The sequence below is a fragment of the Andrographis paniculata genome, unplaced genomic scaffold (genome assembly GCF_009805555.1).
Source record: "Andrographis paniculata isolate CXL003 unplaced genomic scaffold, ASM980555v1 Contig80END, whole genome shotgun sequence".
NCBI classification, from domain to species: Eukaryota; Viridiplantae; Streptophyta; class Magnoliopsida; order Lamiales; family Acanthaceae; genus Andrographis; species Andrographis paniculata.
The window spans coordinates 2,526,688-2,598,776 of NW_026137618.1; the positions used below are offsets into that span (position 1 = coordinate 2,526,688).

Below are 72,089 nucleotides of genomic sequence, written 5' to 3' on the forward strand. Positions count from 1 at the left end.
GATATTTTTTACAATTTTTTGTAACATATAGCATAATTTTTTGTTATTCAATATATAAATGTTAAAAAAATCATTCAATTATTCAATTGGTTAAAACACAACTAATATTTATCATGATTCTATATATATAATTATATCTTGGTAATTTTTTTCTTAGTTCAACATATACTAAATAAACTCTTTCATGTAATCCATAACAAAATTAAAACTATTTACCTTTTTTTTTTTCAATATGTATAATACAATATGTGTATGAATGGTGGCATACAATTTCATTTTTGGATTGACTATAAATATGTACATCTATGAATGAAAAGTAATTCACTTTCCTCACTCTTTGTCTCTAAATTCCTCAATCCGTAGGCACTTAACGCCTACAGATTCAGGATTTTAAAACATCTCAATAGAATTTTGGTAGCCTCCTAGTGTTGATTAAAATTCAGGATAATCCTTAATGTTTTTAATCTGTTGGATCAATTATATTGACAATCCAACGATTGAGTTTGATTTAAGGTATTTTCGTAATTCAAAAAATAATTAATATATCTAATTAAAAAAATAATTAGAAAAAATCAATTAGAAAAAATTATCATAACTATCTCCGATAATTTCGGGATTAAGTTTTTCTTAAACAAAACAAAAACGTTTGCAAATAATTACTTTTAAAATCGTATAAATTCAAATTATAAAGATGTATATAGTATCACAAAATGATGTATCTATGATGTTTTCCATGAAATACTTTTCTTATATAATTTAATTAAACTATGTCCAAGTAAATGAATTATGATACATTCTATCGACTAGCCAATTATGATATGACAATTATTTAAATAAATTAAAAATCAAATATATATATATAAATATATAAATATTAACCCTTTAACTCTTGTCACCCAATCTTATTTACCAAGCCCTAGATTCACCACCCAGAAACCCCCTCTCCCGTCGCGCTGCCTCCGTCTACTACACAGTCCGCCGCCACCACCGCCGACCTATTCAACCACGCCCGCTGCCACTGCCGACCTCTCCAGCCATGCCCGCCGCCGTCAAATAACCGCCGCCACCATCAATTCCTTCTCTATTTGCACATCCACACTTGACGAAACTCGGCGATGACACACAATTTCTCTTCTATTTAGAAGTTTACATTTGACAAATCTTCCAATGCCGGATTCAACTAAGCGAGATCCCGAGGCTTCTATTAAACCCAAAACAAAGATAACGAAGTACATTCAAGTACCATCTATGCCAAGAAAGATAGCAGATTTCAACAACGAGAAGCTCTTTCGGCCAAGCGGACAAAATTGGTGGTTCGATTTTCAATATTGCATAATGTTTTTATGGTGATCATGCGTATATGTACATTCTTAATTAGTCTCTTTTAGAAAAAAACAAAAATCAACACAGTTATTCCTAAAAATTTGTTGGCCTCCGAACACATACGATGTATATTCATGACGTATATGTTGTTTAACTCATGATAGACTGATGATACTAAACCTTATTGTGCACACTTTTATTTCATATTATAGTTTATATTTATGATTTACATAGTTATGATATATTGATATCATAACTATATTAGATATATTTTTCACCATTATGTTTATAAATATGATATATAATTTTAGTAGACATGATATATACATCAAATATAAATATTGCATATAGGGATGTTACACGTATAGTTATGATATATTTCATTTTATGATTTCTATTTATGATTTATATATTGCATAGTTATGATGTATTGGTCAGGTTTAAATGATGAATTATGTTATATATATTTTTCACCATTATATTTATATGTATAACTGAGTGGCTACATCATCTGAACATGTTCATTTATTATTGGGGTAAACTTTACTATTATTTTTGAACCCTTTCTTTATTGCGACAATAATGAATGTATTGTATATTTGAAGATCACTTTTTGTCTTTTTGCATTTGTTTTTGCACGAAAAATCTTGTCTATGATTGGATAAATATTTTATATGTTTTTTAGGCATTTAAATAATGAAAAAACAATAGATATGATTTAATTTGAAGACTCCTTCAACTCTTCATACTTGTAGGAGGTTGATCCTAAATTTAAGGGTAAATTTTAAATTTAACACTTCAAAATTTGGATAAAGTATACTCTTTATCTTATTGGTTTCAAATATAATTTCATAGAGCAATCGATTAAATTATATTAGAAAATTAAAATTTTTAAGTGAATACTTACATAAAATCTATAAACATATAATAATATTTAAAATCGTCTCAAGAAAATAATGTAAATAAATTTATTTTTTTTATTTTATACTACATATCATTCACACAAATATTGGATTCGACAATTAGGATAAATTTAATGTATCTAATTGAACTAATGGAAGCCTGCAAGTCTTCTATTGTTTTAGCCATTGATTAAATAATTCTTGTGTGCAACTATTGATACGTTGATTGACTAATACGACTATGATGCATATATATTTAGAATATGATGTTTAGAATATACATATATGATGTAATAAAAATTCATCAATACGTTACTTTCGCGATTGATAAAAAAACTTACCCCATTCTGTAGTTTCTAAAACGTTATCTTCGTCCACAACGCACTGGAACGAACCGAAATGCACATCATTTTGCTTCAACTTGTTCTACGCTCTGACTTCTTCACAATTTATTTTCTTGTATGGATGTAGGTGAAAGAATATGTAGTTATTATTATTATTATTTTTTTTTGATGTGAACCGACTAAAATTATGAATACGACTTGCATCTATTTGTATTTATATTCCCTTAATTTACGCTAAAACAAAGCATTGACTTATTAATTATTAAAATCAAATTACATATCTACCCCTAACTGCAATCTCACCCGTTGATTAAGATTTTGATCGGGCGACTGACATTTTTTCAGATAATCCTGAATATTGTATTCAAGACCATACCTGGATTGTTAAAAGAAAAACAAACATGTTCATAACAATATACTCTAATCAAGATTCTTATCCTATAAAAATATTACTAAAAATATATAACATATAAATATTTTCTCCAATCCGGGTATGGTCTTGAATACAATATTCAGGAGCGTCCTGAAAAAATTTCAGCCGTCCGATCAAAATCTTAATCAATGAAAGAGATTACAGTTAGGGGTAGATATGTAATTTGATTTTAATAATTAATAAGTCAATGCTTTGTTTTAGCATAAATTAAGGGCTTTTTTTCACCGCCATCCATCCAAGAAAATAAATTGTGAAAAAGTCGGAGCATAGAACAGTTTTCAAATTAAAACATATCTATTATTTTTTTCATTATTATTTAAATGTCTAAAAAACATATAGAATATTTATCCAGTCATATATTACGTAAAAAAAGGAAAGCAAGTGATTTAGTTACTCAATATTCGCGCATGAGCGACATCATGATACTAAATCCCGTAAACAATATTACATTAAAATAAACAATATATTTTATAACGGTGTATATCATTTGACTCTTCAAGTTACGACTATTAGACAAATGCATCTTTTTCAAGCTCCAACAATGCGTACAAGTCATATTATAAATATGCGCATAGACAAAGATTCGCGTTGCAAAAACAAATGCAATAAAGACAAAAGGTGATCATCAAATATACAATACATTCATTATTGCCGCAATAAAAAGGGTGCAAAAATAACAGTAAAGTTGACCCCAATAATAAGCGAACATGTTCAGAGGATGTTGCCGCTCAGTCATACATATTAATATAATGGTGAAAATATATATAACATAATTCATCATTTAAACCTGGCCAATACATCATAACTATGCAATATATAAATCATAAATATAATCGTAAAATGAAATATATCATAACTATATGTGCAACATACCTATATGCAACTTACATCATTTATATATGATGTATATATTATATCTATGGAAGTTATATATCATATTTATAAACATAATGGTGAAAAATATATCTAACATAGTCCATCGTTTAAATCTGATCAATATATCATAACTATGCAATATGTAAATCGTAAATATGAACCATAACATGAAATAAAAGTGTGCACAATAAGATTTAGTATCATCAGTCTATCATGGGTTAAACAACATATGTGTCATGAATATACATCGTACGTGTCCGGAGGCCAACAAAAAGATTATTAGGAATAACTGTGTTGATATTTTTTTTTAGAAAAGACTAATCAAGAATGCACATATACTCATTATCACCATAAAAAGATTACGCAATATTGAAAACACAACCACCAAATTTGTCCATTTGGCCGAAAGAGCTTCTCGTTGTTGAAATCTGCTATCTTTATTGGCACAGACGATACTTGAATGTGCTTTGTTCTCTTTGTTTTGAGTTTAATAGAAGTCTCGGGATATCGCTTAGTTGAATCCGATATTGGAAGATTCGTCAAATGTGAACTTCTAAATAAAAGAGGAATTGTGCGTCGTCGCCGACTTCCGTCAAGTGCGGATGTGAAGATAGAGAAGGAATCGATGGCGGGGCTGGTTATTTGACGCCGGCGGGCGTGGCTGGAGAGGTCAGCGGCAGTGGAGGCAGACTGTGTTGTAGACGGAGGCAGCACGACGGGGGAGGGGGTATCTGCGTGGTGAATTTAGGGCTTAGTAAATAAGATGGGGTGTGAATTGTTAAAAAAGTTAATATTATATATATACGATTTTTAATTTATTTAAATAATTGTCATATCATAATCGGCGAGTTGATAAAATGTATCATAATACATTTATTTGGACATCGTTTAATCAAATTATATAAGAAAATTATTTCATGGTAAAACATCGTAATAGTATTATAGAGACATCATTTTGTGATATTGTATACATCATTATAAGTTGAATGTATACAATTTTGAAAATAATTATTTGCAAACGTTTCTATTTCGTTTAAGAAAAATTTAATCCCGAAATTATAAGAGGTAGTTACAATCATTTTTTCTAATTGATTTTTTTAATTAAATATCTTAATTAATTTTTTGAATTACCAAAATACCCTCAATCAAACTCAATGGTTGGATTGCCAATAGAAATGATCCAACGGATTAAAAACATTCAGGATACTCTTGAATTTTAATCAACATCGGGAGGATACTAAAATTCTATTTTTCTCACTATCGACAACACCTTACACTGTTAATAAACGACAAAATAATATAATTATCAATGTAACGTACCGACAAAAGTGTAATCTAACTTGGGACTATCTGTTTGTTATATTTTTACCTTATCGAGGTTTCTTATTGTTACGTACGAAATTTAGAATTAGGTTAAAAGCCCAAGGTAAAAAGAAGAATGGGCCTGGCAATAGAGTTGATTGAACTGACTGAAGGGCACCATGAGGAAATCAAGGAAAATAGGTTTATTACTAAGGAAAGTCCTCAGGTCGGAAGGTCTTCAGGTCGGTAGGTCCTCAAGACGGAAAGACCTCAGGTCGGAAGGTCTTCAGGTCGGGAGGTCCTCAAGACGGAAAGTCATTAGGATGGAAGGACCTCAGGTCGGTAGGTCCTCAAGACGGAAGGACCTCAGGTCGGAAGGTCTTCAGGTCGGGAGGTCCTCAAGACGGAAAGTCATTAGGACGGAAGGACCTCAGGTCGGAAGGTCTTCAGGTCGGGAGGTCCTCAAGACGGAAAGTCATCAGGACGGAAGGACCTCAGGTCGGTAGGTCCTCAAGACGGAAAGACCTCAAGTCGGAAGGTTTTCAGGTCGGGAAGTCCTCAAGGCGGAAAGACCTCAAGTCGGAAGGTTTTCAGGTCGGGAGGTCCTCAAGACGGAAAGACCTCAAGTCGGAGTCCTCAAGGCGGAAAGACCTCAAGTCGGAAGGTTTTCAGGTCGGGAGGTCCTCAAGACGGAAAGACCTCAAGTCGGAAGGTTTTCAGGTCGGGAAGTCCTCAAGGCGGAAAGACCTCAAGTCGGAAGGTTTTCAGGTCGGGAGGTCCTCAAGACGGAAAGACCTCAAGTCGGAAGGTTTTCAGGTCGGGAAGTCCTCAAGGCGGAAAGACCTCAAGCCAGATGGTTCGCAAGTCGGGAGGATTGGCAGTCGGACCCATACTATTGTAGATTGGCAGTCGGGCCAAAAGAGCGGAAGGTCTGTGGTCGGCTCAAAGAGTGAAATATAGGGATAATTTTGGTCTGCTGGGGACGCGTGTCAGCATGAGAAGGGTTGGAAGACGGTTGGGAAGGAGACGTTGTAACCGTTCGGGTGACGGTTTTCGGTACGGTTTCCCAGAGAATATTTAAAGGCTTGGTCATTTGGCAAGGCATCTTCAATCAACTTCAACAAAGCAAAGTCAGATTTGGGGATCACCACTTTAAATTTCAGTCTTTTATTTTCCAGTTTATTTTCTGTACCATACAGTGTTTAGAGATTCCTAATCTCAGGCACTAATTAATCAAGTTTAAGGATATTTTCTATATCTTTGAATTTTACTTTATTTTTGTTGAAAAATTACATCAACAAATTGGCGACCACAGTGGGAGCAAGACAAAATTGCTCATTCCAATTCCGGCGATAATTTCATACGTCTTAGATCCGGCCGAATCATCGGAAGGGTCCATATGGCAGGTTCACAACCACAATCATCTTCGGCACCGGTGGGAGAATCCGTTCCACCACCTATTGTGCCAAATGCCGGGGAAATCCCACAACCACCAACTGATTGGTGGTCTTATGTTCAACAAATGAACAACCAGCATACTTTGGTTATGCAGAATATGTTGCGTGAGCAACAAACGAACATGTTGCGTGAGCAACAGAGTCTGATGCAGAACATGATAGATCAAGCACTGTCAAGGGTTAGTCTTCAACCCACTCAAACGCCACCAGGAGTGTCACCGTCCAGACCACAGGCAAATTTTGCAGGGCCATCATTCGTGGATAGTACATTCCCAAGTGCCACAAATCCCAACCGTATGGATAGGGGAAAATCTCCTTTGACCTTTCCCAACAATGTTCCACTGGGACCAAGGGTTACCAATCCGCAGCCAAACAATACAAGGGAGGATAGGCCTGAAGGATATATACATGATCCTATTCATATTCCTGAGCAGGATCCGTTCCATGTTCCTGATCATCAACGCTTTCATGTAGATCCTGATGAGATTGCACACATATTAAGGGATCAGTATGGATTAACTCCTCAGATGGCTAACCGCCCTGCATATCAGAGACCTTTCCCAGAAAGGATCATTAATGAACACCCTCTCCCAAGGAATTTTCGACCACCCGATTTTCATGCATTCTCAGGGGAGGACGGATCTTCCACCATAGAACATGTTGGTCGGTTCACAGCACAATTAGGAGAAGTTGGCAATAACCCTTTTTATAAGTTACAGCTGTTTGGTTTATCTCTTACTAGAACGGCGTTTTCGTGGTTTGTAAGTCTGCCTCCTGGACAAATTCAGACATGGGAAGGACTGGAGATGGCATTTCACGCTAGATTCTTCAATCCTTTACCAGTTGTTTCTTTAACTGATTTACTAGAATTGAGACAGTTTCCAGAAGAATCTGCTTCACAGTTTATAGAAAGGGTGCGATTGATGAAAGGACGATGTCCTACGGTAATCAGTGAGAAAGAGATGACTAATTTAGTGGTCCGGAATATGCATACTCGTTTAAGAAAGGCACTCACTGCCCTGGATGTGGAGGATTTGGCAAGTCTTGCATCCAAGGCAGGACGTTTAGAGTCTTTGTTCAGAGAGGAAGATCAGCATAACAGGCGTAATAGAGGCCAACATATGGCGAGTATGGGAACAGAAACATGTGACTTTGATTTTAATCAATCAGAAGAGATGGCAGCCGAAATCCTTTCTGGAAAACCTTATGTATGCCCTAAATTGAAGCCAGTACCAGGATCTGAAGGAAAGGAGCAACCGACTTTTGATAGTTCGAAAGCTGATGAAATCTTTGATATCCTACTGACTGATGGGCAGATCCGTATTCCAAAGGGGCAAAGATTGGCCACTAAAGAAGAAATCAAAGGGAGACCATATTGTAAGTGGCATAATTCTTTCACACACAATACAAGTCAGTGTACTCATTTCAGGAAGGAAATTCAAAAGGCCATCAAGACAGGTCGGCTCAAATACATCACTTTAGGTGTAGACCAGCAACCGTTTCCAAAAGTAACAACGGAAATGGTTGACATCCAACCAAGTTTGGAAACAGGGAAAAGTTCGGCCAATAGTGGGCAAACAGGGGAACGAACTCAGGCAAGCCCCGGAACAAAGAAAGGAAATCAGCCAAACAGCAGCCGACCGGAAGAACGATTCAAAGTTGTTGAAAGGCCAGTCGCTGAAAAATGGGACCGTCCAGACGGTTCTTTTAACGTGGAGGTGAAAGAAAAGGTTTTAGTGCGTGACCACCCGACCAGAAAAACAGGGTCAGTCGGGAACAATTGGGCTCGAAATAAAAAGCCTTTACCAGTTGATATAGATCCTCGTTTCCCAGGTATGAATCGTACACAGATTCGCAATGCCAAACGCAGGTATGCTGCAAAGTATGGGAAACGAGTTCCTTCAGCAAAACAACTAACCGACGAGCAAAAAACAGCCGACCATTTGGCAGGAGATCATTCCATTCGGGTCTTTACAGAACAAACGACCAACGAGCAGGGAGCAGCCATTCAGTCTCCAATTGGTCGGTCCAGTCGGGTCTGGTCAGGAAAGCAACCGAATGACGGATTAGGCGCTTCCGACCATACCAAAAGAAGTTCGTCGGGACAGGGGAAAGGTAAAGGAATGGCAGATGAAATAATTAAAGGTTTTAGATGCCAACATTGTGAACGGATCAACATCAATCCATCTCTTGAAGATTTCCGTATAGAATCTTTGACGCTTCAACCTCAGAACAAGACGAAGGAAGAAGTTCTAACTACAGAGGAAAGTTCAAGATCTGTTAAATCTCGTCTGGGACCACGAATCCCTTGTCGAATGACAGAGATTAATCAGATGAGAGATGAACCGATATGGGCGAGTCTGGTAGATGATACTATGGACGAACCGTTATGGGCATTCTTGGCAGATGATGAATTAGAGGAAACAGAGTGGGCAAAGACTTCAGATTCTGAGCCTCAGCCGGAGCCACCTTCGATTGTGTTTCCTCCTATTCCAGAGGGTGCGATCTCCCATTTGAAGCCTCTGTATGTTAATGCTCATATTTGTGGGAAACCAATCACAAAGGTTTTCGTGGATAATGGAGCAGTTTTTAATGTTATGCCATTGAAGACTCTCAAGAAGCTAGGGAAAGGAATTCATGATCTGTCTCCTGTGGAATTCGAAATGACAAGTTTTACAGGGCAGCCGACTAAGCCTGAGGGCATGATGGTTGCCACAATCGAGGTCGGACCAAAGAAGATCTCCACTGTTTTCTTTATTGTGGACGCAGATACTACATACTCTCTCTTGCTGGGAAGAGACTGGATTCATGCCTCTCAATGTGTGCCTTCAACCCTGCACCAACAATTAATGTTCTGGGAAGGAAATCAGGTCTTCAAAATGGAAGCGAATGACAACCCATTCGATGTATCAGAACAAGTTGAAGAGTCAGTGTTTTATTCCAGTCATTTGGCTCCGATGTCTCAGTTGTATATGGCCAGGGAATACCCAAACAAGGGTTATAAAGTTACTGGCCAGAACTCGATGTTCTATTAAAAGAACACCTTTATTGTATGGCTCATGATAAAGCCACACCCATTCCCATATAATTTGTTTGTTATGGATGATACAAGCTTAGAAGTATGTAGTTCTCTTATTAATAAGTTCTATTTAAAGCAGTTATTACATAAAGCAGAAAATAGTAAAGAGATTCTGGATGTTCACCTCCAAGAAGATGAACAATTTCGTTGGCCCGACTTATTAGAAAAAACAGAACCAACAGCTTCATCACAAGACCCATTATTGGAGTTTAATTTAGGAACCGAATTGGTTCCAAAAGTGATCAGGTTAAGTGGTTATTTGTCTAAAGAGCAACAAACAATGATGCTCGAAGTTATTAGAAACAACATTGATTGTTTAGCATGGGATTATTCAGAGATGCCTGGTTTGACAAGAAGTCTAATAGAGCATCGATTGCCTATCAAAAAAGGTTGTAAACCTTACAAACAACCTCCAAGGCGAATGAGCCCGGATCTAATGCCTCAAATCAAGGAAGAAATCCAAAAACTTCTCAAAGTGGGTTTTATTCAGCCTTGCCGTTATGCGGAGTGGCTGGCTAATATTGTGCCAGTGGTCAAGAAAAATGGTAAGATTAGGATATGCATCGATTTCAGGGATTTGAATCTAGCTACCCCTAAGGATGAATATGTGATGCCTATGGCCGACATGTTGATAGATGCAGCAGCAGGGCATAAAATCCTTAGTCTGATGGATGGTTATGCAGGTTATAACCAAATATTTCTGGCAGAAGAAGACATTCCTAAGACAGCATTCAGGTGCCCAGGGGCTTTAGGTATTTATGAATGGACAGTCATGCCATTCGGGTTAAAGAATGCAGGGGCAACTTACCAAAGAGCCATGAATTCAATCTTTCATGATTTAATTGGCAGATCTATGGAAGTGTATATTGATGATGTTATTGTTAAATCTGCCAGTTTTGATGAACATTTGAGAAATCTTGAAGAGGCATTCGAAAGAATGAAGAAGTACAAGTTGAAGATGAATCCAACCAAATGTGCTTTTGGAATATCAGCCGGGAGCTTTTTAGGATTTTTAGTTCATGAGAGAGGAATTGAAATCGATGCCAACAAGGCTAAAGCCATTCTTGATAGTCGGCCACCCAAGACGATTAAAGAAATCCAAAGTCTTTTGGGTAAGGTGAACTATTTGAGGCGTTTCATTTCTAATGCTGCTGGCAAGGTCAGACCCATCACTAAATTGTTGAAAGCTGGAAAAAATGCTTTTGAATGGGGTCCCGATCAACAGATGGCTTTAGATGCTATCAAGCAGGCATTGGTTCACCCTCCAGTCTTGATGCCTCCTAAACAAGGTCGGCCACTCAAACTTTATTTGGCAAATACATATGAAGTGGTTAGCTGTTTATTGGCACAGGATGGTGATGACGGGAAGGAAAGGGCAATCTACTATCTCAGTAAAACCCTTACAGGACCAGAACTGAATTACACTATGCCAGAAAAAATGTGTTATTCATTGGTCTTCGCTTGTACTAAACTCGAGCATTATTTGCTGCCCAGAAGAATTGAGGTCATATCAAAGGTGGATCTCATCAAATTAATTTTGCAGAGACCTACTATGAAGGGCAGACTCATGAAGTGGGCCATCAAATTGGCTCCTTTTGATCTTCAACATTCCCCTCTGAGGGCAATCAAGGGACAAGCAGTAGCCGACTTCTTAGCAGAATTCTCACAAGTCGGGTATTCTCTTTGTGATAGTGTCCGACCATTTAGTTGTTCATCATATTTGGATAATCTACAGGTCGGATGTGTGCCTTATATAAGTACCAGAACATGGTTGATGTTCTTTGATGGTTCTACCTCTGGAAACAAATCAGGGGCAGGGGTCTTTTTGCAAGGACCTGATGGTCAAAAGATCAACTTACAATTACGATTGGAAGCCATGACCCATAATTCGGCAGAATATGAGGCTTTAATTTTGGGTTTGGAGGCTTTAATAGCCAGGAAGGTCCAGTCTGTAATAATAAGGGGGGATTCTCAATTAGTAGTCAACCAGGTAAACAATCAATATGTTTGCAATTACCCTCATCTTCGCAGATACAGGGACATTGTGGGTCGGTTACTGACGAAAATCTCAGAAGTAATAATTGAGTTCATTCCGAGGAAAGAAAACCAACGTGCTGATGAGTTGGCTCAAAGGGCCTGTAAAGGAATTCTGGAGGATATGTGGTCGGAGGTCAAGTCGGGCATAGAAGAAAAGACAGACCCAATATGTGACCGAACGGTCGGGCAAAAGGCTGTCAGACAGGAGCCCGACTGCGAAGTTACGATCGGGCAAAAGGCTGTCAGACAGGAGCCCGACTGCGAAGTTACGGTCGGGCAAGAGGCTATTGGACAAGAGACCGACTACGAAGTTATGGTTGGGCAGGAGACTGTCGGACAGGAGCCCGACTGCGTAGTTACTGTCGGACAGGAGCCCGACGGCTTAGTTACAGTCGGACACAAAGGTACCAGTGAAACAGTGCCCGATTGGAGAACAGAGCTTATCACGTATTTACAGAATCCAGGTGCAAGTGTTTCGATTGCGACACGATTGAAAGCTTTACGTTTTCAATTGATAAATGGAATTTTGTATAAAAGATCATTTGAAGGTTTACTTTTGAAATGTTTGGGGTCTAAAGAAGCTCTAGAGGTAATGACAGAAGTACATGGTGGGATATGTGGAGCTCATCGGGCAGGTCTGAATATGAGATGGGCCATTCATCGTTTGGGTTTTTTCTGGCCAAAGATTTTTCAAGATTGCATACAATTTGCCAAAGGCTGCCAGGAATGTCAGAAACATGGAAACTTAAACCATTTGCCAGTAACCGAATTGCAATTCTTGGCAAAACCATGGCCTTTTAAATCATGGGCTATGGATATTATTGGTAAAATACATCCTGCTTCATCGAAACATCATTGTTTCATTTTGGTCGCGACTGACTACTTTACCAAATGGGTAGAAGCAGTTGCTTTGAAAAATGTGGATCAGAAAGAAGTGATAGACTTCGTTTTGAACCAAATTATTTACAGATATGGTATTCCCCAGTCTATAACAACCGACCAAGGCCTGGTTTTCACAGGGGAAAAGTTCTCTAGTTTCTTGGCAGAATTCGGTGTTCGATTACATCATTCTTCACCTTATTATCCCCAAGCCAATGGACAAGCGGAAGCAGCAAATAAGATTATTATTGGGATTATAAAGAAGATGGTTGAAGGGAACCCAAGAAAGTGGCATTTGTTATTGTCTCAGGCTTTATGGGCACATAGGAATACCAAAAATACGGCAACAGGGTTCTCCCCTTACCAACTCACGTTTGGCCAAGATGCTGTTTTACCAGCCGAAATCCGAGTATCATCTGGCCGAACAGAATTTACTGGTGGCGATCTTACAAAAGAATACCAACAACTTATGTTGCAACAGTTGGAGGATTTGGATGTTAACCGTCTCCATGCAATAGGGCGAAGTGTGAAACAGAGTGAAATCAGAGCAAGGAGTTATGGAAAGAAAGTTCTTCACAGGACATTCCAAAAAGGAGACCTAGTCTGGAAGACCATTCTTCCTACGTATAAGAAAACTGACCAATTGGGAAAGTGGTCACCGAATTGGGAAGGACCATACATTGTTCAAAAAGATATTGGAAATGGCGCGTTCATTATTGTAAATCATGAAGGTAGAAGAGTACATGATTGTATTAATGCTAAATATCTGAAGAGGTATTATCCTGCCTTTTCAGATAACAAAACTGCCTGAAACAAAATATTATTCAGAACCCATTTATGGGGTTCGAACCTACTTAAAGGTTCATTTCTGTTAGTCATCGTGTAGTTGTGAGAAATTTTCTGCCTCTGAATCAGACTTTTCATCCCAGTGAGTGGATATTAGCTCTGGTTCTTCTTCAATAAGATCTTCCAAATCTGGTCGGTACCTTTCCCATTGGCTTTGCATTTCATCTAAATCTTGATGGGTACGTGCTTGCATGTCTGTTATGGCTTGATGTTCACGATCAACAATGGTCCGTAATCTTGAGAAGACTTTTCGTTGATTGGAAAAGATGTTATCCCAACCAAGATCTGGAAGTATAGTTGCTGCGTGATTTTCTATCATTTCCATGTGATGATGGAGATCAGGAATGCGGCTAAGGATGTCACGAAGAGGTTCATACCCCTCAATGACTTTTTCCATCAGGCGGATGACGCGATGAATGGTTCTTCTTCCTCGTTGGGAGAATCGGAATTTGAAGTCTAGTTGCTTGAGTATATGTAACAAGTCTTCTGCATGGCCTCCAATAGGGTGATTACCTACAAAGAAGGGTTGAAGAACACCTTCCCAGTTGCTTGATGGAACATGAGGTCGGTCATTCGCCATGTTTGTTAACACTTCAAGTGTTTTGATTTTCAAAATATGCCTTGGAATGTGTTTCTTAAAATGTGAGAAACAATATTCTTTTAAAGAAGGAGTTTGTTTCGATTCCTACAAAGTTGGAAATTGAAAGGTGATCCTTGTTTTGAGAGAAGAAAGAAAAAATGGGTTACTAAGTCAATTGTTGTTACAAAGGGGAAGGTATTACAAAAGTGCCCCTAAAGCAGTTTTTATATTTGTCCATTTGGTTTCATCCCTGGATAGCCTTCTGGTATTAGCAGCCGTCTGATATCTTCGGATGAATTGGGATCGAGCTTGGGTTTTCAGCTCTTGATCTAATTCAGCCTCATTCTTGGTATATTTCTCAAGCAGACGCTGCTCATTGGTAATTTGCTTATCCAGGGTAGACTGTTCCTTCTTTAGCTCCCGCAATTCTGCCTCCTTTTTCTGAATAGCTTCATCGACTTGAGCTTTCGTGCTAAGGAGACCACCCAGCCTTCCAGTAGTCTGCTGAAGGGATTCTCGGGTCTTAGCCAAAGAATTCTCCAGCGTTGTTTGATCGAAGTCGGGCTGGGGGGTTTCGGTTGACAGGAGTCCAATGACTAACACTTCAGTCTTGAGCTCTGTAAGTCTTTCCATCAGCCGATGCAGAATGGGGACGGCTGGCGATTCCGTTGGAGTGTAAAAAAGAAGGCCACCAACCGTCTGAATGAGTTTGTCCAATAAGTCGGATCTCAATTCTGACAGGGGATGGTTAATGGCCTCAGTGAATATGGTTCGGGCCTCCGCCGGAACCGGAACAGTCGATAGGACAGCTAAGTCCGAAGGCCCCTGCAAGTCCTACAATGTCAATAAGTATTCCAAGGGAGGTGCAAATTTATTCAGATAAGATATGTGTTACCTCTGGGTGGACTGCTATCAGTGAGGGGGGCAGCAATGAGGTCGGTCGAGTAGGGCAGACAACTGGTATAACAGCAGCCGACTCGTCGGCTGCTGCGTATGGTCGCTGAGGTGCCGACCTGGGTCCCTATGGAACGTGGTATATAAAACAGTTAGTGTTTTCCGAAAGAAACATTGTGGCATGGATTGGTGTAATCTTACCAAATTTACAGAAGTCTCCGAATCGGATGAAGAAACTTCTTCCATTTCTGGATGTTGGGCTGCCACAGGTGGTTCTTCTGCCTGCCACTCGATTGCTGGAGGTAGCGCCGCTGCTGGTTGGGCGGCTGCGTCTAGTGCCGCTGCAGCCGGGATCTCTGGAGCATCTGGGATAGCCGCAGCTGGGGGACTTTCGGTTCCCAATGCGTCTGCATCCGCTTGGACGATTTCAAGATCAGCGGCATCAGGGACGTCATCTTGAGGGTCAGCTTCGGCAAGGGCACCTGGTTCTTCCTTCGAAATGGATGAGTCGGATGCCATGTATGGCGGGCGACCCATTTGGGAAGTAGTCCCCTCGCTGTCTGAAGAGACCCCTGCTGCTGATGCGATTGGTGAAGGTGTCTGTGAAAAAATCATGGAGATGTTGTTGTTAAATATACCAAGGCTGATCGTTAAAATCCTAAGTATTGTTGATGAGAGAACTTACTGGTTCTATAGGCACTGTTGGTAAAGATTGCCTCCTGGTCGGGTGCCTGGCCCGACCACTCCTCGGTACGGGAGGAAGAGTTTGCCTCCTCGTCGGGTCCTCCGCCCGACTGCTCATTGGCAAATGGGTCTGGACCAAAGGCCCGATTGAATGGTCGGCTGGGACTGGTGTTGCTTGTGTGGTTGGTATTACCAAAGTCGGTTCTGAGGAATGAAATGAGTGACATCAAAGTTAAGATATAGTGAATTGGTTCACGGTTGTAAGGAAAAAATTACCTATTTGGGTTCGGGTCCTTGCGGACGTCCTCGTAGTTCCAAGGTCCGCTGGTGCTTGCTGGTCGGCCCCAGAGGTCGGGGGTGTTGGCAGCTGGGACGCTTTCCTTTTTCGCGTTGGAACACTAGACCCGATCCCCGGGGCGGCTGTTTGTTGTTGAGTGCTAGTATGTCTAGCCGCCCCTAGAACCAATCCTTGGGGGGGAAGGAGTATGTTCAGCAACCGACCCTCATCAGGGGAGATCAGGGGCCATACAACCGACCACCATTCATTGAATGTTTCTACAGTCTCAGGGTTGGAGCGGAAAGGAATATAAGAATTGGAAGTTATATACGTGGTGAGCTGGGAGATATAAGAAGGGATTGAATTCGGTAGGACTCGTCGGTCAGGGCTTTGAAAAATTATATGCGGACACGCGACGGGTCCAGGGATACCTTGGCAACAGCCGAACTGGCGCGCCATGAATTGAGGTTCATAATTAAAAGTGTAAAAGGTTTTCTGCCCCTTTTTATCAAGTTTTTTGCTACTAAAAAGAGACCTGGGTTTGAGGGCAACGTCCCAGGCAAAAGGATAAGTGGAATGAGGACAAGGCTCAGGAGTCGGAAGCGGATTTGGTACTGGAAAAGGCCAAAAATGGTCGGGAGCATAGCCCGCATACTTTTTATACATAGAAAATCGAGAGTTACTGCGGGTATCTGTTAAAACTGCGATTATTATTGGATCGGAAGATTGGAGTTTATTGCGTCCTGAGCAGAGTCGGTTAAGGGCTAATCCCAAATGTTTTTCAGCTGTTGGCATAGTGGGCGGAGATCCTAAGTTAAACGCGTTGGGGAAGTAAAGCCGGAACCAAAGTTCTAAAAACCAAAAAGGACCCGACGCGGCAGTGTCTAATTTCCTATTATCATTATCGGTTAAACGAAGGCTAACTCTAGTAAGTCCTTCAAACAGATTGGCTAAAAACAGGGTGCCAAGAGAGAAAAACGACCTGACGCGATATGAATGGCTAGGTCGAGATGAGAAGGAAGAACACATTTGGAAGGGGAAACAATAACGTACCTACAAAGCCAAAAAAGAATAAAGGCAGTATGCTCCCGGTCGGTCACAGGGGTCCCTGGCGCCCCTTGTTGGTCGGTTGCGAACTTTGTCCAACCCCATTCCTTCACACCTTGTAAAGACCATCCTGGATGGTCTTCTGATGGCTCCTGCCCATCTAGGGCTCCCATCACAGGGTCTTCACCCACGACTGGGAGATGCGCGATCATTGCCACATCCATAAGAGTTGGACCAAAGGGGCCCGATGGTAAGAGGAAAACCCCATTTTCCGCATTCCAGAAGGCAGACATGGCCAACAGCACCTTCTCATGCAGGTTGATAGGCATGGTGGACAGTAGTATTGCTTGGTCGATTTTTTGGGATCGCCATTGGGTCTGGAAGTGTTCTGCTACCCGTCGATACCAAGCGCGGTAAGGATCTTTTGGGTCCGTGAGATGGGTTTTGATGCTGTCTCGAATGCGAACTGCTTGGTAGTTAGGGTTGTTGATAGCCAAGGAATTTCGGGATTCCAAGACTTCCCTCATCCGATTTGAATCTTCAGGAGTAGTGCAATATGGACGGATCGCCGGAGTTAGTACTTTCGAGGCTGAAAATGGGCCCTCCGGGAGGGTTCCGTCGAAGGGAAGGGCAGGAATGTATTGATTCGCCATGGTTAGAGTGTTTTGGGATTGTGATTCACAAAAGCTTGTGTTGCAGTAACTGGTGCAGTTGCTAAGGGAGTTTTTCAAGAGGGTGGTGATTTATGAACTTCCAAACATTGATTGTTAAATGGCGTTTGAAAGTCCCTTGGCGGCGGGCAAGTTGTTACGTACGAAATTTAGAATTAGGTTAAAAGCCCAAGGTAAAAAGAAGAATGGGCCTGGCAATAGAGTTGATTGAACTGACTGAAGGGCACCATGAGGAAATCAAGGAAAATAGGTTTATTACTAAGGAAAGTCCTCATGTCGGAAGGTCTTCAGGTCGGTAGGTCCTCAAGACGGAAAGACCTCAGGTCGGAAGGTCTTCAGGTCGGGAGGTCCTCAAGACGGAAAGTCATTAGGACGGAAGGACCTCAGGTCGGTAGGTCCTCAAGACGGAAGGACCTCAGGTCGGAAGGCTTCAGGTCGGGAGGTCCTCAAGACGGAAAGTCATTAGGACGGAAGGACCTCAGGTCGGTAGGTCCTCAAGACGGAAGGACCTCAGGTCGGAAGGTCTTCAGGTCGGGAGGTCCTCAAGACGGAAAGTCATCAGGACGGAAGGACCTCAGGTCGGTAGGTCCTCAAGACGGAAAGACCTCAAGTCGGAAGGTTTTCAGGTCGGGAAGTCCTCAAGGCGGAAAGACCTCAAGTCGGAAGGTTTTCAGGTCGGGAGGTTCTCAAGACGGAAAGACCTCAAGTCGGAAGGTTTTCAGGTCGGGAAGTCCTCAAGGCGGAAAGACCTCAAGTCGGAAGGTTTTCAGGTCGGGAGGTCCTCAAGACGGAAAGACCTCAAGTCGGAAGGTTTTCAGGTCGGGAAGTCCTCAAGGCGGAAAGACCTCAAGTCGGAAGGTTTTCAGGTCGGGAGGTCCTCAAGACGGAAAGACCTCAAGTCGGAAGGTTTTCAGGTCGGGAAGTCCTCAAGGCGGAAAGACCTCAAGCCAGATGGTTCGCAAGTCGGGAGGATTGGCAGTCGGACCCATACTATTGTAGATTGGCAGTCGGGCCAAAAGAGCGGAAGGTCTGTGGTCGGCTCAAAGAGTGAAATATAGGGATAATTTTGGTCTGCTGGGGACGCGTGTCAGCATGAGAAGGGTTGGAAGACGGTTGGGAAGGAGACGTTGTAACCGTTCGGGTGACGGTTTTCGGTACGGTTTCCCAGAGAATATTTAAAGGCTTGGATAATCATTTGGCAAGGCATCTTCAATCAACTTCAACAAAGCAAAGTCAGATTTGGGGATCACCACTTTAAATTTCAGTCTTTTATTTTCCAGTTTATTTTCTGTACCATACAGTGTTTAGAGATTCCTAATCTCAGGCACTAATTAATCAAGTTTAAGGATATTTTCTATATCTTTGAATTTTACTTTATTTTTGTTGAAAAATTACATCAACACTTATAATTAGCTCAAAACCAAACATTATGAATAATCATAAACAAGATTAGAGAAATCATATATATCATGCAAATTTGCCAAATAATACAAATTTAAGAACATAATGAAGTAAAATCATCACGTACCTCTTAGAATTGAAGAGCTCATCTCAAGAAATTAGAAGTAAGACAAACTTTCCAATAAAAAGAAATTTTGAGATGGAGGATTGAAATGAGGAGTTGATAGAAATTAGAAGTAAGACAAACTTTCCAATAAAAAGAAATTTTGAGATGGAGGATTGAAATGAGGAGTTGATAGATGATATTATATATATAAAGTGAATTGTAGTCTGAGCTGTAGGTATTTTTTTTTTATTTTTTTAAAAATTGTATTTAGAACTAGAAATATTTATTTTTATGAAAATCAAAGCCAGCTAACAAAATACGACCAGTGTTAAAATTAGCTGGCGGAAGTAGTTGTCTTAATTTTGTATTTATTACAAACTTTATCCATACTTTTTTTTATTTTTTATTTTTTTACTTTTAAAATTCAAAAATTTCAGTATATATACTCAAGAAACACTTATTTTCTATATATATATATATGTAGGTTTTAAAAATATTACAAGGATTACTTTTTGAAATATAATATGAATGCATAAATACTCAAGTTGTTTCTAGGGCAATATATAGATTGTTTCAACTGGAGTTAGGATTGGACCTATATGTCTCAACCCAATATTGATTTACTTTATTATTATTATTATTATTATTATTATTATTATTATTATATCTTAAAAAAATAAATATAAAAAAAAGTATATTTGTCAAAAAATAAAAAGGGGGCTTACCTGCTAATATAAGCTATATAATATACATTTGAGCTTTGTCTAGTTGGACCGCCGATTTGACCTTGTCCCCGACTAATATGTGTTGATGTTGGAGCAATCTGTTAGACAATTTGAATAGATATCATATGATTATATATATATAAACGATTCAGATTATGTATATATTCAATATACTTTGTATGTATTTAGCCAAAAAAATGATTCAAATTATGAAAATTGCCTTTTTATCGGTATTGTTGCTGCGAGAGCACATTTGATGCATGAAAAGTAAAAATAATTTTCATCATATTACTTTTAGGTGAATTTTGGCCACATAAATATTATATCAAACATTTGAATTTTATGTTCCCAAAATAATATAAAATAATAAGAAAATTTCCAAGCATACCCTATTACTTGAACTTTTTGAACAACCAATCACCTTTCTTATTTTATTTCATTTTATAATAGTTCACCAAATTGTATATGAGTTTGAGTAATAGTGGATTGAGTGATTTGATTCCGTGTCATAGTTGTTTCGATGCAATATTTTATGATGCAATCTTTTATGAAAATAAATTGTTGGATTAAAAAATTCAATTGTAGATTGTTGGATTAAAAAATTCAATTGTAGATTAAACTCATTATCATTTTTGTCTTGTATTTACTTCGTTAGCAAAATATATCTCACATATTTGCAAAATTCGTTATTTCTATCATTTGGTCACGCGTGGTGTGAATGTTACGTGCGGAAAAATGACATAAATAACTACTTTTGTAAACATGTGGGATATATTTTGCCAATGGGATAAACCACGTGTGGCCGTGCATGGTGTGAATGTTAAGCGCGGGCAAATGACATAAATAATGACTTTTGCAAATATGTAGGATATATTTTGCCAGTGGAATAAATACAGGACAAAGGTGATAATAAGGTATAAGGGTGAGATATTTTTTTCAATTTTCTCTGAGATTAAGCGTACCTCCTATGTGCAGATATCCTGTAAATTATTAATTGAGTGACGAAACCAATTAATAATAGGAGATAATATATTAGGATTGTGAGCTCATGTCCATTAATATCCATTACTTTTCAGATCTCATCGTGGAAGTAACGGCAGAAATCGACGAATTTTCTTAGGGGAGATTGCGCCATAGGTTTGAACAACACAATACTCTCAATCAAATCGTAGAACCAAATCCTATCAAAGTAATGGAATCAACTTAGATTCATTTGCTTTATTTTCTCATCTCAACAATTTAACACGACAAAGTTCCAACATAAATATTATATTTTATTGAATATAATCTTTTATTAATATTATGAGAATAATGTAACTTCAATGTAAGCACAACATTCTGATCAATTAAAAACTAATGTCCATTAATGGGAATTGAAAGGTAACTATCCGTAATATTAACTTGGGAAGGGGTGAGGCACTCCTTTTTCGACTACACATTCATTTCGATGTTCTAGACATTGAAGATTGCTCCGAACTTGATTCCTGAATTCCATGTGCATACACAAGAAGTTATATATTGTTCCTCCTCCAAAGATTATGAAACTGAAATATTAAAATTTAAAAAAGTTTGCAATTGACCATGGTATAATTAATCAAACACTTACTTTAAAATTTAATGTAGTCCAAATAAGTGAAAATGCACAAATGTTAGTCACCATATATACAATGGAATAGATACAAAGGCAAGTATGATCAAGTGTGTATTGTGCATGTTTTGGTGAAACCTATGTGGATTTTATATACAATTGCATAAATCTGATATGATGATAGAAATTACTTTGAATGCTGCAATACCAAATGAAGTAAATTTAGCACTAAACATTGTATGACACCTTGGTAAAGTAAACATGACATTAAAATGAAGTACTATTATGTAACTTAAATTTTGAACAAATTAATCTGTCTCGCTTCATCCACTAGAAGGATGACATTGTTACGGAGATGCTTTCGAATTGGGATCGGAGGACATCATGTCCTGAGTTAAAACCCGATCCAATGCAATACCGGAAAGCCGAGACATCACATTATGATTGGTTTAGCCTTGATGTATTGCACATTTCTCAAATACTAGCAATGCCTTTATGATAAGCTTTGAAAGCCATTTTGGCAGGCTATCTATGTTATGTTGTTAGTTGCACTGGGAAATGGTGGTATTAATTTTGGACCCATGAGACACTCCTTTTTCACTATGTTTTCATTTTGACGGTCTAGGCATTGAAGATTGTTTTGCATTTGATTCTCGAAATTCAAAAGGAATCCACCCATGGAGTTGTACATTGTCTGTCGACAAAAGATTATGAAAGTGAAATAAATAAATAAATAAATAAATTTTCAACATTGAGCATGTATTCAAATAATTATTTGAACACAAATTTAAAATTAAATGTAGTCCTAATAAGTAAAAAAAATGGACAAATCTTAGTAATTTTAGAAGGGAATAGATACAAAGGCAAGTGAAACATAAGTGTATTTTGAATGAATTGGTGAAACATAAGTGCATTTTATGTACAATTTAATTAAAAAATTTGTGATTTTTTTTTTTTCTGAAATAATGTTCTTCTATTTATGCCAATTAAATTTTTTAATTAAATATAAAACTGTTTCATAATTAATTTACGATTGTATATAAACTTAAAAAACTCTAACACACAATTCATTATCACAGTTAACATTATGAAAATAGAAATTAAATTTTAATATGACCATGGAGATTATTTGAAATGCATTCAAAGAGAGTGTGCTAACAAGATTGAGAATAACATTACCTTGCGAGCAATTCTACAAAACAAAACATGTTTTTTGTTTTTCGAAGCTTTCTTCTGTAGGTACACTAAGCTTTCATTACACTTAAATATGCAATTAATAGTAGTAGAGCACTGATAATAAAGTCTTGCGGAATTTAGGAAATCAAGAACAATCAAGAAAGTAAACAAGAATGTGAAGATTAGGTGAACCAGTTCGATCAAAATAATCTATGTGGAAGCAGCAAAATTAGATATCTTCACTAGTATTTTCATGTGTGTAACAGAGATAATATACAAAAGTACATAAAAAATAGATCAAAATTCTAGCACGCAGACCAATAAATTGTACGGACAGACGCTTGAGAAGTTGGATGTACATTTCTGACTTCAACTTGGCTTTACATCGCATCATAGAATAAAATTTTGATTTATTATTAAAATGAAGTTTAGAATATATTACATAATTTTATTCTAAAATAATAGAAATTTAGCACTAAATATGTCAAGTCACTACAAAAAAATAATATATTTGTAACAGAATTTCGTCCCTAAAGTTTACGTAGCTAATGTAATTTTATTACTAATTCCGTCTCTAATGTTATTAGTAACTGAAAAAGTAGATTTAGAGACAAAAAATTTTGTTACAAAAATAATTTTTTCTTGTAGTGAGTATTCCAATTTTCGGATATGTCACTTGGACCCAACCTAATCCAAAATAAAATCAAAACTCTTATTTAAATTAGATCTCAAATCTTGCCATACCCGTGTATGATATAATATGTTGAACCTCAAATTTAAATAGTTGTAAGCTACAAAAGCAAATTAAAATTGAAACCACTAAAATTTTAAACAACTTGTCTGAGTTACGACAAATATAGTATAAACAAATGCACTACAGTTTCTCCATTGTTTGTTTTCTTTAAACTATACTCAACATTAAATAAATAAGATCTAAAAATTTGAAGAAAAAGAATATTTAGAAGCTTTCATGTGGGTTTTCAATGAAACTAATATTTTTGTTCCATATTTTAAAGTTCATTTATTTTAAAAACAAAAAATAAAAATTAACGTGGCACCTGCTTATGTGTATGTAAGCTTCAGCGTTCGACGTCCTTGCCATGCATGCAAATGTCCGTTTAGACATGTATAAATTTTTGGAAACTTTCGGAATTTTCGAAGTTTGAAAAAAAGTAAATATTTAATATTTAATTTAATGTTTATAAGAGAAAAAATTGTATTTGATATGATGTTTGTTCAAAAATGACCAGTGCCAAATGAGTAAATGTTAGTTATGTATAAGAAGCCTAATTTTGCTACACTTTTGAAGTTGTAGTTATTTCTTTATCTTCCATATATATATATATATATATATATACATATAGAAATATATATATAATTTGTCCATTGTGGTTTTCAATAAACCTTCTCCAGTAAGTCAACATCACTCCTTATGTTGTGTTGGGTTTTGTCTAAGGAGTTAAGAAAATTGCATTGTTATTTATAAAAATATAAAAAAAAAAAAAAAAAAAGCGTAATATATAGACTCGATATACTAAAATCTAAATAAGATAAGGTCAAATTTAAATCTAAAACTACTAAATCTAAACTAAATATCTAAAATATCTCAACCATATATGCCCTCTAACGTATCAATAGCCGGGAGGGCACTTGTAATAATTCTTGCGAACGTTATAGTAGATTTACCAAGCTACGTAAATGTTTGTAAGATGAGACTAGAGATATTGTCGTTGATGTAGTTTCAAATATCTACTTGTAAGTAGTCAATCCTAGAATAAAATTCATCATTGTGAGGACTAATCACTCCCTAAGAGATGGTTATAATGTTGGCCGGGAAAAATCAGCATATATAGCATTGATTAGTCTCAATCGTAACATATAAAACATAAAGAAAATATATGTTTTCATAGTACATGAATATATTTATTGTATTGAAATTAATAATAGCATATATTTATTGTGTGCTAATCTTACACTATGATGATGACCTTGCCTAGTTTGAACCATATGACAAAACGGTAGATGTGTTTGTTTCAACGATTTTGGAAGATTTCCACTATACAAAAAAAAAATTCTCTTAAAAAATATCACATCCTATAAATATTTCAATTCAAATTTTTTATTATTCAAATTTCAATCCAAAATGCAAACCTCCAAACAAACACATCGGAAATTTTAAAATAAACTTAAAACTATTTCTTTAAAAAGAAAAAAATAAAAGAACTCGGTCATGTAAGGAATGGCCAGATGGTGTGGGGTGGATGACTGCGGGTCCACGTCATCAAAAAGTAATAATAAAAGAAATCGAAAACATAGATAAACTATGTTACAGATAAACTATCGAGCTTTCTCCATTCATCCGAACCCAACTCTTGTCCGGAAATACAATCCAAAGGTACTCAAATCTTTTATATTCATCTTATTATTAGGTTCATCTTTAAAATACTTTTCATTCAAAAGAACATTTATTTATCTTGCATAAAAATCATTTCAATTCAAACAAGCATTTATACAATCAATATTATTCAGGGGATGCCCTGTCGTGAAATGGCGCATTTAAACACAAACAAGCATTTATACAATCAATATTATTCAGGGGATCCACTGCCGTGTTCAACTTGGTACATCTTGGTTGACTCTGGTATGCATATTACTAACAGATTAAGCTTTTAAACGACCATCTCATGTTCGAGTTCCACTGTGATATGTCTTTATTTGATGCGGCATCCTAGAATGTATTAATATGTTATTTGGGTTGTTTTGAATTTAAAATTTTTCGAAACAGTGAATAGTGGTTAAGTACCATAATTTTGTATTAAGGCAATAGGTATAGTATTTAAATTGTGTTAGGGGTACTTTTGTATCTTTATGTTTTAATTTGATGCAATAGTATTTATGTAAATAAATGTAAGTTTTAAGGTCTTCTAATGTGTAATAAACTCAAACTTAGTAAAAAAGAAACGTATAGCTAGTGTTTGAGCCGATAAAAATAGAAATATCTATATTTTCTACGGGCATTTATGCTTTACATGCTTCATGTTTTGTTTGTGGATCGACACCTTCACACCTAGATACTACAAATATTTTTATTAATCCATGAAGGATTTTTAAGGAATCATAAGAGAAGTCGAATCATTATGACTACTAGGTTGTTCCGTGTTGCCCATTGGGCAGAACACATGCATAAAAAAAAAAAAAATGCTTCCTGTATGAAGATGAATGGAAACTACTCACAACTCGAGAAATTTTTTGTTCAAGCAAAACTACTTACAAAACAAAAAATTAAGAATTTATAAAGTCGAAATATTCTCAAAATAAAAATAATTGCAAGTATTTTTTTTTTTTTAAAAAAAATAATGTTTGGAGAAAAGAACTAAACATTTTTGGATGGCTACAAAAACTATCATACATCATGGCAAAGCTATATATTGACCAAACATGGCGACTGCCCCTTAAATTTCCTTGTTGGAGCAGAGCTATGTGAAATCCGGAGGTCCATCCGACCTTCCCTTTGCCCCCCAGTTTCAACCTCCTGGCTCCGCCACTGAACTCCATAATAAAGCTAACAAAAGTTTGGTAGTTTAATTCTCTTGTTTGGATATCTTTGAGCCATTTGAAAGACGAGTATCCCAAATGATATTCATTTTGGCACCAACGTTTGATCCATCATTACGTTGGTTTTACTACTTTTGGAAAAAAAAAATTGAGGCCTATAGATCATATAATGCTTACGTAGGTTTTACTACTTTTGGAAAAAAAAATGAGGCCTATAGATCATATAATGCTAAGGATGGCGTCATATATGCTTCAAACAATTATTTGGATTCAAGCTTGTGCACACGTGACAACAATGAGTTTTGTCCGCATAACCATAGATTGATGGTTAAATTTTCCCCAATAGATAAGACGACATACACAACTATAGAAATATGTAAATATTTTAATTATACTTGTCATTAAAACATACAATAAGCACACAACTAATCTTATTACCCAATTAATAAGCACATAATTAAAATAAATACACGACAACCACAAATATAAACAAGCACATATTCCAAACAGATGCGACCTTTAAGGCACATGTCACCAACAAAAAGCAATAATATAGTTTGAATAAAAACTACAAAATTTTACTTCTGCCTGATCTACCCCAAATAATAATCAAACATGTAAATAAAAGAAAATTACAAAAGTCGGGTACAACTACCCCAGTAGATAAGACATGCACACAATCATAAAAGATATACAATGTTTACTTGCCCTCAAAACATACAATAAGCAAACAACAAATCTTGTTACGAACTTTCAAAGCGCTTCAATTAATATATACTAAAATAAATATGCATCACCACAAATATAAAAAACTACAAATTCCAAACAAATACGCACCCACCTTTAGGGCATACATGCCCCCAACAAAAAGCAACTACATAGTTCAAATAAAAATTCAAATATTTACTTTTACCGTGTCTACCTCAAATAATATCAGACACAAAATTCAAACCAAAATACAAACTTCGGATAGAGCTACCCCCAATGGATAAGATATACACAATCATAAAAGATGTACAATAGTTTGAATACACATGGCCTTACCCAATTTTATTACATGCTTTAGGGGACTCTAAGTAATAAGTATACAATTATAATAAATACGCAACAACTACAAAAAATCACAATAATAAAAGATAGATAGATAAGAGATAGATTGATAAGACATGCACAATCATATAAAGGTGTACAATACAACAAAAATAAATACACAACAACAACCACAAATATAAAAAATTCAAACAAATATGCAATCTCAAAAAAAAAATCATCCACATAGTTCAAATAAAAATGAAACGTTTTATTTTTACTGTGTTTTCTCCAAACAATATCAAACACATAATTAAAATAAAAATAAAAGCATTGCGTGAGTCTACCCCAATAGATAAGGCATGTATAACCATAAAAAATTAGTCTACCCCAACCGAGAAGGCATGTATAACCATAAAATATGTGCAATGTTTTACACACACTTAAAATAAATATGCAACAATAATCATAAATACAAAAAATTACATATCCAATCTTTAGGCCATACATGCCCTCAAAGCAACCACATAGTCTAACAAAAATACAAACTTTTATTGATTTCAAACACGTAATTAATGCAAAAACACGAACATTGGATACGCATATCACACAATTAAAATAGATACGCAAAAACACAAATTCCAAACAAATGCACCCAACAAAAGCAACCACCATAGTCCGAAAAAAGACGTAAACTTTTAGTTACCTAGTCTATCCATATTAGACACGAATTAAAACAAAATAGAAACTTTGAGTACATCTACCCAATTGACAAGACATGCATAGTCATAAAAGATATACAAATCTTTAGTCACTTTCCCTCAAAACATACCATTATAACATAAATAATATTGTCACATGCTTTCGAACACATACTAAGATATATATATATATATATATATATGCAAGCAATTAAAACAGCTATGAGCATTTGGGGCACACTGGCCCCCAACAAATAATACACAGTGTGAGACCATGGAACATAAATTTGAAAACCGTATGACATCTAGTGCTGGAAAGAAACTAGAATAAAATATAAAAAGATAACAATAACCTATGCCAAACTGGTAAAATAAAACAGTGGGAATCTACCATTTTTTTTACCAACAAAATGTATGCATATGCTCATATAGTAAAACGAATAACAAACACACAAAGCACATTCTCATACACACAAAGCACATTCTCATCATGCTTAACGAAAGAGTGTGACCATCTACTCAAATCTTAAGGCCCTATATGATGGAGTATATTAATGTTAAAAATAAATAAATAGCAATACTATGAAGATAGAAGTTACCAGAGTCATCATCTGTTGGCTTGCGCCTTCCGATTTCGTACAGCAGAAGCATGCATCTCATCTTGGATATCGAAAATCTTTGTTCATAATATAATTAACATTTACAAATATCTCATTCCATCGATGAATTGGTCCTGCGATCCCACAAAACTCCATTCCAAAGCAGCATTTAGTCGGATGGGTTAAAGTGAACAAAAGAATATGCATGATCACATCCATGATCATGTCCGGACGGGTTATTAGAAGTATCAGTCAGTGTCATATCCAATTGACAAGACCGGATATCATACACAAGGATTTAACGCCAGGATAAATCTGATCACAGTGCTGCAAACATTGAATGCTTGGCTCAGGGCAGACATGAAGATGCAAGAACAAAAAACGAGGTAATGTTGTATATTGAACAGAAATTGAATCTAAAGTGAGCCGCTGAGGACCTCGCTACTTGATTTCCCAATAGACACTAATGGTGCTCCTGAAACATCTCGACCTACAGAAACATTTTGTGAACCAAAGCTTGGTTTGTTGTTTATGGGCACCGGGTTGTCCAGATTTTTCGAGGAACTACGAGCAGCAGAGATTGAGCTGGAATAGGTTTGGTCTATCCAACAGGAATCCACAAGTTGCTCATTCAGATGGCCATTGCATTTGTATTGATGACAACTCCTACCCAGATGCGTGTTGTGCTAAAGATGATGGAGCAGCCAAGGAAGGCCAGAGTTTCAGCTATGCCATCAGCTGCAGGATTGCAGCTTTAAGAAGGATCGATCACAGAAGATCATCGCTGCTGAAAGATTCAAGAACCACACTGTCATTATCATCTCGTCTTCCTCGCCCTCAGTGTATGTTCGAATCAACCAGCAGACCACTTCTACGAGCAGAATTTGATGTTGAAAAACCAGGTGGTCTGAGTGTATGTTCACCAGTTTTGCCGATGATCCAAACCCATTCCTTCATGTCTGTTAATTTCCGCATTCTCAGCTAATCCAGATTGCCATGGATAAGCCTGAAGTATGGATAATATAGGTGTTGTGCTAAAGGTGCTCAAAACATACAATAAGCACACATCTTATTACGTAATAAGCACACAATTAACATGCAACCCTCCAACAAAAAGCAATAATGTAGTTTGAATAAAAAATACAAAATTTTACTTTTACCGTATCTACCACAAATGATAATCAAACATGTAATTAAAAACAAAATTACAAACATCAGATACAACTACCCCAATAGATAAGACATGCACAATCATTAAAAGTTATAGAATGTTTTGAGTGTACATGCCCTCAAAGCATACAATAAGCAAACAACCAATCTTGTTACGAGCTTACAAGGCACTCAAATTAATAAACATTAAAATAAATACTCATCATCACAAATACAAAAAACTACACATTCCAAACTAATACACAACCTTTAGGGCATACATGCCCCCAACGAAAAGCTACCACATAGTTCAAATAAAAATTCAAACTTTTACTTTTACCGTGTCTACCTACCTCAAATAATATCAGACACATAATTAAAAGAAAAATACAAACTTCGGATAGAACTACTCCCAATGGATAAGACATGTACAGTCATAAAAGATGTACAATAGTCCTCAAAGCAACCACATGGTCTAACAAACCTACAAACTTTTATTGATATCAAACACGTGCAACCACATTGTCTAACAAACCTACAAACTTTTACTAATATCAAACACGTAAATAAAGCAAAAACACAAGCATTGGGTACGCATATCACACAATTAAAATAAATATGCAAAAACACAAATTCCAAAAAGATGCATCCAACAAAAGCAACCACATAGTCCGAACAAAATCGTAAACTTTTGTCTATCCATATTAGACATAAATTAAGACAAAATAGAAACTTTGAGTACATCTAGCCAATTGATAACACATGCATAATCATAAAAGATATACATTTTTTTAGTACATGTATACATGCAATATGTATGCTAATTATTGTAATAATTATCTATACTTGAGGTTGATCAAGAACATGTGGGCAAAATGGGAGTTAGAGGGGCAAAAGGACAAGCATTACGAGGACTGGTATGTAATTTTTTTTCATTTTGTTGGGATCAAATTGATGCTCTATAGTACTACGACTATTTCATTTTTTGTGATCAAATTGCCCTATTGCAATAACTGCACATGTTCCCACGCTAGAATTTAAAAATAATAAAAAAATAATGAGCAGAACTATTTAAAATTTTTATAATGAAAATTTTCAAAGATAATTGAGGCACATAAAATAAACCATACGGTTGATGTGCAAAATTACCTCAGCTTCAACAAAACCAGCACCATTTGCAGCATTCAAAATGACAGCTATACCAACCCAATCATTGGTCAATGTAGCAGTCACAATAGATTTGCAACCAAAGTTACAACCTGCAATACACCGAGTCTATATTGGAGTAAATCATGCAAATAGCGCTCAACTGGACGAGTCTGCAATACATACAAATAGATTAATAAGTTAACAAACAACTGTAAATAAGCCTTGCAATAGCTGCGTTCAGCTAGAAATTTTGAAGATATCAATTCGAAAAATTCTTCGTTCTTCTGCAGAAAGAGAAATTGAGGATAAAAGTTAGCTTTTCTAAAAAAGAACAAATGCATAGCAGCTAAGTTTTGACAGAGGGTAAAAACCCACTCTACAGCCAACTGGATACAATCCTACCCTAAATTTCATATATATATATATACAATCCTAACGAACAATTGCAGGATCCATTCCGACTTCTCCCAAAACTAATATAAATATATGACTCTACTATTTTGACCACAAAATGTATGCATATGCTTATATAGTTAAACGAAAAACAAACACACAAAGCACATTCTCATCATGTTTAACGAAAGAGTGTGAGCATCTACTCAAATCTTAAGGCCCTATATGATGGAGTATATTAATGTTAAAAATAAATAAATAGCAATACCTGAAGATAGAAGTTACCAGAGTCATCATCTATTGGCTTGCGCCTTCCGATTTCATCCAGCAGAAGCATGCATCTCATCTTGGATATCGAAAATCTTTGTTCATATCAAGGAATTTATTACAAGTTTAAATTAAAACTTTAAATCATAATATAATTAACATTACAAATACCTCATTCCCAGCAGAAGGGAAGCCCCCACCATCATAGGCAGTAAATTGATAAAATCGATAGATTGATCCTGCGATCCCACAGAACTCCATTCCAAAGCAGCATTGAGTCAATATGCATGATCATATCCATGATCATGTCGGGATGGGTTATTAGAAGTATCAGTCAGTGTCAGATCCAATCGACAAGACTGCATATCATCATACACAAGGATTTAATGCCGGGATGAATCTGATCGCAGTGCTGCAAACATTGAATGCTTGGCTCAGGGCAGACATGAGGATAAATACGTCGGACTGGTTAACAAACTCTCAACAGACGGTGTGCATAACAAGTTCGAATCGATATGGTCTGAGTGTACGTTCACCAGCTTTGCCAATGATCCAAACCCATTTTCCTTCATGTCTGTTAATTTCCATTCCGTTGGCAACGCTATTGGAGTTCTTATCTGATTGTCTGGGTCGCTACTTGACTTCGCTAGTAGACACTAATGGTGTTCCCGAAACATCTCCACCTACAGAAACATTTTGTGAACAAAAGCTTGCTTTGTTGTTTATGGTCTATCCAACAAGAATCCACAAGTTGCTCATTCAGATGGCCATTGCATTTGTATTGATGACAACTCCTGCCGAGATGCATGTTGTGCTAAGGATGATGGAGCAGCCAATTGGTGATAACTTAACCTCTTTGAGAAGCAAAGATGCACACTCAGCTAATCCAGATGATTGAAGGTGCTCATGGATAAACCCTGAAATATGTATGGATAAGGTGGTGTTGATCAACAGAAAATTAAACAAAAACCATGATCCATATATCTAGGCAAGAATGATTATCAAATACCTGGAATGATAAGAAACTGGAGTAGCAGCAGGAATGCCCTTTTAATGCGTCTCAAAGTGGGGGTGGCTGCATCACTAGCTGCTATAGTACTTGCACGCCCATAATGGAACATAATATAATCTCAAAAAGAGCATGTACAAATCTGACAAGATTAAGGTCAGGTATGAACATTATGCCTGTATTATCCAATGTTTTTCCAGATTGGATCACAATATATATAATCAAAGTAGATAGCCAAGAGGTTATGCAGCCAAATATATATATATATATATATATCGAGGGTAAAGCTTGGCTGAAGAGAACAAACACGCTCCATTATCACCTGCAAAAGTATGGAGTGAATCAATAACCATCCTCAACAAATGATACAAAGCAGCTAGAAAATAAAGAGTAAACAACCAAATCATGCCAAAATGTGTTTAAAGAATTTAGTGCAAGTGGAAACAACAAAAAATATGGGCAGGACAAACTACCTGAAATGACCCAATAGTTCATAAGCAGGAAGAATCCCTCATATGTATGGGCATTTCTAGGAGTCGCAAGGAGTCTTTTCATCAGTAAAAGACCTCTCATGAAGCATAGGACCACCAACCTTGCAAGAGCAACTGCACTAGCAGCATCCATAACAGTGGGATGAAGTTCTGGATGCATCAACCACAATAGCTTCTTCATCATTCGTCTTCTTGTATTCCTGCACTAAAGAAATGCACAAATAAGTTCATGAGAAACAATCATTCAACAAGAACCTAGAAAGGTGAGAGAACCTGCTCACCTCTAATCAGCTGTCTTAACGACCTCAGCAGCAGCAGTACCTGCAGCCTTAATGGCACAGGCAAGTGCATGGGCTGTTCTTGCTTCGGCACAGCAGCTCTGATTGCTTTCAAACCAACCTCTGTAATGTCTTTGGAGCCAACCTTGCATTGTTGGAAGCAATCATCAGTATCATCCCTTGCAAGGATGAAAGAATCGCCATTGTTTCTACCTAAACCATTTTTAGCATCAAAAGCTTTTCTCGGTTCTTGACTTCTCACCGGACTCTTTTCTTTCCCATTCCGTCCCACTCCAGATCTAATGGCAGAACCTGGAGAGGCATTCTCAGAAACTCCTTCATTGGGCCTACCTCTTGATTGCGATCAATACTCCTTCAAAGTCTTCTTCCCTATGAGATTTTCCACCAGGTTTTTCTTTTGACTGGCAGAGTTCCCTAATATTGCACTTCTCGTCACTATCTGCTTCAGCAACATATGCATCAACCTCAGGATCAAGATGTTCCTCATCACCCCAGTACACATCCCCATAGATGTGGGATCTTTATCACGTTCATCCATCAAGGTTGTCCATAGATGTGGGATCTTTAACACGTTCACTCTCAGTAGGATAGGCTCTGATACTCTCTGTATCCATGTGATAACTCTCTGTCACTTGCTTTGACCTACCCCTGCCATCCTCTTTGGCCTTTAGAGCCATGCTGGACCCCCTTTTGTTGTCAAGACGATACATTAGAATCCTTTTGGTATGTGTTTGTGTCGCCAAAAACCCGTACTCTAGATATCACATTAGTTTAGCTGATAAACCAGATGTCAACACATCTTCCACTAGCTGACCACCACTGAAAAAGCAACATTCAAAAGGAAATTATGAGAGGGGAAAAAGAAAACAATAGTAAAGTGAAAATAACAATCTCGAAATATACTTCTTCAGGCATGCAGCCAGCAGGCCAGTAGCATAAGTGCGCAACATTTCAGCATTTGATGCTTTCCTTCTCTCTTTGTATTTCTTCTTTTTTCGTTCTTGTTTTTTTTTTTTTTTCCTTGGATAAGTCCTGCATGTCCAACCCTCATCAGCAGTCTTCACAACCTATTTTTCAACAATTCAAATATCAGTCTCATCTCCAAATCAACCCACTTAAAAGATGTAGAGATCATGAAACCAGACATGCCAATTTTCCAATTTTACCTCTCTACAATCAGTATGATATAGGATGTTCCGACTTAATGAGTTCTTTTCCTTCCTGCCAACGTCAAAAAACAAGATTATTGAACAAACTAACAACCAATGGAATTTAGTAAACCTAAAAAAATTACTTACTTTGTTTTCTTGTTTTCTTTCGCGACTTCTCTAATTGTCTTCCATTTTGTTGCCAGCAGGTTCAACATCTCCTTGAAGTCAACATCAGGTTGGCTTTTTTTTCAGTTTTCTTCTTCTCTCCTTCACTTTTTCTCATTTTTTCTCTTTATTTTTTTTTTTTTTTTTCATTTTTTTTCCATTTGTTTTTCAATTTTTTTCCTTTTCCAGCTCTTTTTTTTTTAACCTTTTATTTTTAATCTCTTTACAAAATCATACAGTAAGAATAGCAATAAGAAAAACACAAACTTGCAAACTGTAACACAAAAATAAGCCAATGATAAACCATCTCCTGCCCAAACACTTACCTTTTTAGCTTTGGCATCCAAAAGAGGATGATTATCTCTTCTTAACTTCAACAAATTAGCCAGACCATACTTTTGAAGCGTATCCTTCATGTTCATCCCTCACCGGCAGTCTTCACAATCTGGTTTTAGACAATTAGAATATTAGTTTTATTTAACTCCAAACCAACCCACTTAAAAGATACAGAAATTAGAAAACCAAGCAAGCTAGATTTACCTCGACAATATTCTTATTCTCTTCAATCAATATAGCTTTGCCACTTGTTCAAGTAGAAGAAGGCCAACATTAATGTTTCAGCTTTAATGGGTCCTTAACTCCTTTTCCTTCATGTCTATGCAAAGGAACCATATATGATTACTAGTTTGATTCAACTCCAAATAAACCCACTTAAAAGAAGTAGAAATTAGAAAACCAAGCAAGTCAATTTACCTCCACAATGTTCTTATTCTCTAAAATCAATGTAGCTCAGCACTTGTTCGAGTAGATGAAAGCCAAAATAGGATGTTTCGGCTGTAATGGGTCCTTTTCCTTCCTATCTATGTAGAAGAACCATATATGATTATTAAACAAACTAACAACCAATAGGATTTAGTAAAACTAAACAAATTCATATATACTTACTTTTTTTTCTTGTTTTCTTTCACAGCTTTCTTTTTTTCCAATTTTTTTTGTTTTTTTCTCTTTCTATTCTTTTTCTTTTTTCTCTGTTTTTTTTTTTTCATTTCTTTTTTGAAGTGAGCATTTGGATTGGATTTCTTTTTTGTTTCATTTTTTTCTTTTTTTTCTTTCTTTTTTTTTTTTACTTTCTTTGGGTAAGTATTGCATATCCAATCTGGTTTTAGACAATTCAAATGTTAGTTTGATTCTACTCCAAATCAACCCAGTTAAAAGACATAAAAAGTAGAAAACAAACTAAGCCAGTTTACCTCCACAATGTTCTTATTTTTTACAATTAATGCAGCTTGGCACTTGTCCGAGTAGATGAAGGCCGACAAAGGATGCTTTGGCCTAATGAGTTCATTTACTTCCTGTTGATGTAAAAGAACCATATGTGATTACTAAAAGAACTAACAACCAATGGAATTTAGTGAAATTAAACAAAATTATATGTACCTACTTTGTTTTCATGTTTTCTTTCACAGCACCCAACAGGTTCGATATCTGCACTTTGATTGAATTTTTTTTTTTTTTTTCTCTTTTTTTTCCGTTTTTTCATTTCTTTCTTTATCGGTTTTTTTTTCTGATTTTTTCTCTCTCCTTGTTTTTGTTAATTTCTTTGAGTAGGCACTGCATTTCATTGTGGTACTGCATTATAAAGAAAACATTAATGAGAACCATGCATACTTATAAACGAATTATCTGAGTTGCAATGCAATAGTTCTTTTATAATAAAATACATGAAAAATATATATTCGTTGAAAGTATTTCAATTAAAGTATAGTTAACTTACCGTGAACAATGCACTCCAATCTTTCACCCGGCATCACAGCTAAGTGGATAATAATGAGTGAACCAAGCTGAGCTCAACAAACCTCACCATGGTTAAGTGTATGCACTCAAGTTAAATCATAAAAATGACAATCCCATAGGCTTGCATGTCAATCATATCTCACTCACTTAAAGGGACCTAATGACTAGTATCAGGGGGTCTTTAAACGTGAGGTATAGGTAGAAAGAAGATAATGAACGGCTAAAAAGTGTCGAAACAACAATGGAAAGAATTAAAGCATATCACTTGTAAGAACTGAAATCAACATCATATTGGTAACCGTAACTCCAATACTTTTTGTTTCTTTTTGTTTTTTTGTACTTTTTTTCAGCACTTTGTTTTTTTTTGTTTTTTTTTTTTTCTGTTGGGGTCTAGCCCCTTTTCTTATTTTCTTTTTTGTAAACATCAACAGTGCTATACTTTCCCTCTCTACATTGTATACAAAAAGAATATAAGTGATAGCCATAAAACTTCCACTCTTCCTTCGACACAAGGATCAATATAAGATATAAATCCAAAAAATGGTATATGGCTAAAGGATTAATGATTAATTGAATAATGAAAAGATTATAAAAAGGCTCAACACTGTTAAATAGTGGATAAAATTTTTGGGTAGGATAATTTAAGCCAAGTAGGTATAGTTAATGCCCCCCATCATCTTACTTATATCAGGTCCTCATGTGTGTTCAACATGCATTTCGAGGCAAGTTCTGGAATGTCAATTTAGATTTAACATCACACATGAAAAAAATATATAAATATTGAATGCTCCAGGCACAAAGTTCTCACATACGAAGGAAATAAAATATTAAGCTCGGCAAGGTTCAAACAGTAATGGATGGCAAGTGAAATAACAATGTATCCACATAGTTATATCCTGGAAGGGGGAAATATAAAGTCCATGAGCCCCAAACAAGAAATTGCAAAAGCAGACCAATCGAATCCAAAATGAACAGAAAACCCAACTTACAGCAGTCCTGTGGGCAGAGCAGAACGAACTAAGGCCGGGCAAAGCGTTGGTCTTTCTCCTTTCTCTCGATCTTCTTCTGCAATCAAAAAAAGAAACTTGTAAAATCGAACCGATTCGATTAAAGAAAAATGAAAAAATCGAATGAAGAAGCAGATTGAATTTAAAATGGAAAAACCTAAAACGGATGATTAGGGACGACGTACTCTCTGATCGCCCGCCGGCCGAGGACCGGCGTAGACGACGGAAGACAGTCTCTTCCATGATCGATTTCCTCTCTTCTTCTCTCTGGACTTTCTCTTCTCTCCGTTTCCATCCCTCTCTCGTGCTTCTTTCTAGTTTCTTCCTTACCGTTATAAAGTTTGGTTTAAATATGGTAATAATTTTTCAAATTTTTATAACTAAAAAATACTACTGTATTATTATTTTCCATATAACAAAAAAAAAATTAAATTAAATTATCTTTCCCCCTCCTAATTATTTATTTTAAAACAGAATGAGTTATTTTATTAATTTAATATTTTATTAATAAAATAGATAATTAATTTTAATATAAATTATTTTTATATTTGGAGTAATTATTTGTATCCATATTAAAACTCTCAAAATATAAAATTAAATTTAGACTTTTTATGGTAACAAAATTATTAATGTAGTTACCTAAAATATAAATTAAAATTTTAAATCAATCTGTGTCATTTAATTAACATTGTATTAGTTTATTTTTTTTTGGTAAATAGTAGTATTAATTAAAGAAAATGATCAAATCTGATTTGATTTTTATTTGATGCAAGTGTTAGAAGTTTTAAAATATATGGTATGTATTAATTAGTTTCTTTTGTAATTAGTAATAGTAATTAAGGAAAATGAAATTTTTTTATTTGCTAATTAGTAGTATTAATTAAAAAAAATGATCAAATCAGAAATTCGTTGATTCTACCATTTTGGATAAATTCTTTTGAAATTTGCAAGATTTAACAATTGTTAGTTTTTCTAAAGTGATAAAATATTGAAAATAGTAATTATGTCAGAGTTATTTTCAATATGACTATTACTTCTTTTTTTTTAGAAAAAAGGAAAGTTTGCATAAATATTTAATCTTGTCCTAAAATTAGTGGTGGACATTCGGGTCGGGTAGTTAGGGTCTGACCTAATCCAATTGGATTTGGATTAATGGAGTCTGTGTCTTTTTACAAAAACATAAATTTTGGATTTTTGGTACCCGATAAAATAAATTAGGTCAGGCATTGGGTATAGATTTTTATACCTAAAACCCGATCGGGTAGTCGAATTTGTTTTAATGTTATATTTTTCCATAGGTTATTATTTATAATAGTAATTAGTTGGGGTAAGAGTGAGATTATAAGATTTTTAATACAATGTATATTATATTTATTTCATATTTTTACAATATATATACATTGATTGAATATTATATTAATAATATTATTAAATAATTTTTTTATTATTTCTCTAATTTTAAATAATTAAGATATACTAAAAGTTTAAGATACCACACTCAATTTTATCTAACAATGGAAAATTTTAAATTTATAATTATACATTTACATCATTATATGTTATTTTATATATTTATAACTTTTGAGTTATTCATAGTTAAAAATTTAACACTAATAATTTTATATGCATGAAATAGTTTATTTATATTTAAAATATAGTAGAACTATCTTTTTAACATAAAAATAAAATCAAAGTAAAAATAAAAAAATAAAAAATTAAGGTATCCAAATTCAAAGATATCGGGTACCTTACATTTCCAGTGCTTGAAAAGTTTTAGGTCGAGTCGGAAAATATAAAATACTATCCAAAATTTTAGATTTCTAATCCGAACTACCTGAATTAAAACTCCATTGTAGAAAAGATACCAAATATTATGCATAATCAAGCTAACAAAAGTTGCGGCACATTAGTATTGGTATTCTTACTTTATGCATTTTGCGTCTCACGGGCAGAACCTCTTTTCGGTGAATAAAATACGAAAACAAGAAGTTTAATTTTATGAAAAGGTGATTGAGTTTCAACTTCTCCCTTCGTCCCATAAATAAATATTCATTTGTTTTTTATACGTAATTTTAGAAATATTACTATTATATTGGAATATAGTATGAATAAAGTAAAAATAATTAAAATAACCTTGTTAGTATGTGTGATATAAATGTAATGATATTTATATAATATATTATAAATTGTAAGGGTATTTGCAATATTAGATACATAATATTATAAAACATGCTAAAATAAAAAAAAAAAATTAATATTTTGTTACGGGACAAAAAGATGGACATGAATTCATTTTGAATTCCATTCTAACTTTTTTTTGGATGAAATAAAGCAAAATCAGTGCGGCCACCCCACACACGTGCGCGTTATGTGATGACAGAAGAATAAATGCGAAAAGAGAATGTCAAGTAGCAGTGTTTAATGGTTTTGATTCTTGCCCAAATAGGGACGACTAAAGTTAGCGAATATTAATGTTTATCGTCGTAAATTATACTCCCTCCGTCGCATAATTAAATATTTATTTATTTTTGCACGTAATTTTAAAAATATTAATATTATATCAAATATAGTAGAAATAAAATAAAAATAATTAAAATAACTTGTGTGATATAAAGGTAATGATATTTGTGTAATATATTGTAAGTTGTAAGAGCATCTGTAACGTTAGATAGATAATACCGTTACTTAAAAAAGAAATTGATACTTTGTTATGAGACGGACTAAAATGAACACGAAACGTCATTCTTATCAAAAACTGATATTTTGATTCTAAATAAATACATAAATTACGCAAATTTTATATAAATAAAAAATGCTAAATATCTTAAATAATTTCTTTAAACAAAATAAATAAATAATTAATTGATTAATCTTTTATTTTATAATTTTTTGAGACAAAATTGTTATCTAACTGTTATAAAAACTATAAACATAAATTATTTGATCAATTATTTAAAAAAATATTTAAGATATTTTACGTTTTTCATATGTATAAAATTTGCGTAGTTTAAGTATTTATTTAAAATCAAATATAATAGGTATTTTATGCAAACTTTACATTAATATAAAAAATTTCACACAATAAAATAAAACATATAATATTTTATGCATTTTAATAAAATAGGAAGATGTGTTATATAATTTATCCCATAAAAAAAAAAAAAAAAAAAAAAAAAAAAGTGGATATTAATTAATGTTTAGCCGCACCAATGGACGCCGTTCGTTATTTGCGTCCCACCATGTACGTCGCAGATCTCTCTATCTATTTTCAGGAGTTGAGGTCCGGGGAATATTTTAATGTTTAGCCACACCTTGTGTACGGCCAGGCAACTCCTGTCCAGCTGTTTACTAATTATTCCTATCCCTCTCTCTCTCTCTCTCTCTCTCTCACTCTCTCTCACACACACACACACCTGGGGAAGGTTTTACTGATAACGGTTCACTCCAGTTATCATAAGTAAAGCGAGAAAGAACCTAATTATATAGATATATTCCGAAGAAGCAGCAGCAGCAGCTAGGACAACATACTTACGAATCGAATGGCGGCATCGGGTAATTTCAAAGGTCTGCTGTTTGGGGCTTGTGTTGTGTTGTGTTGTGTTAGGTTTCTTTCTAGCTCATGAATTGGATTGGATTGATTTGATTTGAGGAATGTCAGATGAGGAACAAGTGCTGGAGCATCTGTTGAATGTCCGAAAAGACGATCCGAAGGTGGAGGTGAGGGGGCTGACAAGGCGGGGGGACAAGGGAGAAAGAATCCTGAAAGAAGTCAACGCTGACATTGGGAGGGGGGTGATAGTCGGGGTGATCGGTCCGAGCGGGAGCGGCAAGTCAACGTTCCTGCGGGCCCTGAATCGGCTATGGGAGCCCGATCGCGGCACCGTGTTCTTGGACGGCGTTGACATCTGCGACATGGACGTGCTCACCCTCCGCCGCCAAGTGGGCATGCTTTTCCAGATCCCCGTGCTCTTTCAAGGTTGTACTTGGTACTTAATTCATTCAATGTCTGTCTGTCTGTCTGTCTATCTCTCTATCTATAAATGTATTTCGTTTGTCTGCAGGCACGGTTGCGGACAACGTCAGGTACGGACCGCAGCTTCATGGCAAGAAGCTGAGCGATGAGGAGGTGTACAAGCTGTTGTCGCTTGCGGATCTCGATTCATCTTTCGCCTCCAAATCTGGCGCGGAATTGTCCGTCGGACAAGCTCAGAGGGTTGCTCTTGCAAGGGCCTTGGCTAATGAACCACAGGTACCACCTTCTCATTATTCAAATCATTTTAATAGTCTCAAATGTGTGCTCATTCACGAATTTTAATAAAAATTAATAATAATGATTACTTTTTTTTAGTAAAAAAATATAGAAATATAATAATTTTTTACTTAAAAAAAAATGATGATATTTTTCAATAACAACCCAAAAGAAAAAATGAGTATAGATTTAAATGACGAGATAATACTATTCAATTGAATTAACCAGCCAATAAATAATTTCAATTTCAATTCCAATTCCAATTCCAATTAATTAATTAATTCATCTACTATGCATATAACAACTCTAGTACATTAGAAACATTAACTAATTAACCTTAATATTAGAAACAACTCTACTATTATATTTTTAAAATTTGATTTATTAATTATATCTTGTAAATTATTATATACTGTGACATTTCGGCCCGCAACCCACACAAAGTCGAGCGCATCGGGAGTGCTGACTGGCCCCACAGATCAATATGAGTCATTCCAGCGCGCTTTTGTCCTCAATTCCAATATGCTCGACTTTGCGTGGCTTGCAGACCGAAGTGTCACAGTTGGTATCAGAGCCGACCTGCGACGCAGTTGTTGACTGGACTTTTGACGGGCCTAGTAGTTGACAATCCTTAGGGTGCAACGTAGACGTTGCATTCTAGAGCGGGGGAGAATGTGATACCCCGGAGTTGGGTCGTTGTTTGGCCAAACTCTCGTGTGTGGATAAGCCGATATTAGGCCATACAAAGTTGATTAGAGGTTAAATTGATTAAATAGTCTAGTCAAGTCAATAATGTGTACGTTCCTTTTCATAAGTCATACTAAAAGAACTCTAAAATTAAGCCAGCGGATCAGAGCGTCACAATAACTTAAGAATTAAATACAATTATTTTTTAATTTTAATTATTATTTTATGTTATTTATTATTATTATTACTATTATCACTACAAAAAATATCTAATTAGCTACAATTTTTTTAACTACGAAATATTTTTATAGTTAAAACGTGTCGTTTAGCTACAAAAATTAATTTTATCGTTAAAAATAAATTATGTATTATAAAATTAATTTCGTTGCTAAATTTTTTTTGCTAGAAAATTCTATCTTCATAGAAAAAAGGTTTTAGCTACAAAATTATTTTTCATAACTAAAATTATTTGGCTAAAAAATCATACATATCTTGTTACTAAAACTATTTTGTTATGAATTTTAATTTTATAGCGAAAGAGTTTTAACTACAAAATCATATTTTCATAGATATATATCTTTTCTTAATTTTCATTGCAAAAAACGTATTTTTTTTTTGTTACGAAAGTCATATTTGTCGCCAAAAACCTTCACTAATGCGGTATAGACGATGAAATGAATTTCGTCGCAAAAATATTTTTACTATAAATTATTATCTTTTGCTACAAAATTTTTTTTAAGCTAAATTTAAACTTTTTTTTAGTATATTATTATTATTATTAAATGATAAAGTAGAAATTTAAGTTTTAAAGTTGCTTTTTCTTTTTTTATTCTCCTCTTTCAACAAGCATTTCCTAAAAGGATTTAAAAAAAAAAAAAAATTTGGAGTTCAAAAGCCGTTTTTGCTTTTAAACAAAAATCAATCAAAATAGTGTATATATTTGTATTGTAATATTAGGATTGCAAAAATAATTGATATTTTTTAATTAAACTCCGGTGTTACATAAGTACGTATGTACATAATACATCTTGGGATTTACTATTAACATAAACATTCAAATTAATTTATATATTAACTAACATCCTCTCCCAAAGTCAATGTGAGACTGTCGAAATACGTTAGAGATTACAATTAATAGATGGAAAACAACAAACAAGGTGAGTATTTATGAAGCCTGAGCAACGTAATAGACTTCGGCTATCAAATGAATCTTGTACCGTTCGATGAAACCTGGATGGAAAACAACAAACAATTAATAGACTCCTCCTCAAATGCAACAGTTCAAATCAAAATGCATACGAGAAATTTCGGAATAAGAAAGACACACTCAGGATACAAGATTAAAGCCATACTCGGCCTAAGAAAGATAGTACCCATTCGAGGTGTCAGAAATCTCAAAGTTCAAAAAATACCGGTGAGGTCCCAAGATCTTCAAGATCTTTATCTTAAAGTGCCAATCCAAGTGATCTCCAGCTCTGAAATTTCATACTAATCATCCCTAGTGATGATATGTCATCTATATAGAGCTACACAATAGTAATCCTAGTTGAACTACGATGAATGAATAGCGCAAAATCGTGATAATTGGAAGTAAAGCGAAGATGATGAAGAATAGAGCTAAGCTTTGCAAACCACACACGGGGAGCCCGTTTTAAATCGTACAAAGTACAGCGTAGTTTACAATCCTCAGAAGATGAGAGAGAACCTAAGGGCAGGCCAACAACATAAAATAGAAATATGAGAATGTATTCTTGATATTCAATTGGAGAAATGGCTGCTGACGAACAACGACAATAGATAACAAACAACAAGCAATGCTATGGCATGCATTTGAGGAGGAGTCTCACAAAAATAGATAAAAAAAAAAAAAAAAAAAAACTAATGTGTATAGACTTCGGCTACCAAATGAATCTTGTACCGTTCGATGAATCCATTATAGTATGTTTTAATCCAAAACATCTACTTACAACCAATAGATTTCTTATCGAGAAGAATAACAACCATATTCTACGTATTGTTTTCTTCAAAAATTGCAACTTCTCAGACATAGTTTATTTGAAGACTCGTTACCTAAATAAAGATTACATTAAAACCAAGACCTTGTAAGTTTAGCAATAAAATAAATGTAAGAACAAGAAAATTGAAGCTGACTCAAGCTCAAATAAGAGGCATTCTTTTCAACCAATTCTGATAGTTCTTCCGATTTTTTAATTCTAAACCTACACACGGGAAGAAGAAAACATCACAGTAAGGCCCTGGTCAACTAATTAATCAACATAAATTAAATTCAAAGGTAATTGGAAATGCAATAGGTATTAGAGAAGAATAAAGAGGGGTGGACACAAAATAAACAATATTTAGGGGTGTTTCTGCAGGGACGGTTTGGTAAATATTACTGTGCATTTATTGTGCAGTCATTTGCCCGCGAAACCGCCCTCGCATCTCCCCAGCCGACAACATCTGCATCATGGAGGCTTTTAGCTGTGTTTGTTTGTAATCTTTTTCTTTTTTTTTTTTTCTTGTTAACATATTTAAATAATAATTTATTTAATATTCATAATAATTATAGAGAATAAATTTTTTTATAATACAAATAAGTAAAATTTTAAAAATATATATGTTTTGATATATTATAAATTCATAATCAAATTATACTACTATTAGTTTTTTATCAATTAAATTTAATACACATTTATATTATTATATTCATTATCCATCAAATCATTACATATCAAAACTCCCCAAACCCAAACAAAACACAAATACAAAAGAAACACAAAAACTCAAACCTATCTTAAAATTCAAATAAAAATCAAACTTAAACCCAAACCCAAATTTTCTCAAACCAACCAAAAAAAATACACCCTTAAGAGTCTTGAGTTTACCACGGCTAGTTTAAGCACAACCGTATCTTTGTGTTTGAGTTAGAGCTCCTTCTCATTTCCATGCACCACCTTCAACTTTTCTATCTCGTGATACTCTTTGTATATAGCTTCACTCTTATCATTTGATTCCGTCAATTGCTATATATGAATTATCTACCTCGATTATTTTGTGAGTGAAAATGCGACGGGTTGGTATACCAAATTAATTAGATTAATTTAGAATAAAAATAAATAATATTATTTATTTATTGTATATGGAGTTTGGTTAATATTTTGGCTATTTTGTCTGTCTCGAGACAAATCAAATTGTGCAACCCCAAATTAAACCCGGGTATATGACCTAAGTTACAGTATTATTTAGATAAAATATTATCCGTTGGATTTATTATAATCTCAAACGGAAGGTTTGAAATTAGAATAAATTACAATCATTTCAAACAGAATGTTTGAAATTAAAATAAATTACGATCGTCACAAACGGAAAGTTTGTAATTCGAATCAATTACGACTGCTTCAAACGCAAGGTTTGAATTTAGAATAAATAACATCGATAATTAATGTCGTAATTATGATCGTAATTGATCCCCTGCCATTTTGGCCGAGTGGAGACGCCTATATAAAGGGTCTCCCCCTTCGTTCTAAACACAACACCAACAATTCTCTCATTCTTCTCTCCTCTCTTCTAGCTTTCCGGCAATCTCCCTAGCTTAGTTTCTCTCTCATTTTTGTTCGCCGGAGCTCCAACGATTAGAGGTACCACTCTCATTGGAGACAGAAATTGTTTTATCTTTGGGTTAGAGCGCCGGCCACCAGAGACACTAGTGGGGCGTATCTGATTTTTGGAAAGAGGATTTATCCTCGACTCGATTTCACGGTAGAGTTTATTCTCGCAATGTTCATATATTCCAACAAAACATAAATCAAGGCTGTCTAGATAAAAATGTTGAACTTTTGTACTAAAAAACAAAAACGTAATAGCCTTAGAGGATCACGATAAGAAAGCTCCAGCATGTTGGGACTGAGTCAACTCAACACTAGTATGATATTGTCCGCTTTGAACTGAGCCCGTACGGATTTATTTTTTAGTGGAGTTCACTTGAGACTTATAAAGTGTGTAATTTTCTTCACAACTTCCAATGTGAGACTTGGGTTTGCAACCCAACAATCCTCCCCTCAAACCAAGGACCAACCAATGGACATTTCCTGCCCACCTTGTACCGTCTATCACAAAGGGACTCGCTGCCTGACCACCTCAATCGGGCTGACCCAACACCGCCAGGAGACTTTCGACACAAGGCACATCCGCAGATCACGAGGGCGAGCCCACCACCACAACCAATGCCCAATGCCACCCAGTCCACTTCACCATCTAACGGGACTCTGATACCACCGTTGAGACTGGGCCAACTCAACACTAGTATGAGGCATTTTGGAGAATATCCAAAAACAAATCCGTGCGGGCTCAGGCCAAAACGGACAATATCATACTAGTGTTGAGTTGATCCAGTCCCAACAGTGGTATCAGAACCCGGTTAGATGGTGAAATAGATTGGGTGGCATGGAACTTATAAGATATGTAATTTTCTTCACAACTTCCAATGTGGGACTTGTGTTTGCAACCGAACACAACAACCATACAATTCCACTACAATGACTTAATTAACCCACTATATGGGTTTGTCTTTTTTTTTTTTTTTTTTTCACATATCGAGAAATTCATATTATTTTACATTTTACATCAAAAAAATTATTTACACAAATTTTAAAACATCTTTCCTCTAGATCATTTAATTATTTATTTTTGAAATAATTTAAATAATAATACTTTTTCAAATTAAACTAGAGTATATGGCCTAAGTCGCAGTATTATTTGGATAAAATATTATCTGTTAGATAGATTTATTATAATCTCAAACAGAATGTTTGAAATTAGAATAAATTACAATCGTTTCAAACGGAATGTTTGAAATTAGAATAAATTACGATTGTCACAAACGGAAAGTTTGTAATTAGAACCAATTACGATTACTTCAAACAAAATGTTTGAATTTAGAATAAATAAGATCGTAATTATGATCGTAATTTATCCCCTGCCATTTTGACCGAGTGGAGATGCCTATATAAAAGGCTTCCCCCTTCGTTCTAAACACAACACTAAAAATTCTCTTCTTCTCTCCACTCTTCTAGTTTTACGTCAACCTCCCAGCTCAGTTCTAATCATCTTATGATTTATTAAATATATTCAGTTAATCATAAATTTAATGTTTAGCAGAAAATAAAATTTTTATAAAAAGTAAAAATATTAATATATACATATGATTAAAATAAGGTATAAAAAAATAACTAACACATATAATTACTTTATAAATTGGGACATAGATAATAAAAATGAATCAAAGTTGCTCAAGGATTGCTGGGCAGAAACCCCCTGCTCTTGAGGTGGAATTATTATTTGATTTGTGATGTGTTCTTTTGGTGAAATTTTTTTATTATATCTTTTACAAAAACTTAATATATTATATATATTTATTATTTTTATATTATTTAAATAATTTTTTATACTTTAAATAAAGAATATCTATTTAAATCTTTTTACAAAACAAATGTACCTTTTATTTTTTATTTTTTGAAAAAAAAAAAACTTATTTTTATAAATTAATGATGATGTGGGGAGTTGATGTGGGTGGCCTAATAAACCATAGTACACAATTAAAATAAAGTTTACTAATAACCTATTAAACATGCAATAATTTAGAAAATAATAATACTCACTTAAACAAGAATCTATACAAATGTACTATTAGTAAATAATTAAAAAATATATTAGTAAAAATTAATTATTATTTAATACAAATAATTAAAATTAAGATAAATAATTATTTATTTAATATTCAAAAATTATAAATGCCATTATAATCTATAATTATTTTTCAAAAAAATAGAAAATAACGACAAATTTAAGTGAGCCGTAACCAACATTAAACTATGGGTGTGGTGCAATTTTGAATCAAACTTCAATAATTATAACACATCAAAGAAATTAGTAACTAAAACTGGGGTTTGAGAATAAGTAATCTAAGTCGTGTTCATCTGGTTTTGCGGGGTATTAAGTTTTGGCCGGAGTTTACTCAATGCGCACTTTCGTTCCCACGTTATCCAAAAAAAAAAAAAAAAAAAAAAGAAAACAAAATTTTGATATAGTTAATTGTTGGTGTAGGTTCTTCTGCTGGACGAGCCGACGAGCGCGCTGGATCCGATATCGACGCAGAACGTGGAAGATGTGCTGGTAAAGCTGAAGAAGGATAAGGGCATGACCATTGTAATGGTTTCCCACAGCATCAAACAGATACAGAGAATTGCTGACGTCGTCTGCCTACTCGTCGATGGTCAGATTCTCGAAACCCTCCAACCTCATCGACTCTCTCAGGCTACTCATCCAATGGCCAGAACATATCTTCAGCTCAGCTGTTGATCCATGCACATAACATTGGCTGTGTTTATCTTCATTATGTTGAATGACTGCTCGTTATGATGCTTTAGCTTATGCAAAATTCAGCATAATATTGAATTTTTTTATTTCTTTGGACCAATATAAATTTTAATCGATGGTAGTTTACCAATTAAAATAAAGTTGATTTAATGTCATTTTAATTAAGAAAATGAATTAACATTAAATAAATATGTTATATTTGGAAATAAAATCTATTCAAAATATAATACTCCATCCGTCCCGTAAAGGATACCATTTTTCATTTTTGGCCGTCCTAAACAAGGATATTATTTTCTAATTTAGTAATTGTACTATCTACCTAACATAATTATACTATTACAACTTTAAGATATTAAACAAATGTCATTACTTTATATCACACAATCTAATAGTGATATTTTTGTTTTTTTTGTTTTTTTTTTGTTTTTTCACTATAAACTAATATAATACTTATGTTAAAAAATCTACGTAAAAAAAAAAAAAAAAAACAAACGGTTGTCTCTTTCCGGGATAGAGTCTCTTTTTGGGATGGCGATAGTAACATTATTAATTAATCATTATCCAATATTTATATATTTGCAGCGAGATGATGTTGTTAATTGGTACATATACTGTCTATATATAATAACAATATGATATTTTATATTAAAATATATGATTATTACTTATGGAATGAATTTAAGATTTTTATATCCTAATATATTAATATTGTCAATTTTAAAAAGATTATCCATAGTAAATGAATTTTTTTTTTGGAACAAATAAATTTTCAGAATTTATATATATATATATATTAATCTTTCTTAATTCATTAATTAGTAAATAAATCAATCTTTCACTATAATCGTTTTACTCACAATTATTTTTTCCCTCCTTTTGATTTCACTTGTCTTCGTCCTCCCCGTCAAAGACTATCGCCGGCCATTTTGTCACCGTAAAATCGAAGACTTGACTCTGTGGACAAAAAATAATGTTATTTTTAATAAAAATAAAATTTGTACAAATTATATTTGATTTAAATTTAAAGCGGGTCCTATTATCTAAATGGGTCATTTGATTCTCCTTTCTGGGTCGATTTGTTTTCCAACTTGGTTTTTTATGAAGAGATTAGGTCTTCGGTTTGATTTTGCCGAAATTTGGAGGGCTTTGATCTCCGTGCAGGCGATTTGATCGTCGGCTTTGGATTTGATGTCCTCTTTGGAAGATCCGAGGCTTTGATCATTATTTGGCTTTGTCGTTTTTTGAAGAGCTTTGGTCTCTGTGTGGGCAATTTGATCATCACCTTTGAATTTGATGTCTTCTTTAGACGATCCGAGGCTTTGAGCTTTGCTTTGTCTTTGCCGCTTTTGGAGGACTTCGGTCTCTATGTGGGCAATTTGATCATTGGCTTTGGATTTGACGTCTTATTTAGACGATCCGAGGCTTTGAGCTTTGGTTTGACTTTTTCCGCCTTTTGGATGGCTTTGGTCTCTGTGTGGGCGATTAAATTATCGGCTTTGGATTTGATGTCTTCTTTAGACGATCCAAGACTTTGATCTTTATTTTGGCTTTGCCGCCTTTTGGAGAGCTTTGGTCTTCGTGTGGGCGATTTGATCGTTGGCTTTGGATTTGATGTCTTTTTTGGACGATCCATGGCCTTGATCTTTGCTTTGGCTTTACCTCTTTTAGAGGGCTTTGGTCTCCGTGTAGGCGATTTGATCGTTGCCTTTGGATTAGATGTCTTTTTTGAATGATCCGAGGCCTTGATATTTGATTTGGCTTTGGCGCCTTTTGAAGAGCTTTGGTCTCCGTGTGGGCGATTCGATCATAAGCTTTGAACTTGATATCTTCTTTGGACGGCCCAAGGCTTTGATCTTTGATTTGACTTTACCGCTTTTGGAGGACTTTGGTCTCCATGTGGGCGATTTGATCATCGACTTTGGATTTGATGTCTTCTTTGGACAATCCGCGATTTTGATATTTGAGGAGGTAGATTTGGTGCTCCATAACGCTTTTGGTGGCATGTCCCTTTGACTTTTGGATCCAAGAGGGCTGAGTTGATGCTTTGGTGAAGAACGCGATGAACACCTCGAAGCTTGGGATGAACTTTGGATGCTCTTCCTTGACTTTGATGGATTCTTCAATCGCTTTTGGAGCTTTGATCCTTGAAGAGGTTGATTTGGTGCTCCATAACACTTTTGGCGGCATGTCTCTTTGACTTTTGGATCGAAGAGGGCCGAGTTGATGCTTTGTTGAAGAATGCAATGAATACCTTGAAGCTTTGGATGAACTTTAGATTCTCTTCCTTGGCTTTCATGGATTCTTCAACGGCTTTTGGAGCTTTGATCCTTGAAGAGGTGGATTTGGTGTTCCATAACACTTTTGGCGGCGTGTCCTTTTCACTTTTGGATCGAAGATGACCTAGTTGATGCTTTGGTGAAGAACACGATGAACACCTTGAAGCTTTGGATGAACTTTTGATGCTTTTTCTTGGCTTTGATGGATTCTTCAACTGCTTTTGGAACTTTGGTTCTTGAAAAGGTGGCTTTGGTGCTCCATAATATTTTTTGCGGCGTGTCCCTTTGGCTTTTGGATCGAAGAGGACCTAGTTGATGCTTTGTTGAAGAACGTGATGAACATCTTGAAGCTTTTAGAGGAACTTTAGAGACCTTTCCTTGGCTTTGACGAATTTCTCAATGGCTTTGGGAGCTTTGATCCTTCCTCCGGCTTGGACATACGACGAAGAACGTTAACTCCATCGATTCGTCAAGCAATATTGGATCATTTTTCAAAGCAATGACTTTCGACAAAGAACGCTTTGAAGGACACAAAGAACAATACAAAAAGAGTCTAGAGACTTACCGCTTTGTTTCAATCCTCGATGTAACTTCGATGTCTCAAATGAATTGGCCATGACTCCTATTTATAGGGGAGAGGTGACCTCGGCTTCCTTTTTGAATTGTGCCACGTGACGCGTCCTGATTGGCCAATAGAAAGATTTTATAATCTTTTATTTTTCATCAGATGTTGTTTTCCATTCTTTACATATTTGAATGTGCATCTTCCTTTCCCGCCAAGATCTTTATATCATTGCCTTTTTCGGAAGATATTAATTTATATACTTCCTTTATTGACAAGATTAATTTATTTTGCTGCCAAATTTATTATGGCTCTATTTATGCACGTAATATTTGTACGATATCTTCCATTTTAGCAGATTTTTGCATTAATGGTTGATATTTATTGTACAAAAATTAACATATGTGCATAATTAAATACCATATATTTATTTTATTAGAATTTTATTTTTTTCAAAATACATGATATTTAATTTAATTTAGGTATTTAATTTTTAATGCCTACAAAATGCCCCCTCGAGACTTGTTTAAGCCGACGCAAAACGTTTAAGGCGTGAATGAGTCTCGAAATATAAGTCAATTTATTTATTTTTTTTGATTGAAACTTTTTTTTTGCCATTTTTTTTTTTTGCATTTTATTTGGACATAATTTTTTTTTTCCAAATGATTTTTTTTAAAGCCTGATTTTTTTGGACTTTTTTTTAACCCAATTTATTTTTTAGGGTTTTTTTTGACATAATCGACTGTACACAGAGTTATATTTCAAGTTGCCTACGTATCCGGTGAAGGAATCAAGTCATAACGTAGTTCAAAATAAATTGAATTTGTTTGTTTTTGTTAAACTGTTTATTCTCGTGTTAAGGAGTCCTGTAGAAAGTTTATCTTCGTTTCTAGGAGATTGAAGAAAGTTTATCCTCATTTCTAGGAGACTGTAGAAAGTTGATCCTCATTTTTGGAGGCTGCAGAAAGTTTATCGTCGTTTCTAGGAGGCTGAAGAAAGTTTATCCTTGTTTCTAGGAGAATGAAGAAAGTTTATCCTCATTTCCAGGATATTGCGGAAAGTTTATCCTCGTTTCCAGGAGATTGAAGAAAGTTTATCCTCATTTCTAGGAGATTGCAGAAAGTTCACCCTTGTTTCTAAGAGTGTGAAGAAAGTTTATCCTCGTTTCTAGGAGGGTAAAGAAAGTTTATCCTCGTTTCTAGGAGAGTGAAGAAAGTTTATCCTCATTTACAGGGGTGGTGAAGGTATAAATGCCCCACTATTGGAAGTGTTGTATTTCTCGTTATCTGAGAAAACTTCAGTAGGCGGTCCATATATTCCACTAGACATCATGCTCAATTCCATATCATAAGCACGAGTGGCGAGTTGTTAAAAAATATGGGGTCGGATCCCTTGTAGGATGTGTTTCAAGCCCCAATGCATTCCTTGAATGCACATTTCTATGCCGGAAGCCTTGGACAGACAGTCTTTGCAGTTGAGGCTTAGACTTCTCCAACGGTTGATGTAGTCGATTACTAGCTCATCTTTCCATTGGCGGTTGTTAGTGAGTTTGGTCATGCTGATGGTTCTCTTTGTGCTGTAGAACCGATTCAAGAACTCGTACTTTAGTTGTTCCCAATTATCGATGGAACCAGCCTCTAAGTCGATGTACCAGTCGAAGGCCTTGCCCTTTAGTGACCGCACAAATTGTCTAACTAAGAGGTCTCCATATGTTCCAACATCGTTGCATATCTCGAAAAAGTGTGCTATATGTTGCTTTGGGTTGCCTTTTCCATCAAATTGTAACAACAGGGCTGAAAGTATGATTAAAGTCGATTCCAAGGACTTAAGTAAAACCTTGAGCAACCAAACGAGCTTTGTGGCGCTCAATGGTGCCATCAACATGAAACTTCGTACGAAAAACCCACTTGGAGTCAACAATATTAGAGCCCGAAAGGCATCGTACCAAACTCCAACTGTCATTTGAGCGTAGAGCATCAATTTCTTTTTGCACTGCAGCAAGCCATTCCGGATGTTTAGCAGTGGACTTGAATCTACGTGGAGCAGAGGAAACAATAAGAACGAATATAAGAGTTGTAGAAGACAAGTCAACTGGATATCGAGGCTTAAATATACCAGCACGTGCCTGTGTAATCATAGGATGAGACGGAACAAGTGCAGCTGAAGTAGGTGTAGGTGGTGGATTGGGCTCGATAGGAATATGTGGAGCAGCCGCATGAGGAAAAGGAATATCATCGTCAGTTAGAGGCGCACAAGATGTTAAACCTTGTGATGAAGAAGAAGTGGGGAAAGGCTGGACCGGAGAAGGAGGCAAGTGAAAATCCGAAACATCCAAGAAAATCGTCATCTCCAGATCAGTGAGACGGCCGATGAGGGAATCCGAGAATACGGGAAACAATGCTTGTCAAACTGAGCATGACGAGAAATAAAAATACAACCTGATTCTGGATCCAACAGCGAAAACCCTTGTGAATGCTGTTATACCCAATAAACACGCAATGATGACTTCTAGGCTCTAATTTATGAGCTGCATAATCTCGAAGTTACGGAAAGACTTGGCAACCAAAAGGTTTAAAGTGAGCATAATTAGGAGAATATCCAAATAATAGCTCAAAAGGCGAAGAATTATGCAAGACGATGATGGTAGCCTATTAATTACATAAGTTGTAGTGGCAAAGACATCAAACCATAATGAGGCAGATAAGTTAGCATGGAATAACATAGACAGCCCGGTCTCAGTAATGTGCCGATGTTTCCTTTCTGCTCGACCGTTTTGCTGAGGAGTGTAAGGACAGGAAATATGATGGTGGATGCCATGCAAGCTCATAAACTCTTGAACTCGACCATTACTCAGTTCCTCCATCACTTTGAAATTTCTTAATAGTGCGAGAAAATTGATTGCAAACAAAAGCAACAAAGCGAACTAGAACAATAAAGTCAGACTTCGCACGTAATGGGAAAATCCAATAGAATCGAGAATAATTATGCACGAATACCACATAATAACGTAAAGCATCATAAGTAGTAATAGGGGTAGGGCCCCACAAGTCACAATTTATTAAGTCAAGAATGACAACAGCTTGTTTTTCATTCAACGGAAAAGACAAACGCTTGCTCTTAGCCAATTGACAAGAGCAAGAAGTAGGGTTCAGTAAAACAGAAGTAACAGATACCTGACCCATTTTATTCAATAATATAATAGTAGAAAATGAAACATGTTAGAGGATGCCATAACTCAAAGCTAGCATTTAGTTTTTTATTTCGGACCACAACCACCAAAGCTGGAACCCCCCGATCAAGTAAATAGAGACTATTATCACATCTACCCTGAGCCAGAACTTTCTTTGTCACCCGGTTCTGAATGACAAAACACTTATTAGAAAATATAAAATCAACACGATAATCCGCAGTTAATTTACTAATAAAAAGATTTTTTGTGATATGGGGAACCACAAGCACGTCCAATAATTGAATGTCCTAAGAGATATTACGATTACCAATATGAGAAATACGCAATGAATTACCATTACCAACTAGAACAAAACCGTGACCTAGGTAGGGCTCGCAAGAATCCAGAGATGATTGATTCATCATATGGGCGGAAACACCAAAATCAAGGTACCAATCTGGACTTTGCTACGAAACATTGCAAGAGGAGGTGAAAGCTTGAGCCAAATTAGCCGAGGACATTGCATTATGAGCCTGAAGATATTGTGGGCATTTATCAGCATAATGCTCACCTTTGCAAATTTGGCACCGAGGCGTAAATGAGCGGCGGTTACCACCATAAAAAGATGAACCACCAGTGGAGCCGTGACTACCTCTATTCCAATTTCCACCATTATTAATGCGATAAGACCTATTACTGTGATTTCCAGAAATTGACGGCCACCACTAGTAGACTTGTTACCACATGTATGACTGTGTCCCCGACCAACAGAACCAGAAAAAGACCTATTATCCTTTGACGTAGTAAACGTAGCCGGTGACGATATGGAACTATCCATAGCACGGAGCATCCTTTCGTGTTGTCATGCTTGATGTATGAGATCATGAAGCTTTAAATTCGTACCCAAGGCTAAACGAACATCAGCAAAGCCGGAAAATTGCATATAAAATCCACGTAAGAACCAGTGAGCCTTGTTATCACCATATTGATCATGGTGGTGACTTTGATGGAATCAGAAGATGAAGCAACCATAAAAAAAGAGGGGATGAGGGATGCAAACAAAAATAAAACAAAAAAAAAAGCACTCGCAGTAGAACGGAGAGGAAGAAGAATAAGCGGCTTACATCTAGGGATTATGATCTTACTGCTTTGATATCATGTAGACTTGATTAGAAAATCAACCTTGAATTGGTAATTGGATAAAAGTCTATAGATAAAAATTCATTTACAAACAAAGCAACAAACTCCTATAAATAAATAAGAACTAATATAGGAAACGAAAACTATACATTAATTAACACAATCACCAATTAAATTAAATTGTTGAAAATTACTAACGCTATTAAGGGTATTTTTGTCTTTTTTACTAAAATATAATATAATACTAATATTAAAAAAATTATGTGCAAAAATTAAATAGTGCTCTTGTTGCGAGACGGAAATAGTAATATTTATTGAAATTGTAAATATTTAAATGAATAATATTTCCTCTAACGTATATAAAAAACGATGTGAACATTGTACAATATGATATTTATAATATTGCAATATAATATATACTAACTATAATATCAAAATATATCATTTACTGGAATTACTGAACAATTTATTGATTTTATTTGTATAAAATATTTTAGAACAATAGAATTATTGGATTTGTTGTATTTAATATTTGATAAAATAAAAATATTTGACTAAATTAGATTTTCTAATTTATGCTCTTAATTTATGGGAATAAATTGAGTAGATTATTATTGCATAAAAAATTAATCAAATTTATGGTATTATGATTAATTAAATTACTATTTCCTAAATTACTATTGCCTAAACAATGAATCAAATTTATATTCATATTAATATAAATATAAATTATTTTTTGTTAATTTATATAACTAAAGTTGACTAAATAATAATATACAAAAATTTTATTTGATTTGTGTAACTTTTATTTACTAGACAAATTTTATGGAAATAAATATATAAATAGTTTTAAAAAAATAATCCCGACCCTTTTTTTTCCTCAAATATGAGGTGGAGAGGTTTTAAGGAAGAGAAACACAAATATGTATAAAATATAGTAAGACATTATTAAATTTAAAAAATAGTCATATCTAAATATACTTGTAATTTTCCACGAAATAAAAAAATAAAGATATTTTGGACGTTCGATATAAAACTGTTATGTTATGCTTTATAAGATGTTGTCAATATAATCTATATATGATGTGATATAAAAATATTTAAAAATTTGCTTTTAAAAAAGTTACTGGAGTTCGAAATTCTCTTATTGTAATCTTTATTGTCAGTATTTTGAAATATGTCAAGTTTAGGAATGGATAAATTTACCGAAAAACTCGGTATACCTACTTCCCGTACTGAAAAATATTGAATTTACCGAAAATTTCGGTATACTGAATTTTTCGGTATGGTATCGGTACTGATTTTAGAAAGTTTCGGTATTTCGCTATTTATACCGTACCGAAGGTTTTTTATTAAATAATTTTAAAATATATTTAATAGTTTAAAATTTTTAATTTTTAATTTTATATTATCAACAAAAACTTAGCCTAACCCTAAATTTAGAATTCCCAATCTCTGTTCTCAAATTCAATTATGTCGTTCGGACAGACCCTCTCTTTCTCCACCTTCACTGTCACCCAGTCCCCCTAGCACCCATTCTCATCCCGATTTTTCACCGTCGTCTGTCGCACTACAGTCTTAGTCTTGCATCTTGCTCTCTCCAACGCTAGCATATCGTAAGTTTTTCCTGTTGTCCCGCACTCTCTCATTGTCTCTCTTGCAAAAAAGTTTTTCTCCTTCCTCCAACATTCTCCACCATTGACGCAAAGAAACTACAAGTTTAAATAATTTCTCCCAAGACCAAGGTTTGAGCATAACATTCTTTCCCAATGTCTCTTTTTTGTTGATTTGTGTTTCTTATATTTTGTTTCTTTTATTGTATTTATTTTATTTTTAATTTTATTTATATATTTCTGTAATTTTTTTCAAAACTTGTGTTTCTGTCTTGTATTATTGTCTTCTTGGCTAGTAGTAGTTATGCAGTAATTTAATTTGTTTTGGTTAACGAGGAAAATTAATGGATACAAATTTATATATATATGGGCAAACATATAATGGTGAGTGAGTGGGTGAGTATGTGTTGAAGTAAGTTTAGAAGAAGTTTCTGGTTTTATTAACATGGATGAAATTTATAATTTCAATTTCAGAATGTTATGACTTATATTGTGCTCTTGGATACAATATATATATTATATATAGACTAGATGCAGTTCTATGCTGTCAAAATTAAAATTTTGATATTAATGAAAAATTATAATTGCAGTATGTTATGACTTATAAGTATTTTGCTAGTTTAAGTTTTTATTAATTGCAATACTTGTTAACTTTTTTATTATTATTATTTTTTCTTTAGAATGAAGTCTGAATCTTCAAGTTTATTGCCCACTCCAACTAGTGAGATACCTGATGAGTATTCCTGTCGTAAGTGAGGAAGATAAGATTTAAGAAAGCATCCTATAGCTCCTAAATAAAGAAGTCAATATTGGTTGCATTGTGAAAAATGGAGTTCGAATAGCAAGTGATAGAAGCAAGCAATTAACCGGGATGTGCAATTATTGCAAAACTGAGATTCCTATTACTTATGAAAGTACAAGTGGAATGAAAAACCATTTAGTAAAAAAGTGTAAATTAAGTCCGTTATACCTAAGGAGCTGAAAACAAAGAAAAACAATGTGTTTTGACGTATGAGTCTCTAGGAATGAGACAAGGAAGTTAATTGATTTCACATTCTTTCTATAAAAAAATGTGTGCATTAAACATTTTTTTATTTCTTATTGCAAATAGTATTATTTTTTTAATATTGAAATTTTTTATTATAAATAGTTACCTCTTTTTTATTATTGCAAAATAGGTGTGCTTTGAAGTTTGTTGAGTATGTAATTAGCGATGAAGTGTCATTTTGAGCGGTTGAAGAGAAAGGGTTTATGAAATTTGTGCATGAATTACAACCAAGATTCAAACTCCCTAATCGACGAAAGGTTGCAGATATAGTTTATGATTTATTCTTAGAGGAAAAAGCTAAGATGAAACTTGCAATCAATGGTCAAAGAGTGAGAATCACTACAGACACTTGGACATCTATTCAGAATATAAATTATAGGGTAGTCACAACTCATTTTATAGATAGAGAATGGAAATTGCATAAAAGAATAATTAGTTTTACAAGAATTACTTGTCATTCTGGGGAAGAAATTGGAATCGTTGAAGTTTGCTTGAGAGAAAGGGGAATAGAAAAAGTTTTTTCAATTGTAGTTGACAATGCATCTTCTAATGACATCGCCATTGATTATTTGAAAAGGAGAATGAAAATGAAAAATATGTTAATATTTGAAGGAAAATGTTTATATTTGAGGTGTTTATGTCATATTCTTAACTTAATTGTTAAAGATGGTTTGAAAGAACTGATGCATCAATTAAGTCCATCAGGAATGCAGTTCATTTTATTCATTCTTCACTTTCAAGATTGAATAAATTTTAGATAGTTTATAGTTCTAGCTAAGTTTGCTAGTACATCAACAGTGCTTATGGATGTGAAAACCAGATAGAATGCTACTTATAAAATGCTTGATGTTGCATTGAAGTATCGAAGGGTGTTTGAGAGGATGGCTGAAGAATGAGTGCCTTTTATGAACTATTTTTTTTGAAAAGAGCGAAAAGGGTAAAGAAAGGGTAGAGCCACCAAACAAGGGGGATTGAGAAAATGCAAAAGCCTTTAAACACTTTTTGAAGAAGTTCTACGACGCTACTTTAGAACTAAGTGCATAAAAAACTCTCACTTCTTAATTGATCAATCATTGATTGGACTCTAGATTGAAATTGAAAAAAGGTGCAATGACCTTTCCGATCCAACACTTAGAAAGGTTGCAGGTGCAATGAAACTGAAATTTGATAAGTATTGCGGAAATTGGGATAACATGAATCCTTTGATTTTCATTGCCAATATTTTGGACCCAAGAAACAAGCTTCAGGTGATCAAAGGGAGCATCAAAATTTTGAGAGGATCTTCTGAAAAGATCCACGAAGTGATTGATATAGTTAAAAAAATTTTGGTGATTTTGTGGACAAATTATAAGGGAATGAATGAAACCTCAAGTGTGGGAGAACAAAATATGGAGATAGAATGTAGTAGTGGAGATGGTTTTAGCGCCGGTGGCGGTGATCTTTGTGATGAATTGTTTGAATGTGAATGCACAAAATTAAAAAGAACATCATGAAGAGATTTAGAATAAAATTGATAAATATCTAGCAGATGATATTGAGAAACAATCTAATCCATCTTTCAATCTTTTGGAGTGATGGAAGGGAAGTGAAACTAAGTATCATGTCCTTACAATGGTTGCAAAAGATATTTTTACAATTTCAAGTTCAACGTTGGCTAGTGAGTTTGTTTTTAGTTTGACAAAACGAGTTGTGAATCTTTTTAGAAGTAATTTAAATTCTAAAATGGTAGAAACATCGGTGTGCACTAGTGATTGGTTGAAAGATGATGAGATGAATTTCTTTAAGGATCCAACCGATGATGATCTAGAATTTTAGAAAGAAATTGAAGAAATTGAGGTGATTAAGGGATTTAATTATTAGTATTATTATTATGTTTAAATAAATTTAATTTTATATTATTTATATTTTTAAAATACATTAATAAATTTTATATCTTTTTACAGGTGCAAAAGATATTCAAGATCATATCCCAACTACAAAAAAAAAAAAAATTGTCTCTCTAATAAATTTGTAAGTTTTGAAATTTTTATGTATTAAACTTATTGAAATGTTTTAATATTTGGTATAAAAAAACTTCAATATTGTTGATAGGTATGGCCGTGTGGGCGGTGACTATGATAGAAAGGAAGTAGTTTGGATCAATTGAAACAACCGGAGCCGGAATCGTAGTATGGATTATGGAATAGAGTGGTTGCTAATTCTTTTTAAAGACAAAATGTGTATTGTGAATGTTGCTATGTGGCGCAAACTAATTATGTTTTAAGAGGATGTGTGTTTACCGTTGATGTTGTTTTGCTTCTTTATTCATTATCTTTGAATGCTTCTTAATTGTGTTTTAAGGTATAGTGTTGTGTGCAGCTGTTTTTAAGGCAATATATATATATATTGTTTGTTGTCTGTTATAAACTGATTTTGCTTTTAGATAATGTTTGTTGTTGGCTTGCTGCTACTGATTTGTGTATGTTAGTTAGATAATTACCCTTGTTTGATCGATTGTTAATTGTGTTTTAAAGTACAATGTTGTTGTTGTATTATCTAATTATTCTTCTGTTGTATGTCTACTAATCATGTTTTAAGATTTTGTGCTTCTGTATTTACAAGAAAATTTTGGTATAAACAGTATATACTGATATTGTACCGAAATTTCAAATTTTCGGTACAATCGGCATATACCGGTATCATACTAAAATTTTCGGTATACCGAACTAAACAGTATATACCGGTATCCTACCAAAATTTCAAAATTTCGGTACAATTGGTATATATCGGTACTGTACCGAAACTTTCGGTATACGGAAATCTTACCGAAATTCGGTGTACCAAAAGTTTGGGTATGGTACCGGTATGTTTTTTAATATATCGATCAATTCGGTATGATTCAATAAATTCAGTATGGTACGGTATACTATCCCTAGTCATATTCTTCTTCAATTCGATCCATCTATAGGTTGCATAATTGTAGGTTTTTTTTTAAAAAAAAAAAAAATTCTTCAATTGGATGATTTTGATATAATAATTTTTCTCTTTATGTATTTGTGAAATAATTCCCACAATAAATGAAAATTATTTTATATAATCATATATTTTCTATATTTGTAATAATTAATTAAAATTCATATGGTGAAATCGATGTTGTTAATATTTATTATCTATCATCTAATGGTTCGACTTCATTCATCACGACGATGCTAAATTTATAGTTCAACACCATACCCTAACCAAAGTTGAATAGTACTATTTGATTCACTCTAGTTGTTCCACTACTTTAATTGGTTAGAGTCCCTCGTTTAGAAATAATATAGTAATCAAGAATAATTATTTATTGAATGCGATTAATTATCTCAATAATATTAATTATACAAAACGTTTATTAACTTATATTTTTTTTTTTTTAAAAAAAAGAAGCTAAACATGATCTTAATTATTTTCATAATTATATAATCTATTAAAAATTAATATAATTCATTCATCCTGCAGTAAATGATCTTTTTTTTTTTCTCATAAAAAATGACTTTTTATATTTTTTATTTATTTTAAATATATTTAACAAATATAAATCAATTTAATTAAATTTCTAATTCTTACACTAGGCCCAACTTAAAATATCTTTATTTCAATTTGTTTCATCTATAAACAAATATTAATATACTATATATTTAAAATTTCTTATTTTTTATAAAATTAGTTTTAAGTTATTATAAATTAATATTTTTTTTAATTTATTTGTATTATATAAAATTCTATTATTTATAAAATGATATTATATTATATGTATTTTATTGAGATATAATTTTAAAAATATTTAAAAAACAATAATACTAAACATATAAAAATAATAAAACAATAACTTCTCATTGTTATGTAAAATGGTGTAAATTGCTAACAAAATGGCTCAATCTATTAAAGTAATTAAATACATCCATACATTGCTCTTTTATTAACTTCTTTGTTCATTCAGTTTCTTGGAGGATATGAAAAACACATAAATCTAAAAACCGTGTACATTCTTAGTTATCAATTTCAAGCTTTATCGATGGGATGTAATTATAAATATTTAATTTCACTCGAAAAATAAATTCTTTGTCGTGCTACAAATGAAGAAACATAATGTGTTTCTATATATATATATATATATATATATATAAACAACGTATGGCTGGCGGTTGGGAGATACAAAACTGAGAAACAAACAATAAAAAATATAAATAAATAAAACGTAGCTGCGAACAAATCCTTCCAATGTCTGGGCAGCGCCAGAGATTCAAAATCTTCAGGCAAGAGAAACAAGGGCTAAAACTGCAGCGACAGCAGAGGCGAGGCCAACGTGGATTGCTGTCCCGGCGCTATGAGAGTCGCTGGCCGCTGCTCCATCGGCCGCCGGAGTGTCTGCCGCTGGAGCGTCTGCCGGTGCAGCAGAAGGTCCCGATTCTGCGGCAGGTGATACATCGTCGTCGACTCCGCTGGCAGGTTCCGATGGCGAGGGAGACGTGCTGGAAGAGGGCGTGGCAGCCGAACTCGACGTGGGGGAACTCGCCGTGGGAGAGCCCGACGGCGCAGAGCCGGCCGTGGGTGAGGCTGCTGCCGTTGGACTGGCCGAAGGGGCGGGGGAGGGGGCGGCTGAAGGGCTGCCGTCGCTGGCGACGAGGACGACAAGGAGAAGGAGGGAGGAGGAAAGGAGGTAGATTTTGGAGGCCATTTTGGGATAATTAGAAAGAAAGTTGAATTGGTTTGGCTTGGTTGTTGCTGTTAGGGTTAGAGATAGGAGGGAATAAATATATAGAGGTTAGGATGGACGTGGGAAGAGTGATTTTCCCTGTTTGGAGGATTTTTGGATGGTTGGGAGATATTGGAATCATAATAATACATTTTGTAATTGCTTTAAACGGGATGGATCCATGTGTTGGATCCGTGGTTATTTTTATTTTAGGTAATTAAATAAGCAGAGGCAGAGAGTACTCCACGGCAATAAGCGTACGGAGACTACGAGAGTATCGTTACTGTGATAATTAAATATGAAGGCTTAGATTTTCTGTCTTAATTCAACAGACAAGATTAAATAAAAATAATATAGTAATTATTGAAATAGTTTAATTTAGTTTATTTATTTATTTTGCATGTGATTACACATATCTTCTTAGGACCATAACTAGACTCTAAATTGACAGAAACGGTCCTCTAACATCGGAATTGCTGACATGGCAACGTCGCCAATTACGGAATCAACATCCAATTTTTGGGAAGCAAGATGCCAGTTTACTATACAACACCATTATTTTTTAAAGGCATTTTGATTTAAGTTCAGTCTCTTTTTATTGTGACAAAACAATGCATTATCTATTTTTTTGTTTTAATTTACACTTTTTAAATACCAATTTTACCCTTGAAATTACAATATAATAAAACAAATGTTGTATATATTTTTGTTATTTTTATATAAACCTGCATTATTTAATTACATACCTTAAATTTATCTTGCTGTACATATAAAATGTTAGAGCAATGTGACAATTTTTTATTTATATACTGAAATTAGTTACAGAAATTTTTGAAAAAACAAAATAAAATCCTAATAAAATCCATTATTCCATGTTGTTGATAGATTTATTTCTTCAAAATACTTCCGCTCCCACACTGCCTTTTGCCACCAAGGCACCCGATGAAATAATTGTCGAGCCTCTCCGAAGAAAGCTTCACCGTCGCTGGAAGTCTCCTCTCACCGACGAAAACTTCGATCCCGCTCAAAATATCGAAAACGTCTTCCTCCCTAAAGTAGAGTTCGAAAAAATAAGTTAAAATTTATATTTTTGTAGAATCAATTTTTTGAGTTTGTGGTGTGCTCAAATCTATTTTATTTGTGTCTTGGCTGAGTTTGTACAAGCCTCGATTCCACATTATTTCACTTTACAATGTATTGCACCATCAAATTGATTATGAGTTATTCTGATGTATTTATAATTGTAAATAATCTTGTTGTGTATAGAAGTGCTTTCATTTGCATTTTTGTAGGTTTATATTTGTAGTAAAATGATTGAAATGTGAGGAGAGCAGAAAGATGGAGGAAAGACAAGAGCAAGAAGGATAAACAAACAATCAAGGTTAGTGAAATATTTGTATATAACTTTGTTATTCTTGCTATGTACCTTCATTATTCTGTAGAATTCATTACTTCTGCTCTAAGGTACACCTATCCTTTTTCCATATACCTTCGGTTTAGCTGAAAATATTCTATAAATAAGATGATATGACTAGGTATACAATATATGTTTCGTTAACATATTGTGTAACTGTTGCTTAATGAGGATAAAATATGAGATGAACATACCATTGTTGTTAATCCTTCAACTGGGAGTTGTACGATGCTCTAATTAATATTGTGATAGATAATGGATTTTTAAAGAGGAGACGAAAACGACATGCATTTTTATTGCGAATTTCAATGTACGACATGTGCTAGCATGTGTTTCATATATGTATAGTTTTCGAAAATGTCAAACACTCTAACAGATTGTCAATTGCAGGGTTACTGTATGGAAAAATTGATTGGTATACCTAACGTCTGAACCAGTGACTGACCTGTTATTAGATGATGCTATCCGTGGTGAGATTGACAATGCTATCGATGTTGTCAAGGCTTATAAGACAAAAATTGTTGCAAATATTTTATCAGAGGACCCTAGAGGGGCTGGTTAATACGATTTGTATGTGTTTTGTTATGGATGAATTGAAGAATAGCTTGGATTTGTACCATGTGGTTCTAACATTGGGTACTTAGCCGTTAATACTATATTTTGCCAGATATTTTATTGATCACCATAGAATCTAATTTAACGTATGATATTTTAAAAGGTTGCCTATATATACTTTTATTTTGGTAATATATACGTATGTATACTTGATATTTAATCCAAAATTTCTAATACATACCCCTGTTCATAATTTCTACACTGAGATAAAATGATAAGATGTACCGGAAGAAAATAGGTACTCATATAAGTAATTAATATACTTCGGTTTGCAAAAATTCATAGCTGGGTTTCGACAAACCTCTAAGCAGAAGGCACACAGCCGCAATTATGATATTTATTCCATCATTTTACTAACTTACACACTTCTGAATTGATTGAATACTCATATTGAGAAATATATTTTTTAAGTAACTTTATGCATATTTAACATATATTGAGAATAAATGTACTCGTCAAATTATTCTGAAAGCATTGATGGATACATTGTATACATCAATAACTATGGTTCACATATACATATAAATGACAGATATATTTCGTACATTGTGGAAAAGTTCAATATGTCTCATCCGTAATATTTATTTTTTATACCTTTTGACATATTTATTCTTGTTGGGATATTTTTCCTATTCTAAAAAATACTTGTACGGACAATTACAATACAAAATATCATACATCATTAGTTATGCATTAATTTTAAAATATCTCTTACTACGGCTCACCACATGAAATGTTATACATATCTATCATAAGTGATATTCTCACTCACCCTTCAATACATGGATAGGAAATCTCATAGGTCGTTTTATAAGTATCTGTTGATGCACACAAGCTTCTAATAAAATGGTTGTGATGTAATCAACTCGTTGCTATTTGATCCTACACCAATCAATGACAAATTCTAGAAGATACTTAAATGCCTATATTTACAGTAATCATAGCTATATACAAATATAAATACTTTCACACACAAAGACGTACCCTCTTATTTGAATATGTATATCTCTGGTATTAATGAATATACTCTCTGAACGTCACAACATACTCATATTAATAATAATCTCGTCGCAAAAACCGCATAAACAAATGCAGTTTATGTTAATGTAATTTAAGATAAACAATGAAAGTACACAATAGGTCATGTTATATTATAATGAGTATTTAGGGGACATAAAACCTCAAGTATTACGTAGAATTTTAAAAAATATATCATATGCAATGTACTATCGTTGTTAATATTTATTACTCATGGTCATATTTTATATAACTATAATAACTTGTAACGTATTTTCGTTGTGAATCCACATAACTTATTTTCTACTTTAGAAGAATTAATTTGGAATGATACGGACCCCGACATAGTAATTATGTACGTCCGGTAATATACAGGGGAATACAATTTAATTTCCAAATCATTCAATCGTGGTCTCACATACAGATTTATATTCAATATACAATCTTTAAAAAATGAAAGGAAATTCCAACTGCGAGACGACAAGCCCAAAATACTTACGATAGAGCCTCTTTGCAACTTTGTCAGTTGTGTCCTAAATGACCACAATGAACATATTTTTTTAGATTATTTTCACCTGCTATGGTTCAAACTATCTTTTATTTTTCCTGCTTAGTTGGACAAAAGGCAATAACCTTGTTGAGCCCTCCTAACTATTTCATAATTCAGCTATATTGATATTTATTATCCTCCAACGAGTCTCTTGGAATAAAGAAATTGCTCAAGACTAGAGCTGTGATTGAGCAATGGAGTTATATTAAGTTGCATGGCCTCCACAATATATGTTATATCCTACTCAAAATTCTTTTGTAAGGGGCATAGCCGGCTTTGTTGAAAATAAACTTCTATCATTTTTTTTATTTATTGTGCATTTGATATCTCTGTATTATATATGAAATATAATTATCTTATTGTACATAACATAATACATGACACGTATATTCTATACATACTCGAGTGCAAAAGTTGTCCACTAGGTTTCAAAGACAATATGCGTGGTGGGCTCTAAAAAATACAACGGAGATGGACTCTAGAAATCCCAAGTGTCTAGTGGTGGGCTCCGAAAAATACAATGGAGATGGACTCTAGAAATCCCAAGTGTCTATAAAAAAAAAAAAAAGAATTCTTTTAAATTCCGTCACCAATATGAAAAACAGACCTTAACCTCCAGCAAAACTATTTCCAGTTTTTATTATTTTTGGCAAACACCATTGCATAACAACGTGATTTTAACATTATCTAATATACAAGTACATGAAATAAATATCAAAGTTCATAGATGAATAGTCATACTATATACCAACAAAACCAGAGTATTTTCAAACAAATATAGCACACAATATCAAACAACAAAGGTATAAAATTAATAAATATATGTATACTACACCGGAAAAAAGTACCCCAACAAATGCATGCGCATACTAGTAGAAAATCGCAACAGACCCCTCTCCCCCCCCCTCCAACGTCTTTTTCCGATACATACTATCTTAAGGAAATATCATAATGAAACCCAGTTAGCAACTACTGTAATCATAATCTCAAACAAGAAAAATATGATCAAAATAATAGTGAATATTTACCGAAATCAATTGCAAGCCCTAACAATACCACCGTAATCAACCAAAAAAATTGTCACAGCAAGAGAACTCGGAATCAAATTTTCCCTGTACCAGTGTCTTCCTCGCGCGAAATAAACCTAAAAATTTGAATTTGAATTTGGAATCAAAACTTTCCTTTACCAGTGTCTTCCTCATCACGGCCACCCACAAAATATTTTCCATATACTGTCACAACGAAAGGTCATAATGAAACTCAATTAGCAATTACTGCAATCATAATATAGAACCTAGCAACAATCACCAAAACAATAGTGAAATACTTACCGAATTGGTTGCGAACACTAACAACACCATCGTAAATAACCAACAAAATTATCACACCTAAAGATTGGAATTTAGATTTGGAATCTATCAAAAATCTGTCACTGATCACAAATTCCTCCATGCCACGGTATACATAATTGGTTCTTCGCGCGAAAAAATGACCTAACAAAGAGTCCAAAAATAGAAATAAGAATATAGATTTTGGGGAAGATGAGGGTAATATGGGAAAAGATATATAGGTAGGGAGTTAATGCCAAGATCTTTTAAAAATGGAGGAGTGCAGTGTCGGCCAAATATGTGTAGGGACTGAATATTAGTTGAAAATAGAGATGGGTATTTATTTCAAATTGTCCGTATTTTTTATCCCTCTTGACACAATATTATTGCGTTGAAGAAAATGAAAGAAAGAGAAAAATGAAGGAAAAGAAGAGGAAAAAAAAAACCCAAAAATAATAGCTTGAGTTGGGGAGGGCATACTTTAGCAAAATGAATTATTTTTTTCTATTTTTATACAATAAAAAAAAAGTCTTCTATGATTGATCGGTATACACATCAACAGTTAAGAATTTGATATGAAACTGTATCAAACTAAAATACCAACAAGCATTAGCTGTCCCCAAAATCCCTTTCCGAACCAAACATGAATCTTTCAATTTGGCTCTTACCCCTAGCTAAATCCGGCCTTGAACGCCATGGCAGACATAGATTGGGTCAATGACATGTGGACAATTCTATAGGATTATTTCAGTCAATTTTTTTTTTGTTATAATACTAATCCAATACGAAGTTTATTTATGATCTTAAAATGATTCTTAAATATTCTTCGCATGTCATCTACAGATTTTCTGACATGCCACGACACTGTCGTGTCAACACCTCCAACGCCTGAAGACCATTTCTATCAATTTTTTTTAGTAATTAGACTAATTCAATGCATCTCTAGTTATACTCTTAAAATGATAAAAATGGTCACATACAAAACTTAAAAATAATTTTATCAATGTCATATCGTACTAAACGACTTTGGATACCAAGGGAAAAATGATTTCACTATATATATATTTTTTATAATTGTGTCGAATCTAGGTTACTTTTTTTTTTTTTTTTCAACTATGTACTATTGAAAATTTGTGAATTTTTGTCCTATTTTCATTTAAGAGAACAAAATAATTGAACTCTTGTGCTAAATTTAAATTAATTATATAATCCCTCCGTTCTGGCTAATTTGTCTTATTTAGATTAGACACAGAGTTTTAGGTATTGTGTAATTAGTGACTAATTAAAAAGTGTATTAGTACAAATAATTATTATTCAATAAAAATAATTTTAAATTAAGATTAAGATGACTAAATAATTTAATTAAAATAAAATTATAAATTATGAATTTTAAAATATGATTAAAGTGCATAATTGTATGGGGATGGTTACGGTGTTGAATTGAAAAAATTAGCATGATACTGATTTTTCAACTCAGCACACGTTATATATATAAACAACACACGTTATTATTATTATATACAGCACATGTTGTGTATAATAAATGTATGTATTTTTATTTTTTATTTTTGTAATAACAAGTGTGTTGTATAAGAGTATGTCATGTGCTAAAATCAACCGTCGTGTGCTGTATGAGACTATAACATGTATGGTTAGTTCATGTGTTATATTTGTATTATATTAACATATACAATACATTGTTTGTAATAATATTGTGTGCTGTCAGACAACACACAATGTGTTGTTTGTTATACTACTAAAGTGCTTTTTTAGGGCTAATAATATGATAATTTTGAGCATTTTATTGTGTGGTAAAATATGTTTTTTTATAGTGTAAGCTTTGGCTTTAAGTAATAAATATATTATAAACCACTAACGTGTTATATTAAACATAACAATATACTAATTTAAGAATGTACTTGTTGTATAGTGAAATGTGCACTTTATTGTATAAACTTTGTCTTTCTAATGCTAAACTACTAATTTGCTATTTTAAATATTATAATATGCTGATTTTACAATGTGTTTGTTGTGTGGGGACATGTTTTTTATAATGTAAGTTTTGATTTTGTATAATGTAAATATGTGTTAAACTAATAATGTGCTATTTTAAATATAATAATATCCTGATTTTTAATGCATTTGTTGTGTAATATATTATGCTCTTTATATTGTAATATTTGACTTTTTATAATATAAATATGTGTTAAATTAATAATATGCTATTTTTAAAAGTATTAGATTGTACATATGTTCAATTTATAAGGTATTCCTTTTATCATTTGTATTGTTTTAGCACATTTTATTTTCTTCTATATAGCATCTAACTACATATAACATAGCAAATATTAATAGACAAAAATTACAACCAATGTACTCTTTATATTCACATAACACAACACTTATTCTACATTTTTCAGTAAAATTCAATTATAAATTAGTAAATTCAAAATTACTGGATACACATTATGAATTAATAGCCGTATGATCTAACTTAGGCGCGATCCAGCCGTCTATAATCAATCAATAACCACCACCGGTTTGAATTAGTAAATTTTACTAAATATAGGAAAGTGCCAAATAAGATGAAAATAGAATATGTGACATTTTTATTGGGACAAATGGATTATATATACTTTGTTCGATGATAATTTGCTCCTGTAATTGTGTTGATTGGGTCAAATCAATATTATTGATTTGACCAAATACAAAAATATCTATGAAGAAAAGTAACAAATATTAATATAATATATAAAATATATTTTAATAACATATTATATAATTATATATAGTAAAATATATTTTGATTTCATTATATATATTATGATTTCAACACAATAGTAATTTAACTGAATCAACAAGTATCTGTAAAGAAAGTAGCAAATAATAATATAATATAAAACAACACAACATATATTATCTATCCCGTGATGAAATACTAATTGTTTAAGTTAATGTGCTATTTTATCTACTTTGTAATAAATTGCTAATAACTTTATTTTAATTTGCTAATTTTTCAAATCAACACGGTGCTCATTTAACCTCTTCAGTACCCTAACCTCCACCGTATTATTTATGTATATTATTTTATATGCTGTCAATTTGTATCATGCATCTGTGTCATGTTAATATTAACTTTATGTTGATACCAATAATAATATATATTGTCTAAACTATTATTATGTGTTTCTTATAATTAATAAAAATTGACTAACTTTAATTAGCATTCTAACCGTTGCGATATACACATAAATAAGAGCACCTATATATTAATATTAATATATATAATATCTAATTTAAAAATTATGTTATAAATCAATTATAAAATATTTAAATTTTTATATTTTAAAATATTATTTATTTCTCTTACAACTTTTCATTAAATAATTTCATTTGTAAATATAATAACTATAAAATCATTAACTTGTGGCTAATATAAAAAAATGACTAAAACCAAAATTTATATTTAATATATAAGAGAATGGTATGACTTATGTCAGTTATATATATATTTAAAAATTTTAATTTTTTAGTAAAATTCTTTTCTATCTTTTTAAAATATTTTCGATAGATTTTTTTGTTTTAAGACAAAATTGTCTAAAACTTCTTTGTGGCTTTGTAACTCAACGTAAATTCTCTTTTTACTTTAAAAATTGCATGAAGCTCCCTTATACTTTAAAAAAATATTGCATTAAACCCTTCCGTGGTTTCAAACCTCAATGTAAATCCCGACTTTACTTTAAAAATTATATGATGCTATACTTTAAAATATATTGCATGAAATCCTTCTATCTACCATGCAAAAAGTATAGATATGAAATCATCTTTTCATCACACAATAGAGGTTTAATGGTAGTGGCTTTTGATGCAATATTTTTGAAAGTATAAGAGGACACCATGCAAAATATAGAGAGATTTTACGCTTAATTTTGAAATTACAGGGGAGT

The 72,089-nt window shown here is 34.0% G+C and overlaps 3 protein-coding genes and 2 long non-coding RNA genes across 8 annotated transcripts in view; 1 reads left to right on the forward strand and 4 right to left on the reverse strand.

Moving 5' to 3' along the window:
- Positions 1 to 5,861: 5,861 nt before the first annotated feature.
- Positions 5,862 to 18,977, reverse strand: LOC127241053 (uncharacterized). Its single transcript, XR_007836440.1, has 3 exons — positions 18,525 to 18,977; positions 18,333 to 18,476; positions 5,862 to 5,975 (listed from the first exon to the last, which is right to left on the reverse strand). It is a non-coding gene; the product is annotated as an uncharacterized LOC127241053 (long non-coding RNA).
- Positions 18,978 to 28,679: 9,702 nt separating this feature from the next.
- Positions 28,680 to 34,747, reverse strand: LOC127241143 (uncharacterized). Of its 3 annotated transcripts, none has more exons than XR_007836472.1 (8): positions 34,567 to 34,747; positions 34,435 to 34,489; positions 34,172 to 34,335; positions 33,251 to 34,087; positions 32,952 to 33,169; positions 32,479 to 32,800; positions 30,810 to 32,386; positions 28,680 to 29,517 (listed from the first exon to the last, which is right to left on the reverse strand). XR_007836472.1 is itself a non-coding variant. In XM_051260060.1 (5 exons), exons 1-4 carry the CDS (start codon positions 34,632 to 34,634, stop codon positions 34,030 to 34,032), a joined length of 345 nt encoding a protein of 114 aa, XP_051116017.1. In that variant the 5' UTR covers positions 34,635 to 34,745; the 3' UTR covers positions 32,925 to 33,169; positions 33,251 to 34,029. The 3 variants fall into 3 exon arrangements, 1 of the variants encoding a protein (XP_051116017.1); XR_007836473.1 differs by having other exon boundaries at positions 32,952 to 33,174; XM_051260060.1 differs by lacking the exons at positions 28,680 to 29,517; positions 30,810 to 32,386; positions 32,479 to 32,800 and having other exon boundaries at positions 32,925 to 33,169; positions 34,567 to 34,745.
- A 6,000-nt stretch (positions 34,748 to 40,747) lies between these two features.
- On the forward strand, positions 40,748 to 48,835 carry LOC127240844 (ABC transporter I family member 17). 2 transcript variants are annotated; one of them, XM_051259676.1, is made up of 4 exons: positions 40,748 to 40,949; positions 41,044 to 41,361; positions 41,447 to 41,634; positions 48,424 to 48,835. In XM_051259676.1, exons 1-4 carry the CDS (start codon positions 40,925 to 40,927, stop codon positions 48,676 to 48,678), a joined length of 786 nt encoding a protein of 261 aa, XP_051115633.1. In that variant the 5' UTR covers positions 40,748 to 40,924; the 3' UTR covers positions 48,679 to 48,835. The 2 variants fall into 2 exon arrangements, with proteins under 2 accessions (XP_051115633.1, XP_051115634.1); XM_051259677.1 differs by having other exon boundaries at positions 40,748 to 40,937.
- A 13,711-nt stretch (positions 48,836 to 62,546) lies between these two features.
- LOC127241093 (uncharacterized) lies at positions 62,547 to 63,231 on the reverse strand. Its single transcript, XM_051259982.1, has one exon. The coding sequence runs from the start codon at positions 63,198 to 63,200 to the stop codon at positions 62,775 to 62,777; it is 426 nt and encodes a 141-aa protein (XP_051115939.1). The 5' UTR covers positions 63,201 to 63,231; the 3' UTR covers positions 62,547 to 62,774.
- A 4,314-nt stretch (positions 63,232 to 67,545) lies between these two features.
- The window catches only part of LOC127241085 (uncharacterized), a 4,874-nt gene continuing 330 nt past the window's right edge, over positions 67,546 to 72,089 (reverse strand). The window contains exons 2-3 of the long non-coding RNA XR_007836453.1: positions 68,146 to 68,307; positions 67,546 to 68,046 (exon numbers count right to left, since the gene is read on the reverse strand). This is a non-coding gene — a long non-coding RNA (uncharacterized LOC127241085). The remainder of the gene's footprint in view (positions 68,047 to 68,145; positions 68,308 to 72,089) is intronic.

Bases quoted from the DNA above. Each gene is read 5' to 3' on its own strand.
- LOC127241143 (XM_051260060.1), bottom strand. From the start codon at position 34,634: ATGTTGAACCTGCTGGCAACAAAATGGAAGACAATTAGAGAAGTCGCG. The intron at 34,490-34,566 runs GTAAGTAATTTT...TGACGTTGGCAG, and splicing joins AAAGAAAACAAGAAAACAAA to GAAGGAAAAGAACTCATTAA. The intron at 34,336-34,434 runs GTAAAATTGGAA...GTTGAAAAATAG, and splicing joins ATCATACTGATTGTAGAGAG to GTTGTGAAGACTGCTGATGA.
- LOC127240844 (XM_051259676.1), top strand. From the start codon at position 40,925: ATGGCGGCATCGGGTAATTTCAAAG. The intron at 40,950-41,043 runs GTCTGCTGTTTG...GAGGAATGTCAG, and splicing joins GGCATCGGGTAATTTCAAAG to ATGAGGAACAAGTGCTGGAG. The intron at 41,362-41,446 runs GTTGTACTTGGT...GTTTGTCTGCAG, and splicing joins GATCCCCGTGCTCTTTCAAG to GCACGGTTGCGGACAACGTC.
- LOC127241093 (XM_051259982.1), bottom strand. From the start codon at position 63,200: ATGGCCTCCAAAATCTACCTCCTTTCCTCCTCCCTCCTTCTCCTTGTC.